Here is a 72,089-nt window from a genome sequence, read left to right on the forward strand (position 1 = left end):
ACACCTTTTTCCTTCTGAAATACATCCTCTCCAAATCATCTCCCACTCATCAAAACCCAATTAGGTGACTCCCTGCAGTCCCCAACACAGTCCCCTATATTTCCTCTATCATATCATACCAACACTGATTCTGCATCTTCTTCAGGGTAGTATCCCCAGTTGGTCAATACCGTACCCGGACCTCAACAAATATTTATGAATGAATGAATGACTGCAGAAGTCCTAACATGGAAACGATCTGTTGATTCATAGCAATGGTCCAAATAGCAGTTTTCTGATTCAAAGTGCATCACTGATCGTTTTACTTGCGTGTGTTTCATAACTAGAGATCCTGATCAAGATAACCTAAGTTCATTAATAAATTTCCAAAATTTTATTAGGAGGCTCAGAATAACCAAAAGTGGATTGCTTGTATACAATTTACTCTATGATGAATGGAGTTGCACTATTCCGTATTTTTATAAAGATCTGTTCAATAAGAGCAATTTCTCCTTACTGCAGTATGTTCTTAATGAGTCCAATTCTGGTCATGCATTGAACTGCGCCAACTGAATAACCTTAAAACATTGCTTAGTGAACTGAATGTGTCCCAGATGTTTTAGAACCTTTACCTGCAAATACAGCACAGAAGTATGGTCATGCTTTTCAAAGACTAGTTGTTCTTAAATTTAAAAGAAATCATTCAGTAGTGTTTAATAAAATAAACAAAAACTCCCCCAAATAACCCATCAAAACACAGTACTGAAATCATCCAATTTCTGTTGGAAAACAAGGTAAACATGGCATAATTGCATTCCTGTTCATGGACACATTCAGAAACATATTCTTCATAAAAGAGGCTTGTATCTTAGATGTCTGTTCAAACCAACAGTTAAAAACAAGTTTTAATTTTATTCTTTGGCTACACCTAATAAATGAGTCAATGATATCAATTCACAATAAATTTATTTTACATAGAAGAAAAAGCTTGCCATTAATGAAAAATTCAGTAGAAAACAGTTCTGCTTTAAGTTGGGGCTCAAAAGTAGAAGCTGCTTATTAGTGAAACCTCAGTAGAAAGAGACCTTTGTAAGAAAACATTCTTGGCATGAAAGCTCTAACATAAATTCTGTAATGAAATAGTTACCATGCAAGTTTATTGGCAGAAAGCCGGTTTCCGACGGCTGGTACTCTCTTTTCAGTCTCTTAAGACATTAACATGGAAGATACTAAACCTGTTTTATTTAGAGTTAATTGTATATAAATAGGGTGTCACGATGGATAACCTTTCCACAGTCCACCTACTTAATTGAGCAGCTCTAAGTAGGTAATTGGCACCCTGCCCTTCTGATTTCCCCTTTCCCCCATCAGCCAGTCTGAATCCATCCCAGCGACACTGAACACAGTGATCACCTACAAAATAAAAATATTTCCAGTTACAATGTTAAAAATAAACACATAGAAAACTCATCAGATTTGTATTTAATTCAAATATTCACTATGGAAGGAGTTTCAACATTTTGTCAATTTTGCTAAAAGTTAAAGAATTATTTTGGAGGCAGTTTTAGAAATTTTCCAGTTATTTATCAGTTAAAAGCTTAAAATATTTGTGTTGTTCTCTTTTATTAAAGAATAGTAGTTAAAATCCCATAAAATGTTATCATAAACATCTGAAGTCTATGAAATCATTCCTGATAAACTACTTCCAATAAGTAACAAGAAATTTGCATTCTGTTATAATACTAGAGGGTATGTCAATCTACAACCCAATTTTCTTCTTATACCCACATTACTCACCTCATCTGCCAGAAGCGATAATTCACTGCTGTTTGCAGCATCATAATCATACAGCACCCTGGCCTTCCTGCTGCCACTGCCCTCCTTAAGGTCAATAAGGTTGGAAGGAGAGGTCATTACTAGGCCACTTGTTGAAGTCAAGGCAGAAGACCCAATCACATTTGATGAAGCAGCTGGTACAGGTGCCACCGAAGTCTGATTGTTGTTACAATGGTAATTGGATGGAAAACTGTTGAAAAGGAAATGGCTAATTACTTATTTCCAAGTGACCAAAGCTGCTGAATACCACCACTTGATGGCAGTATTTACTTTCTACCAACCTCCACTGTGGATGAAGACTTTTGGATGTTAATATTTCAATGACAAAGTGTGCTGTCCAGATTACCCTTCTTGTAGTAATTCGAGACTCCTCTAAGCCTCACACACATGAACTGTCAACAAGTCCTGCTGGCTCTACTTATGTTAAAATACACAGCCAGGGTTTGACCACTTCCACCAGTGACCACAATCACACTGACTTGAGCCACAATCACCTCCCAAGCGACTAAATCATTCCATAGATTCCAAACAGGTCTGCCAGCTTCTACCCTGCCCTCTAACATCTATCCTCAACATGGCAGCAAGAATGAGCCCGTAAGAGGCTAAAATCAAATCATATCACTCCTGAGCAAGAAACTCTCCAAAGGATCCTCATCTCTGAGTAAAGGCAAAGTCCAAACAGTGGATTCCAAAGCCCTATGTGTTTCAGCTCCGTATCCCCGATTCATTTCTAGCTGAGCCCTCCTTGCTGTTGCTGGGACACACCAGCTACATTCCTGCTTCAGAGTTTGTGTACTCACTGTACCCCTCCTGGAGCATCCTCTCTCAGATGTCTGTACACTTTGTTTTCTTACAGCTTCTTCGCGTCTTGTCTGACTACTGCAAACCCCTACCCCTAACCAAGGCACTCCTCTGCTGTATTTTTCTCTACAGCATTTATCACTTCCTAATATTACCATATAGTTCACATATACACTGATTTTCTACTCCCCTCTACCCACAAATAAAACGTAGGTTCCATGAAGGCAGGGATTTGGTCTGTTTGGTTTACATTATACCCTTTATGCTCAGAACAATGCATTTTTAAAGACTAAAAGCAAACGTTTCTCTGATGAATAAAAGAGTTCTAATGATAAAAAGAATTAAATGCTAATTCAGGTTTCACTCTGAAGAACACATTTCCCAGCATCCCTTCCTGAGTGAACTCAGTCCCCAGCAGTGATTAAATATACACATTTCTAAAGAATAAAAAGAAGAGCCTTCTCTCCCCATAAGAGGGGTTTTTAAAGTCTCTAACCGAATTTATTAGTATCTTTAGCCTTTGTTTAGCCAGTAAGGTCTACCTATGTCAATTTGGGGGAATTAATGGTAAAAACCAACACCAACCAACTACCCAAAAAACCTGAAAGGCCATTTTAACTTTCTAGGAACTTTTACTGAAACATTTAAAAAAACTACAGACTTCCTGGCATAACTTGATATGTTAAAAACTCCTAATTATTTAAAAATAATATACGTTTACTATTCTTTTGACTCGTGTTTGTTTTCTCCTCTGTAGAATGTGGATAATAACAAGACCTACCTCCCTGGTGTGAGGATTATGACATTATTACATATGAGGTATCTAAGAAAAGCTCTTAGTAAGTGACTGCTGTTACTCACTTACTACTAACCCTAAGAGAGTCACTGGCATGATAACCTGGTTCTACTCTTCAGAAATAAGTGTGTATCTGGATGATTTTCAAGTTCTGCATTTGAATGTTTTTATATACTATCTTAAAAAGCATAACCTGCAACAAATTAAAGACCTAAAATTTCTCCCACCCTCTCTCATTGGTCATTACCAGGAATATAATTCTCCAAGGGCAGAAAGACAAGCCAGACATTATTTCCTAGAATAGCACTAATTTCACTTTGTCATTCACGTTTGAGCTTATCGTAAAGTGCACCAATAGCTAGATTTTGTTTGAATGCCTGAGTTCCTAGCATTTGTGTGGCTTTAAGCCCAGAAAGCGAGTGTGAATGGAAACAGCCACACCTCTGCCACACTCCCAGGCTATTAGAACAAAGTGAAAGGAAGTACTACGGTGTCTTGGGCTTAAAATAATTGTAATGATGTGGGGAAGAAAGTGGTATCTACTTTCAGATATTAATACCACTAATAAAACTTCAAACACAATAGAAGTGTAAATCCGTCTTTAAATCCTATTAGAATAACCACTGGTATTAGGCTGCAACTCATATTTAAGATCTAAAATGGATTTTGTAAATGTGCCTGATTTTGTTCTAAGTCTAGTTTTGAAAGACTGATACGCAGAAAGGAACACCAAAATTATAAGGGCATTTTTTGCCTAATTCCTTGAAATATCTTCTCTTGATATTCCTCCTTCAGATGTTACACATAATTCCCCTGCATTCATAGTTGCTCACTATATAAATCTTAAACTCATCACATTACCAGTTTAAAGGGCATTCATAACATGGCCCTGCTTCACTCTTTCAGCCTCATCCCATTCTTAACTTGAATATTATGTTTCAACTAGAATAAACTGCTGTTTGTTTCCTGAACTTGCCACACACTTTCCTCTGTCCCTTTTATACATGCAGTTTTGAGTATGCAGAAGCTTATTCTTGTATTATTAATTATTGTGTTATTTTTCCATATGAACAACTGTAAACCTACTTTTGCCCCACTTTGTATTCTTCCTCTGCCTGGAATATATGAGGGGGGACCCAAATAACCCTGGAATTATCTTCTGGAGGGCTGGTCCCTTGAGGTACAGGCTTCCCCTGCTAGGTGAGTGTTGTAGGAACCCACTTGTTGTGTCACCTGGTGTTGCTCTGAGAGGCTGTTTGAAAAGTCACTGTGTTTGCACATCTCATGCTGGTTGATGCACAAGTGCACCGGCTCACACCTTGCTGAGTATTCAGCAGCTTTTGACCAAAAATGGTGTGACATCCATATCCCACTCCCCATATTCACCTGATCTCACCCCAAGTGACTTTTTTTTGTTTCCCTAGATGAAAGAAGTCCTCAAAAAGAAATGTTTTGCTGGTGTGGAACAGGTGAAATGAAAAACTGCAGAAGCACTAAAAGGCAACAAAATTGATGAGTTCAAAAACTGTTCGGAGCTGTGGAAAAAATTGTCTTCCTGGGTGTATTGCATCAAATGGACAGTCCAGTGAAGGTGACTGAAGTTTACACATGTAAGGGTAAATATACAATTTTAATAAATAAATTCCAGGGTTTTAGGGTTCCCTCCTTGTACACCCCTGTCCCTCTGTTCATCTAGCTTATTCCTACTAAAATAATTTCTTCGGGAAACCTCGCTAGAACCACCTGCGTCGGTTGGCTGTCCCTCACAGGAACCTGCACTTTCACCTTCCCGCTCGTTCCACGGTCTGCCCACCTCCGTCCTGCGTCGTGAGAGCAGAGACATACTTGTCTTACATATCACTGCATTTCCGGTGTCAGCTTATAATGTAAGGAACAGCATGAGGGCAACAGGCAACTTTAACATTTCTTTTTGCCAAGTTTTGCTGATCTAAAATAGTTTAATGATATTTGAACTTTAAATACTCAGTACATATTTGGCAGGTATTTAATAAATATTTGAATGAATGAATGAGCTGTATGCTTTACACTCTATCATCTTGTGTTAATGTATATTATGACGCTCAAAGTAGTAACACCAATGGACTTGGAGGTCTTACATTATATTCTAAAACCCCCTTTTAAAAAACAGTGAACAAGTGAGGAGTAAGAACAAATTTATCTCTAGGGGCAGCTCTGTGTCAATTTACTTTATCTTCCTCAACCACATGCAAAGATATTCAAGAGAAAAGTGAACTTCAAACACTTTTAAAGCTTTCTTTCTGTAACACTAAAAAGGTATTCACTTAAATTATCTTTTCATACCTGTTAACATTCTTCTATGCCAGAAGAGCTCAAAATGTTTTTGTAACCTCAGAAGTCTGATACTTCCTTTCTTTTTAAAAATCTGATTTTAAGCAAGCTAATAAAACCTTTAATTTTTCTAATCTTCATTTCTATTATTAGTTTATATGCAAAAATCTGAATTTCTTTTATCAGAATTTCATGCGTGAAAGGAAATTACCACCTTCCCAGTTGTTTCTGGAGGTCCAGCATGTATTGGTAACACTGTGCATAGTAAGTCATCTGGGCTTCTACAAAGTCATTCAGACAGCGGAGGTGATGGGCCTGTGGAAGGAAGATTTTTCACTTTTCAGCTTTATAATCTATTTAAAGTGGTAAATCATAAGGGGAAACAGAATGCAACACTGCAATCAAGGAGAATCACTACTATTTAGCAATTCACTACTACACTTATTAAGATCAACCTTGGTCAACAGTGCAATAACAAACTGTTTAGAAAACAAAAACCAACAATTGATTGATTATATAAGGTGAGAGAACTAGGTGATGAGGTATAAGCAAAAATTAAAAATATTTCTTCATATATCATAAAAAGTGTCACAGTTTAAATTTCTCCGATAAATGACTAAAAAGGAAATTCAGGTTTTCTTCCCCCAAATGCCTTAGGACTATCAAAGTCTTTTGTTCCAAATGAACTTCCAATAAATGAACACTCACGTGCGTACTGCTGATTCCCTCGAGCAGAAGCCTGGTAATCTCTGCCTGACGATCAAATTCACTTTGAGTGATTCTTAATTCCTGTTCAGACTTAAATTGGAACATCGTTTTAGAACCCCAATTAGAGGATTTAGCCCATTTTACATATATTTGTGAAGACTGTCAAAAAACCCCCCAAACAAATACCCCAAATGATCCTCTGGTAATTCCCTGGCTGTGCTTTGTATCTAAACTGGCCCTTGGTTTCCAGACCTAAGTTTTTCTCTATTACTCAACCCAGAGAGAACTGATTCCTTACCAGCACTTGACTCAAGAGACTATTAATGTCAAAGCTTAAAGCTATATGCATAAAAGCCTAGAAAAACCACTGTGGGACATTCAATGTATTTCCAAAAGTTCTCAATTATTACTATAGTTACTTTAATTTGAAGTTAATGATAGCCTTTAATCTCAAAGAACTACTTCAGGCTGAAATTACAGGACTTTAACTTTTTTGTGTTTAGTTACCAAACACACATGTTTCGAAATACAGTTTTTAGGTTCCTTCAAAGCATTCTCTTTTCTACATAAATGTCTTTTTAGTTTTTTGCCAGACTGTGCATGAAATATGTTTTAAGCAGAAATATTATCCGTAAGATACCCTAAGCACCAAATTTTAGGTGACCTTTAATCAGCGGTCACCTGATTAAAGTGCTGAGGTAAATTGGCTTTCTAGGGAAAAAAGGCACTAACGTGCTGGCTTTCATGGTAAAATACTCCTACCTAGGTAAAGTCCCTAAACTCGGAGCTGGAAAGAGGTGTGTGTATAATAGTACACCACTACCAGCTCCACCCACTAATAAAGGTTTAGTGCTGGGACAAAACAGTTCACTAAAAAATCAACATGATGTGAAGACAGTAAATACTTGCAAAAACCATCTTCTCAGACCTGTACCAAGAGTTGGTTGGTAATAAGTAAGGAGGTCACTCAAAATAGTTAGCTCTCTCCTCTTGGGAATCATCATTGCTAATGTCATTAGAATGCTATTTTCTACCTCTCCAGAAAAAATAGTGTGCCACTCCCAACCAAATAATTACAATATTTAGGTATAAAAACAAGGACTGAACTTTTTCTTTCAAACCCCATCTCCCTTTCCTTCACCCTTGGTGACAATAATTAACTTAGTGAACCAGTCAACAGAAAACAGTAGCAAATTAGATAATCTGTTGCTACAATTACTCATTTCATTGGCCACAGACCTGTCAGAGGAGACTAAGAACTGACTACTACATTGGATTTATAAACTTAAATTACTCAATAAGTGTTCAACTTAAATTTACTAGACTGAAACCAGAATGAATACATGATGCTTTGATAACTCGGCCAAAGTAAGCTTCATCTGGAAGCTAGTCAGAAGTGGAAAAAAGTTCCAGAAGAATAAAAAAAAAACCAATGTTTTTCCTAAGAAAATGTTAAGGAAAACCAACCACTTGGTGTTACATTTGTAGTATTTACTGTTTTACTTGCTTGAGTGCAAAAAAAGTTTTAACAGAAGTAACCAAAACAAACCCACCCACAGGAAGTAAATGAGGCGAATTCTATGTAGATCTTTGATTGTGCAAGTACAACTTGATTTTAATAGCCTTTAATAGTAAGGGCAGACAAGCTTACTAAATCGCAGTATTTCTGTGCAAGGTATAAGCAAGGATACTGGGTAGCAGATTACAAGTGACCCAGAAGCTTGAATCTGAGGTGGAAATAATGTTTTAAATCCAAAATACTAAACTGAAAATGAACATAAAAAGACTAGAGATCAGTCTTTCATGTTTGAGCAAAATTTCATTATTTGTGAAGAAAGGCACTATGTTATAAAACCTAAGAAGTCATTCTTCAGTAGCATCTAGACTTTATATTGGGAAAAGGTAAATGACAGCAAGGCAAAGAATCCCATTTCTTTTTTAAACAAGTTTCAGTGTATGATTCAGGTAGCTGTGAACAGATGAAAGTTCCAAATCATTTCTACTTGGACACATAATTCGCCATAAATAATTTAATCTGAGAGGCCGAGGTTAACTGAAATTAGGTTTGGTGTAATCAATTTACCTAGGAAGAAAATGATCCACATGAGACAGGTAAAATGGGTTAAAAGAAAGACAATAAATTTAAAGGGTTTTTATTTGGCTCTCCAGAAGATCTCATTCCCTATCTTAAATTCTACAATTTAGATGTAGCGTTCCAGGGAAAAGACCTAATGCTTCGAATTACTGCTTCAGGGCTCACTGATCTAGAGAATATGATACCACAACTCGGATTAAAAAAGCAAGAAGAGTTCTTTTAAAAGGCAAATTGGAAAAAGGGCAAGAATTTGTTGGTCTGCGATATCAGCTAGAAATTTAGGTCATACACTTGCAGTGACAAACTTGGTCAGTGTTACTTACTTTTTTCTATGGGCTTACATCTTGAAATATTCCAGAAATATAAATTTCAAAAATTAAACAATTAAAAATTATAAGAAAAGTGAGATTTATAGGAGAAAACTGCCCAAATTAATTTTGACATATTTTTCAGTTCCTCTCACACTTACATATGTAACTAATATAAGTATTTGTTTTGTGAATTTCTTCCCATTACATCAAATATTTCCCAAACTTGTGGAGAATGCAGAATCAGATAAGAATTTTTTTGGTATACCTGCATGCTAACCAAAGTGGAAGAGACCCTGGTTTTCTTGTTAACCTGCTTTCTTATCTATGTTACTACTCTGCCATCTTTTCATGCTAGATGTTCAGGAAGAAATCAGAGGCCAGGGTGAAACTACAACTAAATTGATGAATGGATTCTATGAAGGGGGATGAGAGTGTAAGCTAAGAATTTCACATTGGATTTCCAAGTCATAGAATCAACAGTTTCATAACCTATGCACAGAAAAGACTGTATAGTCAGTGATCCTACAAAGTGAAGAAAATAGAAAATTAAAGTGTATAAAACTATTAAAAGTAAGGAACCACAATTACCACCTACTCTCTATCCCCAGTATCTCTTAATTTGAGGCCAGATTTTGGTAGGCCTGAGCATAAAAAGAAATGAAAAATGCTTCAGAAGACTTCCAATGGCATTTGAAAAAAATGCGCACTAAAGTCATAATTTATTTATTAAATTCTTGCTTAGTTACTTGATTTCCCAGCCTGAAAAGATTAGAAATGGTAACACAGGCTAGCAGTAGTCATATGCACAGCTTCTGAAAGTGATCTTTTGAGAGCAGTGTACTTCCAGTCAAGATGGCAACAGAGGTAAACACAGCTTGCCTCCTTACATAAGCACATCAAAATTACAACTAAAATATAGAACCACCATCACTCAGAACCATCAGAAATTGAGTTAATGAAAGTCTGAGAAGTACAGAATTAAAGAAACCACATTCAACCTGACAGGTAAGAGGATTGAAGATGTGGTACAGGCCGGTCCCACATCCGTCTGTGGTGGATAAATACTTGGGAGGAATATCTTGGGAGCGAGGAATCCCAGCCCCATACCAGGCCCCCTGGCCCAGGATTTCGGTGCCAGAAAGGGAGGCTCCCATAACTTCTGGCTTCAAAAACCAGTGGAGATTGAGTTGGTGGAAGAAACTTCTAGAGTCCCAAGCAGTTCCCTTTAAAGAACCCACACATGGACTCACTCAGACTTGCTCCCCTAGAGCTCCAGCCCTGGGGTAGCAGCTTGAAAGGCACCAGTGGCATAGAGGGAGAAACCGAAATATCTGGCATCAAGGTGTGAGCCAGGGGGACAGCTTTCTCCCAGATAGAAAGGTGGGCAGAGGCCATTGTCCCATTCGTGAGCCCTATCCTCTGAGAGCTACAGAGTGAGAAGGAAGGTGCCATCCATCAACATGGCTAACACTGTTTGCCCAACCCTGGTGATCCCCTGAAACTCTGTCCCATCCAACTCATGGGCCCACCCAAACTGTTAACTGTGACTTTTCCATATGAATCGCTGCTCTTTGTTCATGCTTCACAACTTTCTAAACCTATCAAACAAGCAACAGACAACCTTAGTGAGCCCTCAGCCCCTGTACCTCTTGCTAAGTGGGTCCAGGCTTGGCACTAGCAGCTACTCTAGATTCACAGCTTGGCTTTGCCTAGGAATCTCCAAGCCCAGTACAAATAGCAGCCATCTCAGATTGCTTTATAGCTCAGGCAAGGTGGCCCTGGGCAAAACACAGGTAAGAGACTGACCTTGGCCTGCACCAGCTGGGAAATCCCAGAGCCTGCACATGCACTGGAGTACCTAGTAGCTACAGACCACATTGGAGCACCACCCTGCCCTTGCACAGCTGATCTTTCATGGAGTACAAGGTTGGTGGTCAGCAGTCACAGCCATCTTGCAGCTGACTGGCCTGAGTAAATTCCTCCCACTGACCTGCCAATAGCCATCAAGGCTCAACTATAAGAGCAAGATGTACTCAGCCCATACAAAGGGCACACCTCGAGTACCCAGCTTGGGTGACAGGGGAAGCCATGCCACTGGACCCTGTAGGACACCTACTACATTAGGCCACACTACCAAGATATGGAGTAAAAGCAGCTCTACCTAACACATAGAAACAAACACAGGGAGGCTGCCAAATTGAGGAAACAAAGAAACATGGCCCAAATGAAAGAACAGGTCAAAACTTCAGAGAAAGAGCTAAACAAAGTAGAGATAAGCAATCTATCAGATGCAGATTTCAAAACACTGGTTATAAGGATGCTCAAGGAACTTAGTGAGGACCTCAACAATGTAAAAAAGATCCAGTCAGAAATGAAGGGTACACTAATTGAAATAAAGAACAATTTACATGGAAACAACAGTAGAGTGGATGGAGCTGAGAACCAAATCAACTATTTGAAACAGGGAAGCAAAAAACACCAATCAGAACAGCAAGAAGAAAAAAGAATCCAAAAAAATGAAGATTGTGTAAGTAGCCTCTGGGACAACTTCAAGCATTTGAACATTTACATCATAGGGGTATCAGAAGGAGAAGAAAAGAGCAAGACATTGGAACTCTATTTGAAAAAACAATGAAAGAAAACTCCCCCAATTTGATGAAGAAAATAGACATGCAAGTCTAGGAAGCACAAGCAGTTAGTTACCTACAAGGGAGTTCCCATAAGACTGTCAGCTGGTTTCTCAAAAGAAACTTTGCCGGCTACAAGGTATTGGCAAGAAATATTCAAAGTCATGAAAAGCAGGGATTTACAGACAAGACTGCTCTTACCCAGCAAAGCTATCATTTAGAATCAAAGGGCAGATAAAGAGCTTCCTAGACAAGAAAAAATTAACAAGAATTCATCATCACCAAACCATTACTATATGACATGTTAAAAGGACTTACTCAAGAAAAAGAACAAAACTATAAACGATAAAATGGCAATCTGTCAACAGTTGAATTGAAAAAACAAACTAGGCAAATGAGGAACAGAGACAGAATCATGGATATGGAGAGCATTTTGATGGTGGCAAGATGGCAGCGGGGAGGTGAGGGGATTAAGAAGTACAAATAGGTAGTTACAGAACAGCCTTGGAGATATTCAGTACAGTATAGGAAACAGAGTAGCCAAAGAACTTGTATGTATGACTCATGGACATGAGCAATGGTGTGGAGATTGCCTGAGGGAATAGGGTGTGCTGTGTGGAGGAGGGCAAAGGAGAAAAAAATCAAGACTTCTTTATTAGCATAATCCATAAAGTATAATTAAAGAAAAAAATTAAAGTGACAATATGACACTGAGGGAGAAGATAACATACTTCAAAACCAAACAACAGATCCAATTTTTACACATTATGGATATTCACAATGAAGACCCTAACTTTAAGTAAAATTAAATATATGTTATGCTGTATTTAATAAAACAGTAAAGTACTTTTTTTTACAAATGTTTTCAACTAAAATGTCAGAAAAATTAGCTTCAGTGCTAGGAGAACAAGCTTTAGCTACCCAGATAACTCATTTCTGTGACATATCACATTCAATTGTCTGAAGACAGACAACAAGGTGTTAACTATAGTATACATAATTGCCATACAAATAAACCAAGTATTTAAACTGTCTTCTGGCAAGGCACTGTGAAGCTTAGCACTTAACGTAACAGGCACCAGTACTATGTGCAAACAGCGTCTCTGCAGCACTGCGCTATTGCTCTGCGGACCTGAGAGCTCCAGAATCATTGCCAGATTTTGTAAGATACAGTAACAAAGATTGTGACCCCATGGTCACCGACCAATATTTTCTAAATAAATGACAATTAAGTTTTTGTTTCATAATTCTGTAGTTTAATAATTTACTTACTTTTGTCACTTCCTCTGCCCAAATCTAGCCAGCATTAAAAATTAGAGAGAAATACACAGCATGAAAGAAAGTTGGAATTTAACATTTTCTACAACTTAGAATGGAGAAATGTTAATTTTCTAATTCAAATGGTATACTCCTTTCCCAGAATATTAGCAGATTAAATACAGTAATAACTAAATTAGAACTTACTGTATTGTGAAAGTTATGCCTTCATACAATAAATATGAATTTTGAATCTTGTACTAATTCCTTAAGTTGCTAAGAATACCAGTTTTCTAAAATGGGGAATACTTAACCCCTATTAGTGTAGTTTTCCTGTTTATAAAATGAGAAGTTTAAACCATATGATTTGTAACTCCTCATTTAGGCTTAACATTTTAGAACTTTAGGAAATTAAAATAAAGCAAGGCTAAATGGACACTGAACACTGACACAGCCACTGGGGCAGGGGATGGGGGCAATAAAGTAGAGATACAGTAAATTTAAAATTATCAGACTATAAATTGATGATATCAGTAATAAAACAGATGCCCAATAAATGAAACAGTCTTGCTAATTGTTTGGGATATTTTCACAAAAGAAAACCTATGATTTATATAATAAATTACCAATGACTGGAAGAAATAGTCCTACACTTTCAATTTAACCCACAGATAGGACGACGGAGATAAATGAATGCGTTCTCTTGCTATCTAAGGAAAGTCCTCATTTAGCCAGGGCTTCATAGATTCTCCCCCGCAAGCCCCACCACTTTTAGTTCAATGCTAATATTAAGCTTAAAAGTAGTCAGTTATTGGCCCATTTTTTATTAACTACACTGAAGTTTCCAAGACACTTCTATGGATGTACTGTATGTAGGAGTATAATACCAAATACTCATAAATCTTTATTGGCTAACCAACATTTATAAGATTTGGGCAATGTTCAATTTTCCATATTTCTATTTTGTTAAAAAAATTAAAAGTTTGTAATACTCTAAAATTTCCTCAAATCAAGCCTAATATATACACTGGATACTCTCACTCTCAGTTCTTGCCCAAGGTTATCACTATTCTGCAACTTCCTTAAAGGAACTGGCACTCTATGGGGAACGGGGATGGCCGCTACAGAAATACCTAACCTACTGGGGTTTGTCTTGGCCTGGAATTGAGAAAGAAATTAATTCTATGTTGACTTTGGGGGAAAGTTAAAGGAACATCAAAGACGACGAAAAACAAAATAAATCTGTGTATCTTATGCCTTTCTCAAAGTGAGGCATAATTTTGCTAATTTTCTTTGCCAAAGTGAACATACAACATGCTGAATTAACATCTTTTATTGTGTATAAAAGGTATGATAAATTTATGTGAAAACTCAGATTCTAAAATCTGAGTTTGTCATAGCTGAATCTGTCAGTTATGCAAATTTCAGAAAACACATGCTTTCTTTTCTTTTAGTTCCAATATAATTCAGCTGGTATATCCTATATGTTTTATTAAACTAATGAATGCATGGCTGTTAATATTTTAGACCTTTACATGCAAATAGCAAGAGAAGGCACTTTATTTAAGACATAGAAAACACAGTAGGCCAACAAACCTTTAGCCATTTTACATGCAGGAAGTTGAGCATGTAAGAGAAATTTACCATAATGTTATCTCCTTCAAGGCGAGCTGAGTTTAGTTGCTTAAATACATAGGTAAGAGACAAAGAACACATTATACCAATGAACACAGTGAAACAAGTTATTTCTGCACAATCAAGAACACACAAACAGGTATTAAAACAGCTGATAAAATTATTTTCTACTTAAAAAAGACCATATTATTCTATGGAATTTCATATAGTGGGACCTATTCGATGTCACCAAAAGATTCAAATTGCAAAGATCAAAAACATGGTTTGCTAGCTTGATTTTCAATTAGAATCATTTAGGGATAATGAATTACTTTAAAAACTGCTACCACTATCTATAATTTTTATTAAATTTTCACCTATGACAGCCCTTATGCCTATCCAGTTTTCCTATTCAAAGATCATTTCTATTATATGAATGGATGATGCCTTCGACTATGCTCTTTTAATCAGCCTCAGCCAGATCTTGGCATGCCCTGAAGAAATACAAAAGGCATGTCAACCATCTCATATTTTTAGTAAACTTCAAATTATAATATGTGTACCTTAAGATTAAGGTTATATGATGGTACTGTAAATTCATTCATTTTACAGATTAAAGATTTAGAGTGCTATGAAAATGCTTAAGTGAGCAGAGGGACATATTAGCTGTATTATGTTACCTGAAGACATATTTTCCATCATAATTTGCATACACAAAGTAACAGAGGTCTAAACCTCTAAAATGTTAAGTTTTGAAATCAGATTTTTCTCTACTGTTAACAAAACTCTAAAATAATTTTTTAAAAGATTTTAGTTATTTATTTTTAGAGAGGTGAAGGGAGGGAGAAAGAGAGGGAAAGAAAATTCAATGTGTGGTCGCCTCTCATGTGCTCCCAACTGGGGACCTTGCCCGCAACTCAGGCATGTGCCCTGACTGAGAACTGAACCAGCAACTATTTGGTTCACGGGCTAGCACTCAATCCACTGAGCCACACCAGCCAGGGCTAAAATAATTTTTAGAAAAGACAAAGATTAGATTAATAAATGTCAGTGCCTCAAAATTTAAATATAGAAGTTATATGTGTCTTTGTTTCTCTGACATAAGTTTTATACTATTTTCAAAACTTTTGTTCATTGAGAAACATTCAAATAGGTTTTCGGTTTCTTCTCAATTGGTATATTTCAGAAATGCTTTTGACACTGTTTTACCGTTTTTCATTAGTTGTTAGTAAGCATTAGTTACTAATGGTAATAAAACATGTTAGTAAAGCAGCAACGTTGGATACAGGCATAATATTTTAGTTATGGCTAAATTATCAAAAAGTTCAATCTATAATAAGATTGTGGATGAATGGCGGCAGAGATTCTGCATTATTTATTTATGAACACTCCTCAACAAAGCACCCTATACAAAATTAACATTCAATAAATGTAAGATTTGTAAAAAGGTCACAAAAAACTAGTAAATGATATTTTTAAAAAAGTACTGAGCCCTGGGTGGTGTAGCTCAGTGGATTGAGCACAGGCCTGTGAACCAAAGGGTCGCTGGTTCGTGTCCCAGTCAGGGCACACGTCTGGGTTGCAGGCCAGGTCCCCAGTAGTGGGTGTGTGAGAGGTAACCACACATTGATGTTTCTATCCATCTTTCCCTCCCTTCCACTCTGTCTAAAAATAAATGAAATATTAAAAAAAAAAAGTACTGATAAGCACACATCCCAAACCTTAATTGTAAAGGAATAAGTAGTCACAAAATAACCCATGGAAATCTATAAATAAGTGAAATCAAAGAAAGTCTGAGGTTAGAGTAACTGCTTCAGCTGCCAACTAGAAACCAGGAAATGTGTCAAAGAAGAAAAAAAAAAAAACCCCAATTCCCAAACTTCTAGCAGTTTCTATTTTTCTGTACTCTCTTAAAACAAACAAACAAACAAATAAAAAGAGGAATACAGAAAAACACCCCACAAAATAAAGACATGCCTCAAGTCTTTATGCAGTAATGAACTAAAAGGAGTTTTCCTTTTCAAAGTATTTCAGACTTGCTACTATAAAGTCTGTAGAAAATAAGTTGGTTATCTAGGGGGAAAGAACAGAACTAAAATCAGGAAGTGTACATTTTTGTCTAGACTAATATTTTAAATAGTTGGTTACAGTTAAATTTTGTTTTATGCAATACATTCTAGAAAAGCTGTGTATAAATGCAATGGTTGAATAAAATCATCTATATAATCTTTCAGCTTTATTTTAAATGTAAATTCTCACAGAAAAAACTTTGTCCCCAATAATACACAGGACAGAAAAACTGACAAGATCTTCTTTGGATATATGAAAAGGTAACATCTCTCAAATTTGTCTACTATTATTTTTAGTTCTTATATATTTTACTAGCAGTGGTAAAACAACTTAGAATAATCAAAGGACCTTACATACTGTTGAAGCTATGAGCTTCCTGGCACATTTCCAGGTAAAAAAGTAAACAATCGTTACTCTACAACAGCACTTGTTAGAGGAAGTTTTGTACTGATACTTGACAGCAGTACTCTTACTCTACGCTCACCACTGGGGACATGTAGGCATTCTGAATAAAGAGATTCTGTTCTAGTTCAAACATTTATTTCCAAATAACCCTCATTTTTCCTGATTAGAAAATGTGTATCTTAAAAACCAATTTATATTTTACTATATAAATTTATTATTAGCAATTAGAAACAAATATCCTGAGTCTCTTGCTTTTAAACACAGTGTTCATTTTTAAAGTTCTGATTCTACAAAAAGCCTGTTTGAGGAAGTTAAGACTGTTCTTGATGATGCTGTCAGGATAATTATGAGAAGAAAGACAGTGCATTTGAAATTTATGTCCTGTCAAAGATACTTCTCCTGCAATGACTAATACAGGATCTCCAAAAGGGGGACCACATATAAGGAAAAATTTTGCTCATATATAAGGTATTGACTGGGGTAATCTCATAAGACATCACTGTCCAAAACCAAGTTATCATTTTAAATTTTATTCAAAACCAAGTCTCAACCTTTCCTTTCCCAAAACAAGAGAGCCATGACAGACTTACCAGCATTGTGCTAACATGCTCCTTAAGGCAATGAATGATTCTTAGCGGTGGAGCTGGTAATGAGTTCATAACAGAGGGCAGTGGGGTATCAGGCTCTTAACATATCCCTTAGCTCAAATTAAGAATGAACTCACTAGATAATAAATTCATACTTGTTTATATTGCACTATCTTAAAAGTGTTCCAATTTATATCTGATTAATCTCTTCAAACTTTGGAATAAAGATTTAAATAGTGTAAGTGTTAGATTAAAGAGGCTTATAAATAAAACCTTGAAGAAAGTTATATATGTATATATATAATCACTGAATTACTATATTTAATATATACTCATTTAATTTTATGAGGTTATTTTTATGAAAAATATACCAGAACTTATTTACCCAAATAAGTTTCCTCTTCTCCAAAATAGCCACTTGTAAGTTTGTGATGCCACTGTCTGAATGTTGTTTGAACTATTCTTGGTGTGAACTCCTTTAGATCGGGTTTGAGTCACGTGTGGAAAGGAAGTCACATAAATATACTTTTTAAGCCACACACTAGTCTTCTCAAACTTGATTCATCCTCATCTTAATTACTATTTGTTTCTCTATTTTAAACATACTAAATCTATCTCCAAAAAAACTATTTGCCATCAGTGGTGACTCAGGATATTTAAATAACATGACACATCTTGAGGAGCTCATACTTTTTGTTTTTTCAGCAACAGGTGTATCACTGAAATAAGAATATTGCCTTTTGATGACTACTTTGCACTAATTTGGATGTACTGAGTTCAGGTAGGTCTGTTTAAAAATACAAAAACAACACTCTAAAGTCATATTCTAGTCTTAATGACATATTGTAGCTTGCGTAGTATGTAAGATATTCTCCAAGTTTGAAAGTTATTAACCTAAATTTTTTATTTGTAATTAAAAAACACTACTTACTGAAGCTCTAGTTTCTGCAGCTTTTGCCTTTTTTAGTCTGGTTTTTGCAGCATCCAAATCCAGTCTTTTATTTTGTAATAGTTTCCTTTCTTTCTATACGTTTAGGAAAGAAAAAGAACCATCATTCAAACATAATGAAACATCATTATGTTTCATTAAAGATATGAATCATCTGATAAATTAAGATCTATAATTACAAAACTGGCCTAAATTGACCATTTTGAATATATTTTCTTACTGTTTTCAATTTTAAACTGATAGAGACATATAGATATCTGGAAAAGGTGGCAGGTGATGATAGAAACAAAGGGATATTAAGTTTAATATTTTGGAATTTTGCTCTACAGGGAACATTTAGCAATATCTTACTGGTTATCACACTGGCAGAGGGATATTATTAGCATCCACTGGGTAGAAGCCAGGGATGCTGCTGAACATCCCACAGTGCAGTACAGTTACCACAACAAAGAATTATTTGGCCCCAAATATCAGTAGTGCACAGGCTGAAAAACTTTTCAAACTGCTACAGTTTATCTAGAAAGTGCCTATGATGAAAGAAGTATGGGCCTAGGGTAAAGATGCTTGATACCCTATATGATCATATGTGCTTATATGATCACAAAAGCAACTCTGTTACTCATAAATGCAATTTTAAATGTATAGATAAATAATGAATAAATATTTGTATGGTGTCTTAGAATTCCTCATGGGAATGTCAAGCATCTATAAAATAGATAAGATCATAAGAATGCACTGTTTGTTTGTTTTATTAATTCTTAGATTTCACATATCAAATGTCATCCCACTGACAATCTAATATCTTTTAAATAATATTTCAATCTGGTGACTTTTCCTTTGTCTCAGGCCAAATACTTTTACCTAAAGACAAATTCATTGCAAACATACTTCTATAATACTTTGTAATAAGAAATCTGCAAAGTTTGACCTAGTATTTAAAATAGTAAAGTGTTTTACTATTTTGTCTCTAGTACCTAGAGACAAATTCATTGCAAACATGTTTCTATAATATTTTGTAATAAGAAATCTGCAAAGTTTGACCTAGTATTTAAAATAGTATTTAAAATAGTAAAGTATTTAAAATAGTAAAGTATTTAAAATCTGCAAAGTTTGACCTAGTATTTAAAATAGTCTTGCAATAGTGCTCGCTTCAGCAGCACATATATTAAAATAGTCTTGCAATAATCTCAAAAACAACAACAAAAAACCCCCCAAACAAGCCCCACCTAAATCTCCATTCTCCATCACTTAAAAAACAAATTAAACTGAAAAGTAATAGACAGAAAGTCTATTAGCCAGAAATATAGCTTCTAATAATTAGGTTCCTGGCTCCCAGTTTAAATGAATAGTTACATGGTTATACTACAATGATATTTTGTGCCATACTTTTATAATCATTCCAGAAACCACACTCTGTAGATTTTCGTGCTGGCAATAAACAAGAATGGATGTAAGGATATTTCAGTAACACTAGAGGGACACAAAAAAGGAGTCCATATCATCAACAGTCCTTTATTCTTTTAGTTTTGTGTTCTGTTTAATATATAACTAACTAGCTTATTTAAATTTTCTAATCTGTGTCATCTACACAGTCATGAAGATGGCAAATTATTCACTAAAAACTATAAGTATATATCTAAATCTTTTACTAAAAATGGAAACACTCTTCAACTCACAGCGATTGTTTTGTAATCTCCTTCTATAAAGTTTCTTAGAGGAGTGAGAAAATTTAAAGCTGATGTTTGAATCAGCTCTCTGTCTGCTGTTCCAATTCGTTTTTGTGTTTCTCCACATTTAATAAGAGCATTACCTACAAAGGAAAAAAAAGGTTTTTTTTTTACCATTGTCTGGTGATGTCAGAAAACAGAATCATGTTAAGATAAATCAGCAATTTGATCTGCTTTATAGTTGTCACATGTTTTCTTAAGTAAAAGTCTAATACAATTAACTGTACTTACGGCAGTTTTATTTTAAAAGTGAATTTAAGATTACAAATATTGACGTAAAAATGACAAATCTACACTCCTTATCATAGTTAACTGTACTAATTCTACTAGTGGGACAAAAGAGGATGGATATACTAAAAAGTATGTACAGTCACAGCTCAGATAGTATAGATATGTTTGTGGAAGTATAATGCTTAAGATTTTTATAAGTAGATTAAGTGAAAATTTGACTTGTTTCAACATTTATGCACTAATCTCAAATATCTATAAATAACAGTATATGTTTGTATTTTAGATTAAAGAAAAATCATGTTTTGAAAGAAGAGTACTGTGACAAACAGAGTGACAGAAAAGGAAAACACAAAACCAAGACCCTACTCCCCGTTCTCTCTCTAATACACTTCAGTTTTATGGACCTTGATTCCTTCATGTTGGGATGAGATCAGATCTGACTGGTAAGAAAGGTAATAATATTAAAGAGAGAATAATATAAAGTAGTAGTTAAGAGCTCAATTTCTGGATTCAGATCTGTATTTGAATTACTAGTTATAAGATCATGGATGGATTATGTAACCTAAGACTCAGTTTCCTTATTGTTAAAATGCAGATAACAGAATTTACCTTGTAAATAGAGTATAAAGTGAGGATTTACTGGAATAACACTTATATTGTATAGTGCTTAGCTCAATGTCTAGAATACTCAACTGTTGGCTAATTATCAATTAATAATACAGATTCACAAAGCCCAATTCCAATAATCAGGATACATTCAATAGTATTAGAAATGCACGCAGAGTAAGTGAATTGAAAAAGAAAAAAAATAGAAGGCTTTCAAATGATCATGCTCCACTAAGCCTTCAACTTGGTGGAGGAAAAGGGCTGGGTTCCCTTCTCACACCGTTATGACTCCAGCATCTAACTGTGGCACAAGTAGGCAATAAACATTTCTTCAATGTATAAAGTTTTTCTAAATTTCATAGCTAAAATTTAGAAACAAAACTACAGAAATTATAATTATTTTTCAACTTCTGAAAAAATTATATTTTGAAGAACACAATGTAAAAATTTTAAAGTTGTACATCTAGATTAAAGTCAAAAGATTAAGTAGCATTCAATTCACAGTACTGAGGTTATTTCTATTTGACAAAAGGAAACTACTAGAGTTTAAGTTCATTTAGTTGTAGAATGTATGAGTTATTTCATAAATCAGGACTTTATGTAGAAAATCATTTCATTTACTTAACATTTCATATTCATTTAAGGACCAAGTTCTTGCAGAAGTCTTAATAAAGAGAATTATTAGACATGAATAATAGGGAAAAAGCTATAGAAATCTAAAATAGTCTTACATTGAGAAAATTCGATTTGAAGGATAATGGTGTAAAACTTTGAGCTTAGCTATACATTAAAAAAGTCAGTGTGACAACTAACAAAGCTGAAGAAACTGTAAAACATAATTATAAAAAATAAACTATATGAAGAAATAAAAATGAAATGTAGTACAAACATCCAGAGATAACCACTGTTAGCATTTTTGTATTAATGCCAATGTTGTGTAAGACAGTTTAGTGAGTTACGCCGGTGGAACACTCACGGTCCCCTGAAGCTCTGGGTCAGGGATGCCTCGTACTCTGCTTGGGGTCCCAACTTAGCCTTACCAAGATGCTGGTCCTGGATCAGGGGTATTCTGAACCTCAAACTAATAGAACTACTGATCCATTCAAACTCTTACAATGTGTCAGGTACTTTTCTATAGAAATAAATAAGCCCTCAAGAAAACTTAAAAAAAAAAAAGAGGAGACACGTAAACAAAAATTGCAATATGCGTAAGTACCACAACAGAGGTGTTGCAAGATTCTGTGGGAGTGCAACTAAGGATTCATTTAACTTTTTAGGCCTAGAAAGACCATATGAAATCTCAGAATAATATATCCTTAAATGCAGTGTCCAACACAAATAATGCCCTTTTTATTATAAAATCTTTTATTACAAAATCATAAGCATGCAATTCTTTAACATAACAATATCACACTCATACCATATGACATTTTAGGTGAAATGTTCAAATTAAAACTATAAATTGTTACACCCATATTATTACCCTACCGACCACACTCAAGCAGGCATTACTTCTGCTGGGCCCTGTATATTACATATTAAATTGTACATACTTACTTGTAACTCATAATTCTCACTTCCTCCAAAACTGTGACATAAAAAATTTGAAGTTAAAAGTGATTCCACTAATATTAGGTAAATGTTAATGATGTCTCTAAATAGTCAAAATCTAAAAGTAAAGATATTTGTTAATAGACTTTTTGCCTCTTGCTTACCATAAGCTGTTCCCGGGCCAAACTCAGTCCCTGCATCAATCATATATTGTCCCAAAAGTTCTGGGTTGTTTACACGACTTGGAGCTTTTCTATCCAGTTTCTCATAAACAAATTCTTCTATCCTGGCATCTATGAGAAAGGTTTAAAATCACCAATAATTTCAAAAAGTCAAAACTATTTAATAGAATGCTTTGTTCCACTGCTACCCATTTATTACCCTGTAAAATTAACATGAAATTAGCACACTTTCAAGTACTTACCTTGATATATAATTTTTAATTTATATGGTACAATGTTATAGTGCTCTAAGAAACTTACTATTTTAGAAATATAGCCCTGGCTGGTGTGGCTTGGTGGATTGAATGCTGCCCTATGAACCCAGAGGTCACTGGTTTGATTCCTGGTCAGGGCACATGCCTGGGTTGCAGGCCAGGGCCTCAGGTTGGGGGCGGGGGTGTGAGAGGCAACTGATCTATGTATCTCTTACACATGGATGTTTCTCTCCCTCTCTTTCTCCCTTCCTTTCCTTCTCTCTAAAATAAATAAGTAAAATCTTTAAAAAATTTTAAAAAGTGAAATATAAAAATATTTTAGAACAAAAATATTTTAAAATAAAACTATTATATGAGTAATTTATGGAATTTTTCATTCCAAAAAAGGGTTAGCATTCACTTAATATCTAGTGAAGGTGCCTTTGCCCCATTCATATATCTAATACTTAATTATGAAGATATGTTTATAATTTCAAAAGCAGGGATTTCCAACTATGAAAATATGGATATAAGATACCTCGAAGAACCAAGTCACATATTTCTGACACCTTTTTTGGGTTTTCGCCTTTTCAAAGCTCTCTCTCCCTCCTGCAGTCTAAATATAGGCATGTGGGTTTAAGAATAAAGTAATCCAGGCTTGGAATAATCTACAGAGATCAGCAATATGATGTCTTGGCTTAATTTTATTTCATTATATGAAAAGTACATAGATATATAAATACCTCTGAGCATGTATTCACTCAAAATATTTCCCCAATAAAAATAAGATTAAAATATAAGACAAAGGTTAAAGCAATTATTGAACATTAGTATAAATGGAAAGGAAAAATATGAATAAACATGCTAGTGTAACATTAAAAAAATTCACATTTATATTGCTGCCTAGCAATGAGGTATTTCAGAGACAAGTGAGAAAAAGTCCATATTTCCAGAAACAATGATTAAATATAAATATATGAGGTCTGTCCAGAAAAAGTTCAGCCATTACTAACAAAACAAGAATGGTTTGTGCTACATCAATGTAACGTGGCAGCCAAAGAGAGTGGACTGAAATGCACATGCATGAATGACGACTTCAATGTACTAGTCAGTGGGACCATAGATGCCATTCAGTGAGCATGTGTACTGTGTGGCCGTTGCGTTCAAAATGACTAAGCAGGTGGAGCAATGAACCTCCATCAAATTTTGCATTAAGCTTCAACATTCCTCTGCAGAAACTGCTCATATGATTCACAAGGCCACAGCTATGGGCACTTGGTGATTGGCAGCTTCATCATGGCAATATGTCTGCACATGATAAGACATGACAATATCATGTCTTGTGCAGTTTTTTTGCGAAACATCGTATCACCCAGATGACTCAGCCCCTCTACAGCCCAGATTTGGTGCCCTGTGACTTCTGGCTTTTCTCAAAGCTAAAACCACCTTTGAAAAGGAAGAGATTTCAGACTGTAGATGAGATTCAGGAAATATGATAGGGCAGCTGATGCAACTGGGAGAACTGTGTGAGGTCCCAAGGTACCTACTTAGAGGGGGACTGAAGTGTCATTGTCCTATGTGCATTTCTTGTATCTTGTGCCTTCTTCAATAAATCTCTCTATTTTTCATATTACATGGCTAGATACCTTCTGGACAGACCTCATAAATTAAAATTATTATCCAAAAAGAAGTATGTTCCTTTTAAGCATCTTATATAACTCCTCCATACATATAAGTTTTACACAGTGCACTGAAATTTCAAAGATAAGCTGAAGCAATAGAGAAGCGCTTCAGGAGTTGGCAAAAGTTTTAATTACAAAAACATATAGGCTGTTGAAACAATACTTGCTTTTGTGGTATACAATGGTGCAGCATCAAGAGTTCTTAAGCAGGAATTTTTAAAAACCATTAACTTAGTTAAAACCAAAGTCAGTTCAAAACTAATCATTTAAAAGGTACTGCCTAAATTTCATAATTTTATTTTCTGATTGAGAGTAATGCTTAGCTTTGCTGCTTTCTATCTATTTGGTCAAAAGTATAAATTTCATGTTGATTTCATTCAGTCAGACATTTGGTATATTTTAAATACATGTTTCATTTCAGTAAGTCTTAAGAATATGTAGGCAATTCTGCTCTAATTCAATATATATTTCTGAAAAACCCTACATTTTGAAAAATCATATACTAAAAGTGACAGGGCTTACAGGAAAAGAGTTGGGTTTGAAAACACAAAATCTAAGTAACTTTATAACCAGAGTACAAACAACGAACAGAATTCCATTACTGCTTCCAACTTAAAACACTAAATATAAAATGGCATTTATAAGCCATTGTAACTTCTTTATACTGACATCATTCCCTTTTACCAGTTGTGTATGAATTTACTTGCCAATCTGGAAAAGATATTTTAGAACAGACTACATATGTGAGGAACTCTGGATAGAGCAAAGAATAAGAGGAAAACTATTATTATTTTTTTAGATGCTATGGTATATGATTTAAGTAGCCTTAAATGAGGAACAAATACCACATGGTATCCAAAGACTAGGCCTCACTCAAAGTGTAAAAGGTTTAGTTTAAGAAGTCACTGCAATTTAAATAAAACGGCACAGAATTAATTACAGTTTGTGTAGTGCTTGAGTTTTATGTAATAGAACAAAACTATAATTTTAAGTTAGTATCTAAAAGTAAGTTTATGGCACTTACACCAAGGGCACAATAACACTGAGGAAAAGTGGAAGGAAAGCACGCATTGTTTACTTTGTCCTTCAGTTGTGGTATGTGAAGCCCACAGTGAAAACACTGGGTGTAGAGTCACCTGGTTCTAGTTCAAGTTCCTCTTTAATCAGCTAAACTACATTGGACAAAATGCTAACTTGTGAGTTTCAATTAATAAGCAATTGTTGTGCACCTTATTTGCAATGTTATTTAGTTGGGTGTTCTGGAAAACCTTAGAGTTGTCAGAAAATCAATTGGAAAAATTACGTAAAAACATAAAACTGAGCCCTGGTGTGGCTCAGTGGGTTGAGTGCTGGCCTGCAAACCAAAGGGTTGCTGGTTTGATTCCCAGTCAGGGCACATGCCTGGGTTTAGGCCAGGTTCCCAGTAGAGGTCTCGCTAGAGGCAACCACACAGTGATGTTTCTCTCCCTCTTTCTCTCTCCTTTTCCCCTCTCTCTAAAAATAAATAGAATCTTAAAAAAACATAACTGGTAACTATTTAACTTTCTATAATCTTCCCATTAATTATTTAGGGATAATTCTCCCTTAGATGAAAAAGATTAATTTATTTTCATAGCCTTTTATAAGTCTTAAAATTCAAAGTCACTGCCTAAAATTGAGTTTGCAGAAGATTCTATAAAGTCCTGAAAAATGGTATTTGTCAATTTACTTGCGGATACACAAAGGGTTTATCACCCTCTTCTTCACCAAGGCATACAAAAAATAACCATAAACCTCAAAGCCACAAACCAAAAAAGTCTGTTTTCTAACAGCAATGAAAACTTTTTTTCAACATAAAAAAACCTAACAGTATCTCTTAATAGGATTAGTCAATAAGGTAGAAAAAAGATAAAATGTTTCTTACTTGGATTTGGCTGCAATAACACTTCAGTTTGTTTCAGTATTTTTTCTGTCCATATTTTGGTACATTCAGCTTTGCTAAGGAGGTTCTCTAAGTGAGCATCCAATTCTGTCTTCTCTGCCTGGCCAAGCTTTTCTTCTGTGAACTGTTATTGATTATTAAAAAAAATATTAACCTCAAAGACATTTTAGAAACATGTATCAATAATTAAAAAGAAACTCAAATCCAAATAATCCCAACCATATAAACAACTGTTTGTAAACCACTGCATATGAATGCTACTTTTTTTGCCCCCCACAGTAATTTTACCCTTTTCTCTATCTCTACCTTTTGTAGCACTTATTATGATCCTATCTTATAGGGAACACATATCCTTAGTTCTGTGAAAATATATGGTATGAATTCTATTGAAAATCTAGCACACTGTCGGGTACATAAAGTATACAAATATTTCTGACTTATAAAGTTAGGATAGCAGAGTGGTAAGGAGTCAGAGCTTTGAGTCAGTTAGATATGAATTCATCTCCTGGGTGCAGTGCTGTGACCTGAGCAAGCTTTTGAATATTTTTTCCTTAGGTATCCTCTATCATTAAAGAGGGACAATATATGTAATACCTCATAGTGCTTTGAGAATGAATTAAAAGTATGTATGTAAATCACTTTGTTCAACACCTGGTAATTATGATGTTGAATTTAAAAAGGGCTATTTATGTTTAATGTGGCTTTGTATTACTGACACTTTAATCACACCTGGTCAGATAGGCTTTTTATGGGATGTTCTGGGAAACTATCATTTAAGTTGTTTCTCAGGATATAGTCCAGCAATTGATTTACAGACTTTTAGAATATATCCTTACCATACTATAGAGACAACTTTTGAAGATCATAAAATGTAGTTAAAAGTACTCAATGTATATTATCTTGTGCTACTTTTTGAGGAAAGGCAGCAGTGCCCACAACGTAACAAAAGAAGTAAAAAGATTTCCATGTAGATTTTTACAGAGACTTCTGGATACTTTTAATACTAGAAGTGATGGCTCAGCCTGCTTATTACGTGTAATTTTTTTTCCTAGAATATGTGGATTTCCCCCTACATAATATAGGTGGACTATGACTAGCACTAATTCTATGCTCATTAATCATGACTCACTTCTGACTAACAAAACATAGCATCCACCTTGTTTTTCGTCCCCTTCTCATTTCTTAAGGTATCTTCTGCTCCTCCACTTTTCTGAGTTTTATGTTACTCCCAGCATCCTTGTTTTTGGTCTAAGACTTTCAACTGATTATCACAGCACTTTTAGCTGAAAGGTCCCCTGGAATGCTACTTTTAAATTTCTGCTTACAACCCCTACCAAAGGTCTTGTTCAGGGGCTAGAAATAACAGCTTTACTAGTTCTTGTAGTCTTAGGTCTTTTTGAAGCTGATCTGTAGCCAAGCCCTGATCCAATGGGTGGGACTGAGAAAAGCAGTTCCAAAGTTATTTGCTAAGCCCATAAATTTGCAGTGTACTGTAACTGAGGATAGGAGAGGAACTGGGAGAAAGATCAAACCCCAATCCCAAGGACATGTGGATAAACTATTCGATCTCATTCTTAAAAAAAATAACTCTAACCTTCTCTATAGATCCCTGAGATTCTAAGCAATACATTGCTTACAGGGGTATAAATTATAATTTTCCATGTTCAAAGTCTACCTTCAATGGTTAAATAGATTATCTCCCTGAAAAAGCAATCAATAGGCAGAAAAAAAAGGCAATACACACAGGATGTTGTCTATAAAGGATGATCTTACCAGTACAGCAAAATTCTTCACTTAGTACCTTAATGAGCAAGTGTATGTATTTGTTCACTGTGTACATTTCTTTAACAAATAATATATTCATTAAGCACCCACATATGTACTAGGACCTATTCTAAGCACATAGGTTTTCAGCAGCCCAGAAAAAACAGACAAGGCTTCTGCTCTTAGGAAGCTTACATTTTAATGGGGAAGACAGAAAACAAACAGGTAAATAAATACTTTGATAATAAGGATACAAAGGTAAAAAGAAGGTAGAAAGAGGAGCAACATAGGTGTTTCTTGAGTGAGTTACTGAATTATTAACTGCTTGAATTCATGAATTCAAGTGTAGTTCAGGAAGGAAGAATTCATTCTGCAGAGAAAGGGACGAGTAAGCAAATCAGAAGGCCTCAAAGGCAGAGGGATATGCAAACTGGGCCTGGAAGAGGGTGCCACAGTTGGAGCATTACCAGATGTAAGTGGTAAGAAAAACAGCCTCTCTGAGTAGGTGACAACTAACCTGAGATGGAATGATAAGATATGAGCTCTGGACGGATCCGAGGGAAGAGTACTCTCTGGTGATTTGTCTTCCAGTTGCATTTCTAGAGCATCACTAGCACCACCATTATACACACAAAATATTTTCTTGGTAGAAGTTCTTCATTTATATTACATAACCAAGAACAGACTAATACAACAATCAGCAGATTCATAATTAAAAAATCATCCCTGGCTGGTGTAGCTCAGTGGATTGAGCACAGGCTTGTGAACCACACGATCGCAGTTGGATTCCCAGTCAGGGCACATGCCTGGGCTGCAGGCCAATTCCCAGCAGGGGACTCACGAGAAGGAACCATACATTAATATTTCTCTCGTTCTCTCCTTCTCTCCCCCTCTAAAGATAAATAAATTAAAAATCTAAAAAAAAATCAGTATTTATGAGGTCGGTCTTTGTGCAAGGCACTCTGCTAATCTTCTGCTAAGAGCTAGAAGATATGGTCTCTGTTATAGAAGAGCTAAATGGAAAAGACTATCCAAACAGTATAAAACTGCAGACTCATTTTTTCAGTTCATAAAATCATGTTAAAACTTTAATAGATGTTTCTAGAAACACACTGCAATTAAACAAGTGGGCTAGAAATTACTAAAAAATGTTTATTAATAATGATGTAGGAAATAGTCATTAAGTGTATCTGATATAGGCTAGGTTTCAGAGCAAGTTTCTAAGCTTCTTCCCAATAATATTCCAGAGAACCAACAATTAGAAAATTGATTATGTGGAAAGCAAAACATTTTTAAAAATTTAACCTCACCTGAGGACATTTTTTTCCTTGCCTTTTTACAAAGAGACAAAAGGGGAGAGAGAGAGAGAGAGAGAGACTGATCTGCAGAGAAATACTGACTAGTTGTCTTCTTGTATGCTCCCTGACCAGGGCCCAGGGATGGAACCTGCTACCTGGGTATGTCCCTGACGGGGAACTGAACCCTCAACCTCTCAGTCTAGGGGATGACACTTCAACCAACTGGGCCATATTGGCTAGGGCTGGAAAGCCCTTTGTTTTATTGAAACAAAACCTTTCAATCTCCAGGTAAAAGATCTGTTTGCTTAATTATTTAATATTTCTTTGTGATTGTCATGACACTACCTTACAGGTTTGTCTCATTAAATACACATTTTTTTTTAGTGTGAAAGTGTAATAGCGCAAAAATGAGTATTTGCAACCAGTCATTTGAGCAAGAAACAAAGAAAATATGTGAACTGATTTACAAAGTAAGATTTTATAAACACAGTGAGTAGGGTTTTTACTATTTTAATTCACAAGGGAGAAAAACAAAAACAATGTAAGAAATGCTTAAGTGACGAGTGAAACAGAACTTGATTACAAAAACTGTCTGCAAAATAGCAGTTCTGTAGAGAAGTCCACATGAGCAGTGTATTTAACTCCCAGTAATAAATTCTATCTGATGCTATTTTGCATTTTTTAACAAACTACATGTTTCATATTTCAGTACATTATATATGGTCATTTTATCCTCTAATTTGTTTTAAAGTTCTTTTTCTCAGTAAGATCATTTACAAGGCCTTTTTTATACATCTGTATTCTTACCAGTGTCAGAGCTTATTATGTTATTAGAATATGCCATATACTAAGCTGTACATTTTATATCAAACACTCAAAAAATAACTATTTAGGTAAGAATCATAATTTCAGTGATAAAGAAGCTGAGGATCAAAACTGTTTAACATTTTGCCCAAGCCGTCAGTGCTGAGATTTGATCTCACATCTGTTTGAATCACAGTCTTATATGATACTAACTGTATAGTAAATACTTGCTGTCAAAAAATTATTAATTTCTATCACCATTATCCAAACATATTGTTTCCTTGCCCCTGTGTAGGAAGCAGTTTACTTCTGCTTCCTACATGATTATCAATAATCATCAAATTATGGGTAACTTTAATCCTATGTAGGATAAACAAGGAACAAAGGGTGGAGGGAGACATGAGCCCATTGTTAATATTATATATTTAAAATGAAATTATAAATTTTTATTACTTAAATGTGTTTTACAAAAGGCTTACTAATTCCCATGATTTTATCATTGTGGGACTTAAGAATTTTTCCCATTGTTAATCAGAAGTTAGGACATATTAAGGTAACAAAATAGTACAATATTTAATAGATACATCTTTCTCTAAAACATTTCTCAGAATTCATCTACTGTATAAAATGGTGAGCTATATCGAATATATTAAAAAGGTTTAAATTATTCACATAATATTTATGGAGAATATAGTATATATGTTCTTCTACTGTACATGAGAGGTATAATCAACATATGACATGGTTCTAAAGACAAACGTAAAATTACATTAATGGCACCCTTTTTGGAGGACAACAAAATCTATGTCTTCCTTAAAAAAAAACCCTATTTTCCTTTTTGGATAAAATCCAAACATTTTGAATTTTAACCTTAAAAATTTTAGTTTCCAACATCTTTTAGTCCAAAATCATAACTGACTTTGTAGTCTTTTGATGATAGTAGTTGTTAATTAGAAACTACAGTTGATTTTAAGCATGCATTTTAATGAATGTATACTGTACCATTTAGTTAGAAACTTTTTTGTAATATTTCATTAATACAATAAAATGACATGAGAACAGAAAGTTTAATCCTTTAGCTATACATAATGAGTAAATGTATGGACTCCAAATGTGGCATTTATTATTTATCAGAACTTGAAAGACATGATGAAGTTATTTGCAGTTTAAATTCTATAAAGAAAATGGAATTTCAGAAGGGCTCGAGAGAAAGTATTTGGGCAAGTTGAAATTCCATCCAAATAGCACCTGATAGGAGCTAGTTAAGGGCAGCATGATATTCATCTTTACATCTACAGCTCAGATGTACAATTAATACTTGCTAAATTAAGTGGGAGATCAAAGCTTTGACTAAATTTTATAGACTCCCCCCACCTCAGAAAATAGCTGGCAGTCATTAAGTTCATAGTATAACTTCAGTAGTCAGTCCAAGGGAAACGTGAGAAAATAAAATCAAACCTCCTCTCTAAGTAATTTAGTTTGAGAGGTTTTTTTGAAAGTATACACTCTTATTTTAAAGATGGTGAGCAAGTTTTGCTTCAATATCAATTCTGAAGCATTAAAATGTGCCCACTTGAAATACTAAACCAAGAAAGAGAAGAGTAATTCACAAAATGGGTATTTACTATAAAGAGTAAAGTACTTAATTATGACAAATTGGGACTAAATTATTAAGTCTTTGAGGGCAGCAACTAGGTCTCATTTATCTTTGAATGTGTCAGTGCCAAGCACCTGAGGATGTACTCAATAAATACAAGTTGAATTAAACAGCTGAATATTTTACACTGGCATTAATCAACTTCAAGGTTAGCAGATATAACTTATGGTTACTACCTGGCGAAAATGATATAAAAATTAAAAAGAACCACATTGGATGTTTTAAGAAGGGAATAAGAAAGAAGCATAGTTGATTCTTTAAACATACAATCTCATCAAAGATGTGAAAGCCATAGAGTGACAGAATTTCAGATCTCCAAGGAACCTCACGTAACAGTTCATTAGGAGAAAAATGCCACATATGGAACTGATAAATGACCCAGGATTTCATACCAAGTGCATGTGGTCTGAGGTGAACTTGAAGTTGTATTTTAAGAGCAAGAAAGACAACACAGAAAGGCAGTAGAGGGCATTCAAGATGAGATTACCTTATGAACAAAAGACTCGAGTTAGAAAAGTACAAGATATTTTTGTTAATTAAGTAATAGCCGGATAGGATTATATATGAGTGAGAGAAAAACAAGGCTAGAAGGAAGTATTTAATGCTCAACTAAGAACTGAAAAGACAGATTCCATGAACTAATAAGTGGCTTTTAAGACACTAATAAAGTAATCTAACTGATCAAAGATAAATGATCTGATGCTCTTGTATTCATTCTACTGTTTTGAGAAAGTTAAGAACAAAACCACCCAAATGTACTGTTAAGGAATGAATATGCCTATTCATTTATACATTTTACCATAACATACTTTTTTAAAGTACCAAGCCACATAAATTTTACAGGGATTTGAATAGACTGATGAAACCCATTTACATGCTTTAATAGTTCGATTTTACTTTTTAAAAAACACATTCAAGTTTTAAAGTAAAATAAATTTCAAAAAGTATGGCAGCTGGTCAACCAGAAATAGCTGATTCCTTAAGGTATAAATGTGAATGCGGAATTCCATTCCTACTGTTCCTATTACTTGTAATGGGTAACTGGCATAGACACCTTTTACTCTATTCTTAGCATGAAACTTGGCACTTTAGCGCCATACTGATGTCAACTCAATTTAGAGCAGGAATTCAGTTACTGACTAAATACTGAAAAGAAAAAGCAGTGTTTTGTTGAAAATTACTACACAGTATTACAAATTTCACATGTTACAAATTTGGGACCATCTTTTTTTCTTATATATTTTATTTTTTAAAAAGTACTGTAGAAAATGTCAAACATACACAAAAGCATAATAGTATACTGAAACCTCATGAACCCATAACCCAGCTTCAAACTACCAACATTCTGTCAACACTGTTTTAACTACCTCCCTTTTTTCTTCTGAAGTATTTTAAGGCAATTTTCAGACATGATATAGTTTACACATATATACTTCAGAAGGCATCTCTAACAGATACAAACTTAAACACACATTAAATTAGCCTGCTCCTCCTGAAATAAATGGCTCAAGTCAAAACACTGGAGTCATCCTTGACTAGTTTTTCTCTCATAGCTCAAAGCCAACCTAACAAGCAATACTGGATCCATTCTGCACTTTGCCTGCTATTGCTCTCATTAAGTCATATCACCTTGACCTTTTGCCTGTCCTATGTCCACAGCTCCTTAACTGGTCTCCCTAGTACCTTATGCAACTTGCAACCTCAGTTTTTGCACTTGCTCCCTACGACTAAAATGCTTTTCCTTAAAAAAAAAAAAAAAGTACAAACCCCGCCCCTGGAAACTGTCACTTCCTTGAGCCCCTTTGAATTCGATCCTATTAGAAAGGCTTGCTCCGCCCATCACTCCTATACAACATGTCAACAACCACTGCTTTTGCCATTAACCTACCCATGTTGGCCCTTTTCTCCATCACTGATGTATTTACTAGTCTGTCCTCTTCTACTAGACTGTGAGCTCCAGGAGATGTTTTCTGGATTTTATTCATTGCTGTATCACCAGTGTTCAAAATAAGTAACAGGCAGTCATGGAGTAGACATTTTTAAGTATTTAAGACAGAAAATTGTTTGATAGCTAACAGATCAGAATTTTAAAACTCATAAAGAATTTGAAATACTCAGGATTAAAATTCATTTGGAAAATAGCACATCTTTTGAAAGTTTTGACAAAATTTTTAAATTCAGTCTATTGACAATTTAAATCAAATTCTAGTATGTGTCCTATTTAAACAGTGTGGATTATGTACCTAAAAATATATCTAACTATATTTAAATGACTGGCATTATGTAGTGTCAAGACTGCATTTAGCATCTAGAATCACAGGGAATCAGCACTGAAACCATAACCAAAGTCTCTGTCTCTTTTCAGTCAACATTAAGTCTCACAAATCAAAATTCATTTCACATTCTCACTTACTCATTCTTCTTGCACCTTGTCTTTGAATTATTAGAAGTCGGCTAATTTAAATTTAAAATAATTTTAACTATAAGGTTCAATGACTTTATAATATACCTTATATTTCAGTGGAGGAGGGGGAGAAGAGGGTTAAGGCAGCTTATTATTCATCATGTAGATTTTGGAACTTGGAAATAAAGACCTAGAAGGAATTTCCCATCTCTTACGCATTACTTATGGGTTACTGAAATGCTCAGGTTGTATTAGATGTTCTTTAAGCCCCTCTCTAGACTGTAATTACTATTCTTTTATTCTATATATCCTAAACCTGCAATGCTTATCCAAGAAGAGAGAAGCAGCTTGTAATAAGTAGCAGGTCAGACAGCACTTGCTGTTTACTAGCTATGCAAGTTAAGCAAGTTACTCACCTCTCTGAAGCTGCTTCCTCATATATAAAGGAGGTTAATAACATCTATCTGGCAACATTACAGAAAGGACTAGGGACAATCTGTCAAATTTCTAGCAAAATGTTTTGACACAGTTTTTCACAATATAGCTAGCTATTACCTTGCTCTAGTGACAGTACTCTTTTGCCAAGAATACTGTAATGTAAGACAGACTATGCCAATAAAATTGGAGTAAAGCAGTAAAGCAATACAACTGCTTTACATTTCAGTATCAATTTCATATGCATATTAGAAAAAGTTTTGTTTTCTCTTTGCAAAAGAATCATGTTGTTGTTACTGTGCCTATGTCATTAACTTAAACACCAGATTGTTTATAACCCATGTTGTGGTGAAATTTACATCTGTTCATAGATTTAACCGAGTTGGCAATATTGTGGGTGATGACTGTAGAAAACCGTCCAAGTCCCTAGTTCTGACACTTCCTTGATTGCGGAGTACCACAAGATAGTTAACTTTTTTTCCCTTACAAGTGTATCTGAAACATCCCACTGTGACTATAGGCACTACACGAATCTCTCCCTTCTCTCTCCTTGCCCTACAGCCGGTACTTCCCATTTTGAGAATGTGTGGGAACCCCCGACCTCCAGGTTGCCAGTGGCCTTAGCAAACTCTGAATGCCAACTGGCGATCTCCATTTCTCCTGCGGACGGCCAAGCCCAAGGACCGTCCTTTCCGGGAGAGAGAGAGGCTGGAAGGCACTGTGCAAGCAGCTCTTTGGGTTGAGGGGCAGGAAAAGAAAACTTCCTTCGAAGACTCGGTGGGGAGGGTGAGAGGAAAGGGTGGGGGTGGTGCCAGAATAGAGTGTCGCTCAGTTACCCGGCGGGACTCTCAAGGCCTCCGCCCGCCCCCGGAGGGAGGTCACCCGAGCACCCGCGTCGTGGGGTCAGAAAGGCGGGCGGTGCTGTGTGCTTCGGCTCCAAGCCGAAATCAAGGTGTCCTCCAGGGTCGGGAGGGAGCTCCGAGCCCGTCCCCTCCCCGCCACACTTCCTGGGTGACAGTGGTTGGGTAGAAGGAGTACAGAAAACGGCCGCCGGGCCCAGGGGCCCCAGGCCGCGCCCATCACCCGGGCCTTCAGCCCCAGCAGGCCTTCCCTGCCGTCGGCGAGGCCGGGAGTGGAGGGCGCTGCCACCTCGGGCCGCGCGCTCCTGCATTCCCTCCTTGGGCACCGTCACCCCGTCCTCCACCGCAGTACCTGCACGGCACGACTGAGGAAAGTGCCCGCGTCGGCCGCCAACTTCTTCACGTTGAAGTCCATAATGTTCATCCTGGGCGGCAGCCGGGCGGAGCTGCCGGCTGACCTAGCGGGGAGGCGGAGGCGCCAGGGCCGGGCTGAAGCGCCGGGCGGGACTGGCGGGGGCAGACGTGGTAGGTGGAGGGAGGCGGCGCCAGCCCCGCTGCCGCAGCTGTTGTTTCCGTCAAAGGGGAAAGAGAGGGTGGGGCGAAGGAAGAGAACCAGCGCCTCTCGGCGGGCCACGCGACCGATCGGCCACCGTCGAAACGCAGGCCTATCCCGGCCGCAGTGCGACCGCTAACGTTGGCGTTGGCCGCCGAGGGCGAGCAGGAAACAAGGATTAGCGTTCCGGCCTTCTAGCTCAGGGTCCTGCACTGACGGAGCGAGCGCCGTCGCGGGGCGGAGCCTATAAGGAGGTTATCGTGGGAACAGCGACCCCTTCAGGATCGCCGGGGCACAGCCGCGGGGCGCGCTGGGTCCTTGGTCCACTCCGCCCGAGGGAAGTTCGCGTTTGCTGCGAGGGTTGCGCCGCGACCCTGCGCATTTGTACTTAAGTCCCTGAGAATTAAGAGCAAAGATAACTCAAACCCACCTTTTTGTTTGGATTTAAAAAATACAGACATTGGAGAACAGAATTGCAATATTTGTGAAATTATAATGAATAGCTCCATGTCATCTAGTAGAAACCACGCCCTGATCTCTGACGCCTGGATAGTACTCGACGGCGAACTTTGTTGAGCAGGATTTAAAGTCCCTACCGAGCCGGTTTTCATTTATTTAGCATTACTGAGTATCTACTGTGTACCAGAACTGAATCAGGTGCTGGGGGTATCATGCTGAAAAACGCTGTCCTTGCCTTCAAGAAGCTCTTGATTCTTTACTTGACAACCTTAAGAGACTTCATCTGAAATGGAAGCTTTGTAACTATTATCGGCCGCAAGGACTTTGTGACTCCTTTAAGATAGCATGCACACTCTGGATTACAGGATACCCCAGGTGCCCATTGTGTGCAAAGTATGATGCCCAGGACACAAAGTGCTGTAGTGGAGGACGAACACACACGCAGTAAAATGGTGAGTGAGAGAGAATACCCCTTAAAGATTCAGCACGGTGAATTTTAATAAGTGAGGTTATGATGTGAAATGTTTTTTTAAAAAAACGTAATTCCGAGTAACTTCTTAAGAAGTCTTAGTAATTACAGCTTGTGTTTGAACTAAATTAAAATAAGTGCAAGTGAGGAGAGAGTCGTACTTCAAGAAAACACTTTTTGTTTGTTTACTTTTTGTGTGTGGGGGCTGTGCCCTTTTGTTTTATTAGGGCTGGAAAAGTGCGGGCCCCACAGGCAAAGAAATGAGCTCACATTCACGCTTCCGTGTTTTACTGAAACAGCAGTAACAGAAGCAGTGACTGTTGTTAAAGGCTAAAAGATTAGGTCCAAAATGCGTTGTATGGAACAGCAGATAACATAAAGATTTGTTTGTGCTCGTTTATTCTTTGTCGCAGTGACAGAAACAACCACTTCTAAGACAACTCGAATAGAATAATCTCCTAGACCAAAATACACATGTGTTTTTCATCTCATCCTCTTTTTTCAGAAATATGTAAAAAGAAATATGTACCTAAGAATGTTTTTCATTCATTGTCCATACTTAGATTTTTAAGCAATTTACTGGCTTCTCAGATGACTATCTTTACAATAAGTATGTTTGCCATAGTCTGATCATTTCTGGAAAAGGATCACAGCACCACATCCACTATTAGAGGAAAAACCCTCTGGCTCCTCTTCCTCAAAGGTGCAGATCTACCTGACTTAGAAAAAAATCTTATCCTATTGAGCCCTATACAGTGATAATACTGTTTCTCTTGCTTCACTGACAAATTCATAGGATTAGTGTACTGATTTTCTTTTCTTTTTATATTTATTTTTTAATCATTGTTCAAGTACAGTTGTTTCCATTTTCCCCCCACTAATGCCCCGCCCCCATCCCCATTTCTCACTCTTGATCCTAACACCCTTTGGCTTTGTCCATGTGTCCTTTATACATGTTCCTCGATGGCCCTTCCCCTCCCCCCACCCCTCCCAGTTATCCTCCTCTTCCTTCCCCTCTAGTTACTGTCAGGTTGTTCTTTATTTCATTGTCTCTATATTTTGCTTGCTTATTTGTTTTGTTGATTACATTCCACTTATAGGTGAGACCCTATGGTATTTGGCTTTCACCAACTGGCTTATTTCACTTAGCATAATGCTCTCCAGATCCATCCATGCTGTTGTGAAAGGGTAGGAGTTCTTTCTTTCTGCTGCATAATATTCCATTATGTAAATGTACCATAGTTTTTTGATCCACTCATTTACTGATGGGCACTTAGGTTGCTTCCAACACTTGGCTTTGTAAATTGTACTGCTAGGAACATTGGGGTGCATAGGTTCTTTTGAGTTGGTTCTTCAGGATTCTTAGGGTATAGTCCCAGCAGTGGAATTGGTGGATCAAAAGGCAGTTCCATTTTCAGGTTTCTGAGGAAATCCCATACTGTTTTCCACAGTGGCTACACCAGTCTGGTTTCCCACTAACAGTGTACTAGGGTTCTCTTTTCTCCACAACCTCCCCAGTACTTCTTGTTTGTTGATTTGTTTATGATATGATTTTATATTCTTATTATCCATTTCCTGCCTAATTTCATGCAGTTGATTTCTACTTCTGTAATTATACCTGAACAGTAGTTTTGAGGTTGTTAATTCTCTTCTTAATAAACCAAATGAACTTTTCTCAGACTTCTGCATTGAATCTATTCAACCCGTTCCCATCAGCACACCCCTGGTTTTCCTGCTACCCCTTGGGCTTTCGCATCCCACGCTTCTGTCACTTCTGATGGCTTTACAGTAGTGATTTCACAAAGCTCAGTGTTTAGCACTGTTTTTTTGGTTCTATTCTCTTTGATTAGTTTCTTACTTGTGGCTTCATCTATACCACTTCTTTCTTTCTCTCATTTATTTAGTAAATATTTTTTGAACATCTATTCTGTGCCACATGGCATTGTTCTTGTGGCTAGGAATATTGCAGGCAAAAAGACAGTTCTTGCTGTCATCAGAAATTATAACTAACATGGTAAGACAGAAATAAGTACTTACAAGTGTGATAAAATGCCAAGGAGGAATCCAGTGTATTTTTAAATGTTCACTTCCAGTCTATACCTAGTAACTTAAATTCTAATTTGTAGGCTTGATCTTTCTGTAAGGGTTCCAAGTCAGCTTTTAATGTTTTCTTTTTCTCTCCCCTATACTACCTTCTTATTACAATAGTGCAAGGTGTTAGGAAAGCAATCTTTTTAAGCTCACACAAAGTGCTGAGTATCTAAAATTCTCTTAAAAGTTTGTAGCTTAAAAAAAAAGAAACAAACTTTTATTAAAATGGCATTTTAGGTAGCATGATATGTATTTTAATTTTTTTGGTAGTGGCCGATAAGGAGTTCATTACCTCATATTTAGACCAACGACATCTAAAGTGAGGGTGTTATGTACTTTATGGGTTATGCAAGATGATACACTGACATTCAGAAAAAAATGTTAGAAGTTTGGTTTGTAATTATTTTTTATCTACTAAATATAATTTTTTTTTTCATCAGTCAAAACAACATATGGGTTTGTAACAGGGTGAGACAGGCCAAATTGCTGGGGACCATAGGGGAGACCTCAATCCAGGAGAGACCTTGATCCACCAGAGCTAATACATCCCCTACAGAAGGGCAGGGAGAAACCCTGAGGTGGCAGATTGAAACAGCCACAGGAGGAGGCCACCATAGGCGGTTGTAAACAAACTAGCCATACCAGCAGGCAATGCCTAGCAAGGCAACCAAGCAGCACAGTGCAACCCAGCAGGAGAGGGTCCCAAGGAGGAGGCTGCTGCCCAGGGCAACAGTAAATTGCACGGTTGGCCCTGGCAGATGAACAGCTCATGACTCAGCGGGAGGGAGCTTGTACTGAGGCTGAGTGGGGCTGAAATGGTCAAAAATGCTTGTGTATCGCCATCAAAACACGTGAATCAGCAAGCTGCAGTGGGGTTGGAGGTCCTGCCTCAGGCTAAGTTGTTTGTACACCTGTGTGCCACTGTGAAACTTCTAACCCCTTCTGCAAAATGGTGGTCAGAAGAGGGGAAAAGACAACTGTGACAAACAGTTGGCCAACACTGGCCAACATTGGTTGAAAAGCAGGACACTCTCACAGCACATGGAATTTGGTGGGGGAACTTTAAGACAAAAGGCACACAGAATCCTCCTCTCTTTCTTGCCTTGCACCCTGACTGGGGAGCAGTCTCTGGAGCACTTGTAGGAGCAGGTGCTGGGCCCACTTGGCACTTAGGCCTCACATGGTTGTATGCCAGCTCTCAAAGGCAGAGTCCCATACTGGGAGTCCCATGCAGGCCTCACCAGGCACCAGTCCTAGGGATGCTGTCCAACATACCACACACGTCCTTGACTGCTGCCATTCTCTCACCCTGAGAGCAGTACATGGAGGCTGGGAATAGCATACAGAGACATGAACTGGGAAGGTGCTTCAGCTCCAGGGGCACAGGCAGCCTCCAGCTCTGGGGCTCCAGGGATAGAGCTTCCCCTGCTTGACCACCTGGATTGACTGGGCACACACCCCAGCCACTGAGAGAGAGGAAGAGAGAGAGAGAGAGCTGCATGAGACAATGGTGATGCTGAAATCCATAAATGCACACCAGAGAGAGGGAACTTGAGGATGGAGACCCATTTGTGTAGAAATCTCCGAAGGGACAGATAAGGAACGATGGGGAACTTCTGGGCATGATTTTAGATTTCAGTTTTTCTTGGAACATGGGAATTTCTGTGTTTTGTGAAAGAGGTTGGCTAGCAACAGGAATGCTTCCAGTCCCCTCAGATTTGGTACCCTGTTAATAAAAACCTCCTTCTTCCCCACAAATCTTTGTGTTATGCATGCACATGGCAGTAAGCAGCTGAACCCCTGGCTGCCTGGTTACAGATTTACACTGGTGCCCTCACACTGCATTTATTCGATAGCCATATCAAAGACAGTTAGTGAGGCACCCTAAGGGAAGGGTGGGAATTCCACAACCTGGCAGAGTTGAAAGTACTTTCCCTTATTTGCTTCAGCATATGATCATATAATGCAGTATGGCTGATTAAGTTTGCAGATTATATTATCTATCCATTTTTAAATAAATAAATATTCACAAAAATGGACAAATAGTTTAGAGAGGTTTTTTTTAATTTTTATTTTTAAATATATTTTATTGATTATGCTATTACAGTTGTCCTGATTTTTTCCCTTTGCTGCTTTCCATGAAGCACCCCCATTCCCTCAGGCAATTACCCCCACCATTATTCATGTCCATGTGTCATGTGTATAAGTTCTTTGGCTATTCCATTTTCTATGTTGTACTTTACATCCCCATGGCTATTCTGTAGCTACCTATTTGTACTTCTTAATCCCCTCACCTCTTCACTACCCCCTCTCATTGGGCAACCATCAAAACGCTGTCTATATTCGTAATTCTCTCTGCTCTTTTTGTTTGCTTAGTTTGTTTTTTAGATTAAATTATTGATAGATATGTATTTTTGCCATTTTATTATTCATAGTTTTGATCTTCTTTTTCTTAGCTAAGTCCTTTTATTATATCATATAATAATGGCTTGGTGATGATGAACTCCTTTAGTTTATTTTTGTCTGGGAAGCTTTTTTAGTTTTTTCTCTTTATCTGCCCTTTGATTCTAAATGATAGCTTTGCTGGGAAGAGCAATCTTGGCTATAGGTACCTGCTTTTAATGGCTTTGAGTATTTTTGCCTATCCCCTCTAGCTTGCAAAGTTTCTTTTGAGAGATCAGCTGACAGTTTTATGGGAACGCCCCTGTAGGTAACTAACTGCTTTTCTCTTGCTGCTTTTAAGATTCTCTTCTTATCTTTAACTTTTGGCATTTTGATTATGATATGTCTTGGAGTGGGCCTCTTTGCATCCATCATAATTGGGACTCTCTGTGCTTCTTGGACTTGTGTATCTATTTCCTTCACCAAATTAGAGAAATTTTCTTTTATTATTTTTCCAAATAAGTGTCCAAATTTTTCTTTCTCTTCTTCTTCTGGCACCCTTATGATGTGAATTTGGGCCTCTTAAAGTTGCCCCAGAGCCTACTTATAGTATCCTCATTTTTAAAATTCTTTTTTCTTCTCATTCTGCTTGGTTGTTTTCTGCTTCCCTATGTGCCAAATCATTGATTCAGTTCTCAGCTCCATCCAGCCTACTGTTGTTTCCCTGTAAATTGTTCTTTTTCTTTTAAATAATTTTTTATTGCTGTTCAATTACAGTTGTCCCCATATTATTCTCCTCTGCCCTACCCTTCCCTCACCTCCCACATTCAGTGTCTTGTAAATTGTTCTTTATTTTAGTTAGTATATCTTTTGTTTCTGAATGGACTCTTTTTGTGCTGCCGAGCATCCTTATAACCAGTGTTCCTTGATGTCTTGCAGGCTTTCAAGGCTGTGCAGGTTCACCCGAGATTTGGGCAGACAGAAGAAAATTGGCGGAGCTATGGGAATACCTGACATCCCTTTATTCACGGGTGGGCAATGCATGCGTGCTTCAAGCCATGTGTTACGCTGTGGGAAGTCCCAAATCCTTTATATACTAAATACACACAAAGCCATCAGGGTGCCAAGATACTATATAATAAAGCATGATTCTGCACATGCAGGCCCATTCTTAAGGCTATGGGAATACCACTTATAGGGCCAGTGAGGGAGCCTACCTGACTCAATTTCCCCTACAATCCACCCCTTCAGGGTTCCTCACCATACAGTCTAAGTGAGGACGTCTTCTGCGAGGGTCCCTTGGTGAGGAGGGCAGAGCCCTGCACCCATATACTACAACAGCAGTATAGATTACAGCAACAAGCAACCAAAACACAAGTGCTGCCACCCAAGACAGCAAGGACCCACGGCCATACAGTGGTTAGGGATGCCCACCATTCATGCAGGGGATCACCTGTCAGGCGTTCAATAGCATGGGTCTCAGAAGCAAATGCCCATAGAGCTTGGCTAACATTGTGATGGACTTTAGGAATGTATACAGAGCAGTCAGCCCCTACTAGGGCACACATCCCACCTTGGGATGCCGTTAAGTATATTTAAGGCTACACGATTTTGTGAGGCTACTTTTTCTTAATTGATACACTTCCTCATTTAAGAGACTTGAGGAATCATGTGTTGCATTTAATGCACAAGCAGTGTGCAAAGCCAAAACAGTTATCTCAGTCTCAGTGATTATAGAAGCAGCTTGAAGAGAAAAAATAGCTAATGGGTAATATCACCAAGGAGTGTGCTTTATCGGGTGACATACTTTAAACACTCCCAAATTGGTTGGCTTCATTGCAATGCTTTCTGAACTCAAGCAGGCAAATAGGGCCATCCGCAGGTACATTGGCCAATCCAATTTCTGGGCAGGTACAGCCACCCATGTAAGCCACACACCCAGAGGGCCCCAGTGGGAACTGCAGCCCATGCCTCATTACGTGCTTCCCAGGAATGCTTCAGAGTCTGAGTCTGACACAGGCCTGTTGGAGTCCAGCCCACCTGGGCTTGTCCTTTGAAGTTCTCAATGCAAAAGGACACTGGTCCAGCCAGCTCCATGGCCTCAGCTGTAAGCCACACTGAGCCATCACATATGGAGTAGCTGACTAATGACGTGGGCCCGTCATACCACTGTGTTGCCTCACTGTACATGTCAGTCCAGGTCACATTCCATAAGGGATGTGCACTGTTCCACTGGTACTGTACCAAGTCCAGTTTGAGACAGAAGTTGGAGAAATGCGCCATGGGAGGCCAGCAGATGTGCTCGGGGATTTTGGTGCAGACCCAGCATATTGATTGGTTAGCCACTGAGGCATAGGTATGAACCCAGTCCACTAAGGTGTTATTTCTCACTCAAGGGGTGAAAAGACAGAGCAGTTATTGGCACTAACAATGGCAAACCAGAGTCCTCAGACAATATGCAAGCAAGTTTCTGGTCAGCTGATAAGACAGTGGCTGGCAGAGGGGGCCTACCTGGATACAAATACCATGCCTTTCATGCCTCAACTGGGGGTTCAGCATCTACTTGCAACCACAGTGGAGAACTCATAATGTGACATAAGGATATCACAAAGATGCCGCGAAGAAGTATTTTGTGGTCTGCTGGCCCTGGGTATGTTATCTTTAAGATTGGAGACATGTCCCATTCACCCAGGGCACTATGTGCAAGTTTCTCTCCACCCCTAGTCCCCAAGGGGCAATAAGAGCCACCCAATGCATGTAGGGGCTTTTATTTCTCAAGGCCACATCCAAGTGGCTGTTTACCCTCATTCCAGGCCCTGAGGTATGGGCAAGAGAACATTTCCTTGTTTTCCCATGCATGCTTTCAGCAAAGCATCCTTAGTCTGTATCTGCTGCTGAATTGGAGCAGCAGTCAGGTGGAGCAATGCTTCCACCAGAGCTGGGCCTCCCCATCCGACCCCTCTCATTTAGAGTCTGGAAGACAGTCCACAAGCACTCCGTTCAGCTCCCCACCATAGTGGTGGCAGCTGTGGCTCGCAGGCCCTGCTTTAAGAGACCATTGTACTGTTCAATGATTCTGGTAGCTTGGGGGTGATAGGCCACATGGAACTTGTAGTCAATCTCTAGGTCAATCTGTAGGGCCCACTGCTGCACCAAGGCCCCAGTAAAATGCACCCCCTGATCGCTTTTAATGATCAAGAGTTGCCCACAGGCAGCACATAAAGTCTCCAGTGCAGTGACTATTGCTTTCTGATCTGGGTGCCATGCAGGGTAAGCAGCTAAAAGTCCAGAAGTCATGTCCACACATGTGATGGTATACTTACACCCCTCTGAACTAGGCAGGGGTCCAATTACATCAACATGACACCAAGTCAGTGGTGCCTGTCCCCACATCACCTTCCCAGTAGTTCCAATAGGCCTCTGGGGATGCTCTTGCCAGCAGAAAAACACAGGTCTCACGAGCTTTCTGTGCCTCTGCTAAGGTGACAGGTAACCCCCAAGTTCTTATAGTAGACCACGTCGTCTTCTGTCCAGCATGAAAGAGGTGATGGTGTAGCCACTGGGTGATTTCTGTTCCCGACAGGCTGGGAGGCACTGTTTCCAGCCTTCACACCTGGGCTAGAGTGTTGCTGCAGTGTATATATCAATGGCTGCCCCATACCATTCTGTGATGAATGCCGCCAACAGCGCCAGTTGTGTTGCAGCCCTTCAAGGCTGGTCAGGTTCACTCGGGATTCAGGCAGATGGAAGAAAACTCGCAGAGCTGTGGGAATGCCTGCCATGCCTTTATTCATGGGTGGGGCGATGCGCATACAACGCAAGCTGCTGTCATGCTGTGGGAAGTCACAACTCCCTTATATGCTAAATACACACAAAGCAGATGGCGTGCCAAGACATTATATAACAAAGCATGATTCTTTGTATGTGGGCCCATTCTCAAGGTTATACAAATACTGTTTATTGGTCTGGTGAGGGAGACTGACTCCATTTCCCCTACACTTGAGCATCCTTATAACCAGCGGTTTGAACTCTGCATCTATTAGATTGCTTATCTCCATTTCATTTAGCTTTTTTCTGGAGTTTTGATTTATTCTTTCATTTGGGCCATGTTTGTCTTCTCGTTTTGGCAGCTTCCCCGTGATTGTTTCTATGTTTTAGGTAGGGCTGCTTTGCCTCCATGTCTTGGTAATGTGGCCTAATGCAGAAGGTGTCCTGTAGGGTCCAGTGGCACAGACTCCCCTATTACCCAGCTGAGTACCTTAGGTACACACTTTGTGTAGGCTGAGTACAGCCTCCTCTTATAGCTGAGCAATGGTTGCTTTTGGAAAATCATTGGGAGGAATTTACCTAGGCCAGTCAGCTGCAATCATTGGCTGTGACCACTGACCACCAAGCTCCATCCTCCATGGAGGATCAGCTGTGCAGGGGTAGCAAGGTGGTGCCCTGACGTAGTCTATAGCTATCCACTGGGTGTGCTGGCCCTGGCTTTTCCAGGATGGTGCAGGCCAAGGTCAGCCCCTACCTCTATGTTGCCAGGGGCACCCTGCCTGAGCTGTAAAGCAATCTGAAATGGTTGCTACTTGTGCTGGGCTTAGAGATTCCCAGGTGAAGCCAAGCTGTGACTCTAATCTGCCACCAGGGCTCAGGGAAGCTAGCTGTTGCTTGTTTGATCAGATTTAGGAGCCAAGATCAGCCATTCTTTATGGAAAAGCAGCTTGGCTTGTCCTGTAAATTGGGTGAGGCAGAACCTTTGTAGATCTCCAAAGCGCGTCATGCGGTGTTAGCCAGGTTGATGGAGTCTCAGATATGGCACCAGCATACTGACTCTGTGGGTGGTGGGTTTAGCAAAGGGACAATGGCCTCTGCTCTCCTTGATTCCTGACACCGTTTGCTCCCTGTATACCACTGGTCCTTTCAAGCTCCTACCCCAGTGCTAGAGCTCCAATGGAGTGAGTCTGAGTAGGTGAGACTGTGTGTGGGTTCTTTAAGAGGAACTGCTTGGGACTCTAGAATTTTCTTCCTCCAACCCAATCCCTTCTGGTTTTTGCAGCCAGAAGTTGTGGGGATTTATCTTCTTGGCACCAAAACCCTGGGCTGGGGAGCTTGGTGTGGGGCTTGGATTCCATGCTCCTGAGATATCTCTCCTGGATTTTTATCCACCACACTTGGGTGTGGGACTAGCCCATTTTGCATCTGTGCCCTTTTTACCAGTCTGGATGTGGTTTCTTTAATTCCTTAGTTATCAGACATCCATTCAACTCAATTTCTGATGATTCTGAGTGATGGTTGTTCTATATTTTAGTCGTAATTTTGATGTGGTTGTGCGAAGAAGTGAGCCATGTCTGCCTATGCCGACATCTTGACAGAAAATCAGCTTAGGGAGTTTTCACCAAATAAACCATCATTAAAGGCAATACTACAAGTATAAGAAGACAAGAAATGCCAGAGCTGATACTTCTAATTGTCAGATTTATCAGGAAGACTGTTGGAATATGGATTTAAAGATAATTAAAACTTGGTTTCAGATTTAAAGGAACTTAGACTGTAATATGGGAAGCAGTTTGTAAAGTAAAACTCAACATGAGAACTGTAACTGTAAAAGCTGGATGAGAGTAAGAATGTAGAGGAGTAGGGTATTAACTATCAGGGTAGAGGAGGTGATAGTTAAGACTTTTTGAGCTGGCTTCTGATTGAATCCATCTGTCAAACTGAAGTTCGAGGGTGGGAGGACATTATCAGAGGGTAGAAAGACCACTCTTGGGTCAGGGTGGTGGACTGGAGAGGGTCAAAGAAAACTGACATGAGTCTGCTGCCATAAACCACTCTGTACTTTGCTATCTTAAAATTGGAATTCTCATTTTGACCAAAATTCCCTCTCATTGGAGCTCTCTTTCCTCTTTACACATTTTGTTTGTTTTCATCATCGTTAAGGCCTGTAATCCCATGCCTCATTTTAACTCTCCCCCTTTAAAAAATTCTCAAATCAGCACTCCCAACTGCCTCCATCCTTCTGAGTCATCAATCTACATTTCCAAATGAATATTTTCTATTTCTGCTCTCGAACTCCCACCGTCGTCAGGGAATATCGCGCAACCTTGTAGATGGGAGCTACTAATGCACGATTGCCTGCTCACACTGAACCTCTACAACCCCCTAGAAATGCTTTTACTTCTTCTAATCAACACCTTTCACACTCTTTGCAGGCCTTCTGCAAAACTTTGTCACTTTCCTTAACATGCCTGCATTATTCTTAGCCATTCGTACTTTGTAGAGGAATGATAAATCACCAAGCTATGAGGCAGGAGCTCCTTCAACCATACACCCTTATTTCCACCTCTTGTCTTTCTCAACACTGTTCTCCACCCTATTGCCAAATCTTTCAAAGAAAGAGGTATCCCAGGTGTTCTCTTCTGAATCAAGATACTGCTCTTTTAATTTTGGCTGCACATATTCAGCACCTGGAGAGTTTAGGCAACCACTGATGCTTAGACTCCACCCTCAGAGTGTGGGCTGAACATTAGAAGTTCCCTCAGGTGATGCTAAATGTGTGGCCAAGGTTGAGAATGAACCCATCATCCTCTGAGAATTTGCTCCACCAATCTCTAATCTTTGCTTACAGGTAGATTTCATTTCTCTGCTGGATTACCAGTAGTCCCTCAAGGGCAGTGGTCATTTATTTTTCATTTTTATAAATGTAATGGTCTACATTCCTAGCAACTTTAGAGGATTCCAAAATATATTTTGAAATGAATAAGATACATCTTCCAAATCAAGATGTATACTGTTCTTTGTAACCCTTCCTCCCCAACCTAAGTTTCCAGTTTCAGATTCCATATTAGTAGTGCGGAGCCTACTGTGGCTTGTTTTATTGAAAGTTGCTTTTCTCTTTTAGTTTCCTATACTGGTAAATTGAATTATATATACCAAGCCACCTAAGCTATAAATCTGAGTTCTCTTTGATGATTTCCTCTTATTTCCCAAGTCCTGGGAGTTTTTTTCTCTAAACTCTTTCTTATCTTCTTTTTTTTTCTTTTAAACTGAGGTGTAATTGACATATGCCATTATATTTGTTTCAAGTGTACAACATAATGAGTTGCTATTTGTATATGTTGTCAAATTAACACCATAATAGTAAGCCTTGTTAATGTCTGTCACCTTACATAGTTACAAAAATTATTTTTCTTGTGATGAGAACTTTTAAGATTTACTCTCTTAGAAACTTTCAAATACACAATATGATGTTATTTATTGTGGTCACAATGCTATATATTATATTCTCTGACTTATTTAAAATAAATGGACATTTGTATTTGTGACCCCCTTCACCCACTTCTTTTATCCTACATCCCATTTGCACCTCTGGCAACCAGTCAGTTCTCTGTGTCTAGGTGGTTTGCTTCTTTGTTTTGTTTTTAGATTATACATATAAATGCCATCATACAGTGTTTGTCTTTCTCTGATGACTTATTTCACTTAGGATAATGCTTATAAGGTCCATGTTGGCTATCTATCTGTTCTGGGGGAAAATGTGTATTAAGATTTCTGCTTGTGTTTAGAAGTTGGATTTTTTATTTTTGCTGTTGAGTTGTATGAGTTATGTATACAAGGGGGACCCAAAAAAGAAAACCAAAATTATCTTCTGGAGAGCAGGCCCCTTGTAGTACAGGCCTCCCCTTTTAAGTAAGTGTTCTAGGAACCCATCTACATCAGTGTACTAGCTGCTGTTGTGAGAAGTTGAGTTTGGGTTCAATATTTTTTTTTTTGAAGACTCAATGCATTTGCCCATTCCATGATGGGTGATTTACAAGTGCACCTACTTATACTGCAGTGAGTGATCAGCAGTTTTTGACAAAAAATGGCAGGTCCTCTTACCTTCCCTATTTGCCCAGTCTCATCCCAAGTGACCTTTTTTTGTTTCCCTGGATGAAAAAATTCCTCAGAGGAAAATGTTTTGCTGAGGTGACAGAGGTGAAACAAAAAATGGCAGAAGCACTAGAAGACATCAAAACTGACAAGTTAAAAAACTGTTTTGAGCAGTGGAAAAAACGTCTCAATAGGTGTATTGCATCACTGGAGAGTACTTTGAAGGTGATTGAAGTTTAAACATATAAGTATAAATACACATTTTTTATAACTTTCAGTTTTGGGGATCCCTCCTTGTATATATTTATCTTTTATCGGAATTATGACTTGCAAATACGTTCTCACATTTAGTAGGTTAACTTTTCATTTTGTTGATGGTTGACTTGTGGTGCAGAAACTTTTTAGTTTAATATAGTTCCACTGGTTTATTTCTGCTTTTGTTGTTTTTATTTTTGGTATCAGATTTTAAAAAATCATCGCCAAGGTTTATGTAAAGCATTTGCCACCAATGTGGTAAAACTTCATAGAGTTTTATGGTTTGAGGTCTTTCATTTGAGTCCTTAATTCATTTTGAGTTAGTGTTGTTTATGTATAAAATAGTGGTCTAGATTCATTCATTAGCATGTGACTGTCCAATGATCCCAACACCATTTATTGGAGAAACTGTCCTTTCTCCATTGTATATTCTTGGCTTCTTTGTCGTAAGTCAATTGACCATCTATCCATGGATTTTTTTCTGGACTCTGAATTCTGTTCCATTGAGTTTTGTATCTGTTTTTATTCCTAACCATACTACATTAATATAGCTTTTAAATATAGTTTAAAATCAGAGTATGTGATGCCTCTGGGTTTGTTCTTCCTTTTTTAGATTGTTTTGGTTATTTGGGATCTTGTGGGGCTTCATACAAATTTTAAAGTTGTTTGTTCTATTTCTATGAAAAAGGCCATTGGAATTTTAATAGGGATTACATTGCATCTGTGTATTGCTTTAGATAGTATGGACATTTTAACAATACTAATTCTTTTAATCCATGAGCGTGGAATGTCTTTGTATTTATTTGTATCTAGTTTAGTTTCTTTCATTCGTGTTTTATAGTTTTCATTATACGATATTTCTTCTCCTTGGTTAAACTTATTCCTAGGTATTTTATTCATTTTGGTGTAATTTTAAATGGGATTGGTTTCTTAATTCCTCTTTCAAATAGTTTGTTATCAGAGTATAGACATGCAGTAGATTTCTTATATTAATTTCGTATCCTGAAACTTTACTTAATTTTGAAATTAGTTCTAACATTCTTTTTGGTGGTGTCTTTAAAGTAGTTTATATATATTATATTATCTGAAAAGTGGCAGTTTTATTTTTTCCTTTCCAATTTGGACTTTTAAAATGTATTTTTCTTGCTTAATTTATGTGGGTAGGACTTTCAATATCATATTAAATATAAGTGACAAGAGTGAACATTCTTGCCTTGTTCTTGATCTTAGAGGAAAATCTTACAGATTTTCACCATTGAGTATGATGTCCTTTCCGGGATTGTTGTATATGGCTTTTATTATGTTGAGGTTCATTTCCCTGATGCCCACTCTGTGAGAGTTATTATCATAAATAGGTGTTGAGTTTTGTCAGATGCTTTTCCTGCATATATTGAGTGGATCATATGATTTTTATATTTTGTTTTATTAATACAATATATCCTGTTGATTGATCTGTAGATGTAGAAACATTCTTTCATCTCTGCAATAAATCTCACTTGCTCATGGTCTATTATCCTTTTAATGTGTTGTTGAATTGAGTTTGCTAATATTCTGTTGGGGATCTTTGTATCTATGTTCATTAGGGATATAGGTCTGTCATTTTCTTTTCTTATTACGTCTTTCCCTGATTTTGGTATTAGGGTAATGCTGGCCATATAAAATAAGTTTGAAAGTATTTCCTCTTCTTTTTTTTTTGTGGAGGAGTTTTAGAAGGATTGGTAGTAATTCTTTTTCAAATGTTCAGTAGAATTCAATATAGAAATGCAATAGAAATTTGCAATATAGAAATGCAATTCAGTGAATTCAGTAGAATTCACCAATGAAGCCATCTGGTCCTGAACTTTGTTTGTTGGAAAAAAATTTTTAAATTTAATTTACTGGGTTGACATTGGTTCATAAAACCATACAGGTTTCAAGTGTACAAGTCAACAAAACACCATTTTCACACTGTGTCTGTCGCCCAAGTCAAAGTCTCTATCCATCCTAATTTACTCCCTCTTTGCCCACCTCCACCTACCCGCCCCCATTTACCTCTGGCTATCACCACACTGTTGTCTGTGTCTAAATGTTTATATGCATATGCATTACATGTTTATACATATGTGTGTGCTTCGGTGCTTAATCCCTTCATTTTATTTCATCCATCCTTCCAACCCCACCCCTGTAACCACTCTCATCTGTTCCATGTGCCATGTCTCTGTTTCTAGTTTGCTTGTCAGTTTATTTTGTTCACTAGATTTCACATATGAGATCATGTGGTATTTATCTTTCTCTGCATGTCTTATTTCACTTAGCATAATAGTCTCCAGGTCCATCCATGCTATCAGAAAAGGTAAAATTTCCTTCTTTTTTATGGCTGAGTAGCATTCCGTTGTGTAAATGTGCTACAGCTTGTCATCCACTCATCGGCTGATGGGCACTTGGGCTGTTTCTACATTTTGGCTATTGTGAATAATGTTGCAACAAACACAGGGGTGCATGTATTATTTTGAATTAATATTTTGCATTTCTTCAGATATATCCCCAGACGTGGGACTGCTGGGTAAAAAGGCAGGTCCATTTTTAATTTTTGGAAGAAACTGCTTTCCACAGTGGCTGCACTGATCTGCATTCCCACCGACAGCACGTGAGGGTTCTCTTCTCTCACGTCCTCACCAGCACTTGTTTTTGATTTATTGATGATAGATGTTGATTTATTTCTGACAAGCATGAGATGATAATATCTCATTGTGGTTTTAATTTGCATCTCTCTGATCATTAGTGATGTCGAGCATTTTTTCGTATGTCTATTGTCTACCAGTGTGTCATCTATGGAGAAGTGTCAATTCAAGTCCTTTGCCCATTAAAAAAATCTTTTTAAATTAAAAAAAAAGATTTTATTTATTTACTTTTATAGGGAGGGGAAGGGAGGGAGAAAGAGAGGGAGAAAAACATCAATGTATGGTTGTCTCTCATGGGCCCCCTACTGGTGACCTGGCCTGCAACCCAGGCATGTGCCCTGACTAGGAATCGAACTGGTAACCCTTTGGTTCACAGGCTGGCACTCAATCCACTGAGCCACACCAGCCAGCCTTTATCCATTTTCTAATGAGTCGTTTGTCTTCTTGGTGTTGAATTGTATACATTCTTTATATATTTTGGAAATTAACCCCTTATCAGATGTATCATTGGCAAATATGTTCGCCCTTTCAGTGGGTTCCCTTTCCATTTGGTTGGTGGTTTCTTTTGCTGTGCAAAAGCTTTTTATTTGATATAGTCCCATTTGTTTATTTTTTTCCTTTGCTTGCCTTGTTGGGAAATTTTTGATTACTGATTCAGTCTCCTCACTAGTAACCTATGTGTTCAGATTTTCTACTTCTTTATGATTCAGCTTTGGTAGTTGATACGATTCTAGAAATTTACCCATTTCTTCCAGGTTGTCCAGTTTGTTGTGTAATTATTCATAGTAGTCTGTTTCGATCCTTTGTATCTCTGTGGTATCAGGTTTAATATTCTTTTTACATTTCTGATTTTATTTTTTGAGTCCTTTCTTTTTTCTTGGTGAGTATAACTACTGGTTTGCCATTTTTGTTTATCTTTTCACAGACCCAGAACTTAGTTTTATTACTCTTTTTTTGGTCTGTTTTTACTTATTTTTACTTTGGTCTCTGTTATTTCTTTTCTTCTACTAAGTTGGGCTTTGTTTGTGTGTTTTTTTCCTAGTTCATAGAGGAGTAAACTTAAATGTTTATCTCAAATATTTTTTGTTTCTTGAGGTAGGCATTTATTGCTATGAACTTTCTTTTTTTTTTTTTAAGATTTTATTTATTTATTTTTAGAGGGGAAAGGAAGGAGAGAGAGAGAAATATCAATGTATGGCTGCCTCTGGTGTGTCCCCTGCCAGGAACTGGCCTGCAACCCAGGCATGTGCCCTGACTGGGAATCGAACCGCGATCATGTGGTTCGCAGGCCCGCGCTCAATCCACTGAGCTACACCAGCCAGGGCTGAACTTTCTTCTTATAACAACTTTTGCTGCATCCTATAAATTTGGTGTGTTGTAGTTCCATTTTATTTGTTCCCAAGGTGTTTAACAAAATTTCTCCTTTGATTTCTTCTTTGATCCATTGGTTGTTCAGTAGCATGTTTAATCTCCAAATATTTGTGAATTTTCCAGTTTTCTTCTTGTACCTGATATCTAGTATTATACCACTGTGGTTGGAAAAATGCTTCACATGATTTCAGCCCTATTAAATTTATAAAGACTTATTTTGCAGCCTAATATACTATCTGTACTTGAGGATATTCCAGTTACATTTGAGAAGTATATTCTGTTCCTTTTAGATACAATGCTCTGTACGTATCACCCTGGCTGAGTGCCTTCGTTGGTTGCAGCATTGTCCTGTACCCCAACAGGTGGCAGGTTTAATTCCTGGTCAGGGCACACACCTAGACTGTGGGTTTGATCTCTGGGCAGGCTGTGTATGGGAGGCAACCAATCTATGTTTCACTCTCACATTGATGTTTCTATCTCTCTCTCTCTTAAATGGATAAATACATCATTGGGTAAGAATTTAAAAAATAATAAGAAGAAAGAATGTTCTGTATGTGTATATTAAGTTCATCTTGTTTAATGTATCATTTGGAGTTGATGCTTTCTTACTGATTGTCCACCTGGATGATCCATCCATTTATTTAAGTAGGGTATTAAAGTCCCCTATTATTACTTTATTGCTGTCTATTTATCCATTCACATATATTAATATTTGCTTTATATATTTAGGTACCACTATATTGGTGCATAAATATTTACAAATATCATATCTTGTTGGAATGATCCCTTTATCCTTATGTAATGCACTTTGTCTCTCATTATAGTGTTTGTTTTAAAGTTTATTTAGTCTAATATAAGTATAGCTATTCCAACATTTTTTTGTTTCCATTTGTATGCTTGGAATATCACTTTCCATCCCTTTATTTTCAGTCTTTGTGTGTCTCTACATCTGACACACAGAGTCTCTTGCAGGCAGCAAATAGAAGGGTCTTGTTTTTTAAAATCCATTCAGCCACTCTGTCTGTTTATTAGAGAATTTAGTGCATTTATGTTTAAAGTAATTATTAATAGATATGTGCTTATTGACATTTTAGTAATTGTTGTCTGGGTGTTTTGTAGTTTCCCTGTGTTTCTTCTCTTGCTCTTTTTGTGATTTGATGATTTCTTTTAGTTGCGTGGTTAGATTCCTTTCACTTTATCTTTTGTGTATCTGCTAGAGGATTTTGCTTTATGGTTACTATGAGGTTTATATCCAATAATGAATGTTTATAACAGTCTATTTAAAGTTTATAACAACTTAGTTTGATTGCATTCTAAAGCTTTACATCAACCCTTGCCCCATTTTTTGTATTTGATGTCATATTTTACAGCTATTTATCTTGTGTATCTTTTAACTGTTAATTGTTGTAGTTACAGTTACTTTTACTACCTTTGTTTTTTTAACCTTTATATTAGCTATATAAGAGATTAGTTCACTACCTTTATTATACATTTGCTTTTACAATCAGATTTTTTTCTTTCATATGTTCTCGTTACTGATTAGTACCCTTTCTTTCTACCTTAAAGAAGTCTTTTTAACATTTCATGTAAGGCTGGTTTAGTGTTGATGAACTCCTTTCATTCTTTGTGTGGAAAGCAATTTATCTCTTTTTCAATCCTGAATGGCAGTTTTGACAGGTGGAAGTTGAGTTGGAAATTTATATTTCCCAGCAGTTTGAATATATCATGCCAATCCCTCTGGCCTACAAAGTTTCTGCTTAAGAATTTGTTGATAAGCTCATTGGGGTTTTCTTATAACAAGTTCTATTTCTCTTACTGTTGTTTGGATTCTCTCCTTGTCTTTGCTTTTAGATATTTTGATTGTAGTGTGTCTTGGTGTGGGACTCTCTGGGGTCTTCATTTTGGAACACTTTGGGCTTCCTGGCCTGGATGTGTGTTTCCTTCTCCAAGTGAGGGAAGTTTTAGGCATTATTTTTCAAATAATTATTCTGAGGTTTTATCTTGTTTTTTTTTTTTTAACATATCCCTTTGTTTCTTCATGTTCTATGACTCTGTGTCAGTTTGTATGCTTTTGATGAACCAATCACCTCTCCCACTCTTGAAGAGTTGTCCTGGTATAGCAGAAGCATCTTGCTGTTCAGCCCTCCCTAACTCTTTATTGTCTCTCAAACTTTTGTGATTGTCCCAGCAATGTATTTTACTTTTAATAGCTCCTAGTAGTTGAGGTTATGCCAAGACCTGTTAGGGTCCCAAAGGGAATGATCTCAATAAGCATCTAGATTGAAGCTGATTGGAAGCCAGACACTCAAGTAGCATTAAAAAAAATCACACACACACACACACACACACACACACAGAGTCCTGTGTGACTGCAAACATAAGTCCCGCTGGCCACCAGAGCCAGGTAATCTGGAGGTGTCCCCTTGGTGGTAGTCACAGAAATAGGGTCTCCAGACAAGTATATAAGCTCTTTTCTCAGAGTTACTGGTGAGCTGTAGTGAGGCAGAGGGAAAATGCAAAGATAGTGTCCATTGGCCTGTTCTCTGAGAATAGCTCCTATGACTCCTGTGTGTGCCAATCCTGAAGCCTTCCCCTCAGACCAAAGCTTCAGGACAAGCAAAAAGTCCTTTCTCATAAAAATATTGGGGATGTATTTCAGTCTGTTGTTTTTTCAGTGCCCTGCGGGTAGAAGCCTGCCAAGAACCTTCTCCGGATTGTTATAGTCCCATGGGACTCATGATAAAAGACCCCTTGGCCACCAGAACCAGGTGGTCAAAGGGTGTCCTCTGGGTGGCGGTGCAAAAATTAGGGCACCAGACACAAAAATCAGAGCACCAGACATGCATAAGCATTCCCCTCCAGGAAATACAGGTGCTCTAGGGTACAGCAGAGGGAGAGCACAAAGATAATGTTTGCTCTCTGAGGTCTATGGAGAGGGTTACAGTCGGCCCTCAGATCTGTGTTTCGTTATAAGCCTGCCTCTGAGGCTGCACAGATTGAGCTTCTGAGCGGATTTTTTCTTGTTATGCTCTGTGGGTGATAGCTGTTTAAGAACTCTTTTTCCATTGGTTATATAGTCCTGTGGAACCCGTGAGCATAAGCCCCACTGGCCACCAGAGCCAGGCCATGTAGAGGTGTCTTCTGGCACTAATAGCAAAAATTGGAGCACCAGATAAGGGTATGAGCTGTTTACTCTGAGAAGCTGGAGTGAGATAGAGGAGAGCACAGAGACAGCATCCATTGGCCTCTGTTCCCTGAGAGCACTTCCTTGGGCTGTACATATATGTCAAACCAGAAGCCAGGTGACCCTCTGGTCAAAGCTCCTGGACCAGCAAATAAGTCTATTCACAGAAAGAATAGGAGTGTGTTTTAGTCTGTTGTCTGTGTAATGTGCAGGGGTGGTGACTTGCCAGGAACTGTCTCTATGATTGTTATGGTCCTATGGGACCCAGGAATGGGAGCCCCCTGTGGTTATCAGAGCTAGGCAATCAAGGCAGCATTTCCTGGGTGATAGCTATAGAAATCAAGGTATGAGAGATGTTTAAAAACTCCCTTCTGGAAAATACTGTGCTCTGCAGTTCAGCAGAGGATCAGCACAAAGATGGTGCTTACTGGCTGCAGCAAGGCAAAAGGGGAGTGTAAAGATGGCACTAGCTGGAAAAAGAAGAAAAAATGTGCATATTGGCTAGAGTGAGTCCGAGGGAGAGCCCAAAGATGGCATCCACTGGCTAGAACAAGGCAGAGGGGGAGCATTAGATGGGGTCCACAGGAAAAAAAAAAAGATGGTACCTTCAGGCTAAAGCCAGGCAGAAAGAGAACATGAAGATGGTGCCTACCAGTCTCTGTCCCTGGAGAGTGTTCCGCAGTCTCTTAGATGTGTGTGCTAAATTGGATGCCTACCCTTCAGCCCAGTGCTTTAATATAAGCAGGTGAGCTTCTTTCACTTAAAGTCAGAGCACTATTTGCTGCCTCTGACCTGGGCCCTGGGGTGGGTGAGCACAAGCCAGTGAGCACTTTAAGAGCCATTTCTCAGATCACTATAGTCTTGTGGGTATTGCGGATGTGAGCTCTGTCGGTTTCCAAAGCTAGATATTTTGAGGGCTCACCTCTCAAGTATAGTTCTTAAAAGCTGAGGTGCCATGTGGAGTTCAACTCTTTGCTTCTCAGTGTTTGCTTTCCCCCTGGATTGTGGGTTGTTGCACTAGAGGTGGGGTTTATGGTAAGATAGTGGCCCAGTTTCTCCTGCCCTATTCAATGTGGTTTTCTTCTTATATGATGGGTAGATGTTGCTCAGCCAGCGATGTTTTTTTCAAGAGGACATTGCTCCATGGGTAGCTATAGACTTGCTCTGTCCCTAGGAGGAGGTGAGTTACGAATTTTCCTAAGTTGCCATCTTGAGCTGGAACCCATCCTTTTCCTTTTGAAAAGTTTTCTTATGTTGATACAATTTCAAACTAACAAAAATTCTGCAAGGATAGTATAAAATTTCTGTATAATTTTAGTTTCTATTATGTTTTTGTACTTTTACTGATTATATGTATCTATAAATGATACTATTTTATATTTTTAATTTACATAAATGTTATCACATAGATGTATCCTTTTGCAATTAGGACTGATGTCTAATTCCTTTGTTGTGTCTGTTGACTCCCATTTTGGGGAGAATTGTTTCCTTTTTTTGTCTTATAGGTTTTGAAAAAGTAACTCATTTTTAGTGATTTTTTAAAAAATGTTTCTATCTGGAAACAAAGTTGCTACTAGATCAGTGACCGATTTCTGGGCTTGAAAGTTCCAAAGTCATTCAGATATTGTAGAGTTGAAACCACAACCAGCAGAAGCAGAAATCATGATTACATATTCTCCTGGAGTCCATTTCTTTTCTCTTTTGAAGCTCATGCCAGGACAGAAGAGCCTCCTGCTCACTCAGCCTCCTATGCCAGGGGATGGGTTTCATCTCCTTCACCCTTTCACTGAGGCTGCAGAACTTCTCAGTCTTCTTCACAGACTGCTGGTGTTACATTATATGTTATGTTATGTTATGTTATGTTATGTTACATTATGTTTTTATGTGAGGCGAGGGCATGAGGAGGGACTCATCATTTTAATCTCTGCTTGTACTGAGGGCCCAAAGTCTTTTTTCTGGGGTTACCATATGGCCTTAAAAATTCAGGCACCTTTCTCATGCCAACCCCTCCTCACTGAAGACAGGGTCATCTTATTTTCTTTCAGCTCTGAGGTGCAGTTCCTTCTTTATTTCTGCCACTGAAGTATTCCCTTATATCTTTTGTAAGCTCAAAATGCATTAAAATACATATTTTGCAGCCAGCATAACTAGGTGTTTGCAGTGGAAGAGTTTTCATGATATCTAGTCTGATTGTAATAGTTAGGGTTCGACTGTGTTCACCTCAAGTAACAGAAACCCGAGTACGATGACCTGTCCAAGTTGGAACTTGTTTTCTCACTAGTAAGTTCAGAGGTAAGCAGATTTATGTGTCTCTACTTTTTTATTCTTAGCATGTAGCTTTCATTTTCATATCCTAAGCTGTTTCCTGTACTTCTAGGCATCACATATATTTCTATAGCAGAAAAAGCTGAAAGGTAAAGGCAAAAGACTATTTGCCACCTGAGTCTCCTTCCTTCCTTCTTTCCTTCCTTCCTTCCTTCCTTCCTTCCTTCCTTCCTTCCTTCCTTCCTTCTTTTTCATAAGCCACACTGAGCAACTTTTATTTATATCTCATTGGCCAAATCTGGGCCATGTGGTTCCTCATAGATGCAACAGAGTTTGTTAAATGCACTTTGCCCTGTTAAGAAACACTCATACTTTTCAATGAGGCACTTTGTCATTCTGAACAAAACAAGTGTACTGTTAACAAGAAAGAAGGGGAGAATAGTTAGAAAACAAGTAATTATCAATATTTGCCATACAGGAACTGAAAGTCTTTTGTGTTCTTTCTACTATGCTGCAACTTCCTTTCAGTTTTTAGGCTGATAAATGGGGCTGAAAACATAACTTGTGGGGCTCAGTGCAAAATGAGTGTATGGAGCCCCTTATTAAAGAAGCAGGAGAAAAGTGCCATGAAAAGGTACTGAAATAAAAAAACCTTTTTTCTTACTTCTGTGTTCTTTCAACTTCTCTAGTATTTTTTATTTGCTACTTAATGTCATTTTAACCAAAAAAAATTAAAAATTTAACTTATCGGCCTGAATTTTACCATATATATTCATATTTTTGCAATGCTGGTTTTAAAATGCAAATATAAGGGCGCTGAACATGTATGCATAATCATTGAAATTACACAATTTACACTTCATAGAGTGCACATGTATTTTGTTCTTACTAAAATAGTGAAAATATCGCACAAGTCTAAATCATTTTAACATTTCACTTTTTGATATATGTACATTCTACCAATTTTTTTCTACCTTTGGCTTACTGGTGAGTAATGAAGACTGAAAGGAAGAGGAACTATGGTTTGTCCTTTCCTTCTGTCATCATTTTCAGTACAGTGTTTGGCAGCTTCCATACCACTTACCTCGTGATCTTATTGGTACTCTGGAATTCCTATGCGTGGGGTATTGCAAACACTGTGTGAGTGGGTCACTGAGGCCTAGCAGTGAGCACACATATCTGACGGTGCCGATATGGAAAGATCTCCAAGATATATTAATAAAAAATATATCTTGCACTATAACGTGTGAGTCCTATTGTATAAATAGAAAAGGAATGTGTTTGCTACGTATATATAAGGACATTGAACATACATAACTTTTTACAGAAAAATAATTTTTAGAAACTATAGCATTCTTTGAGGAAAAAGTTCAGTGGAGTGAGACAAGGGAAGGTTTGGGGGTTTTCATTTTTCATCTTTTTTACTGCTTGGATTTTCAGTCTGTAATCAAACATGATAGACATGAAGAAAGCTGAAAGCAACCAGCAACCCACATTCCACCACTGAGAAACAGCCGGTGTCAGCATCTGGTGGGGATCTCTCTTCGGTGTGCACGCAGATGAGGAGTGAGTAAGAAAGAGATACAGACATAAAGAGAACAATCAGAGAAAGAGAAAGTTATAAAATGTACTAAATTAAATGTACTTGAATTTAACAAAAACAAAAAACTGGAGTGAAAGATGAATGGCTAAACCTTACATTATTTCTTCTCCACAAGAGGTATTGAGCCTAAAAGATCCCTCTTGGAGTTATTAGATGAGGTTCCCCCCTTCCTTTTTCAAACTGCCTGTTTCAATTGTAGGCATTGTCTATTAACTTCTTGTATTAAAGATGAGATAATGACACGTTTCCCCTTTCTTTTTCTTCCTATGAACTTATATTGCTTTTATTATTTTTACTGTTTAAAATGAAAATATTTTCAGTAAGGCGTTAGACAGAGAGTCAGAATTAATGCCCAGTGTTAATGGATATTGTAGGAAAACAAACACTCTCATAGACTTTTGGGGGAAATATACAGTAATAAACACATCTGGAGCAGGAATTTGCATATTTATAAACATTCTAAATATATGTTTTTCAGCCCAGCAGTCCTGCTGGTGCAAGATAATTATACAAAGATATTTTGCAACATTAATTTTAATACTAAAAAGCTGGAAATCAGTTAATCAGTAAGAAAGTGGTTTTATGACATTTAGTACATTTATAATATGGAATACTATATAATTGTTAAAAGAATTATGGAGATGAATATGAGCTAAAGTGGAAAAAATCTCTAAATTATATTAAGAGAAATAAAACAAGTCATATAACATATGTACGGTATGATTCCACTTACAATTCCTACGCCCACAATGGCACAGAATATACACACAGAGGAGACACAGAGAGGAAGGGACTAGGGCGATTAAAAGGAACTTACACAGTACACTTAAAAACTGCTTTTGTGTTTTACAAAAGGAATGTATACATTGTACAGTATAAGACAGAAAGGGAGGGGGAAAAGAAAAAACATAACTTCGCTGTCTTCTCAAATATTTAGTATGCTAGAGTGAGGAATTTAATTAATTTTGTCCAGTATTTCATGTTTAAGGATTAATATAATGATTAAATCTGCATCGCATTTCAAGTAAAAAAGCCAGACAAATCAGCTTTTGACACAATCTATATTGCTGGCTGTAGATATCAACCAATAAGCTGAAAATTTCCCTCACTTCAACATGACATAATTTCTTTCTTATTATGCTTAGAATTTTGGAATAATTTAGTTCACCATACCCTTTGATCCTGAGTAAAAGTGCAAGGTTCCTGGCAATATTATTCTCTTTCAAAGTGTTTCTAAAAAGATCCTGCCCTAGGCCCTGGCTGGTATAGCTCAGTGGATTGAGTGCGGGCCTGCAAACCACACGATCGTGGTTTGATTCCCAGTCAGAGCACATGCCTGGGTTGCAGGCCAGTTCCCAGTAGGGGACCCATGAGAGGCAACCACACATTGATATTTCTCTCCTTCTCTCCTTCCCTTTCCCTCTAAAGATAAATGAATTAAATCTTTTTTTAAAAAAGACCTTGCCCTTTATACCCACATTTTCACTGGGAGTACTGAATCCACTATAAAATAAAGCTCAGTTATAATTTTATTTTATATTTTAGTCATATAGGTTAGCCTACATTGTTGTAATTTAGGTTTTATAGTGGACAATATATAGTGGACAATATTTATAGTGGACAACAATTTATACTAGCAATAAACTTTCTATAAGGAAAGGTACATATCCACTATTCACTGGTGCTTTGAGGTATGGGGGTAAGGAAACAAATCACCAAATGAAAGTAGCATAAGTTTAAACCCTTAAGGATCCACTTATGTGTTACCTACCAATTAGATCAACAATCAAATACCTATTATGAATAAGCCCTATAATAAAATTGATGGGGACATCAAACTTTATAAGACTATTGGAGACTTCTGGTCAAGATGGTGGTGCAGGCAGACATGGCCCACCTCCTCACACAACCATATCAAAATTACAATTAAAATATAGAACAATCACCAGTCAGAATGATGAGAAATTGAGATGAATGGAAGTCTGACAACTATGGAATTAAAGAAACCACATCCATCCAGACTGGTAGGGGGGGCGCAGATGTGGAATAGGCTGGTCCCTCATCCACGTGTGGTGGATAAAAATTCAAGAGGGATACCTCAGGAGCAAGGAGTCTCAACCCCACACCAGTCTCCCCAGCCCAGGGTGCCAGTGCCAGGAAGATAAGTCTCTACAACTTCTGGCTGCAAACACCATCAGTGATTGAGTTGATGGAAAAAACTTCTGGAGCCCCAAGCAGTTCCTCTTAAAGGACCCACACTCGGACTCACCTACTTAGTCAGACTCTCTCTGATCTCTAGCACTGGGATAGCAACTTGAAAGGCAGTAATGGTATACAGGGAGTAACTGAAGTATCTGGCATCAAGGTGAGTAGAGGCCATTGTCCTTTTCTAAACCTTCTCCTGATAGAGCCACCTGGCAAGCTGGTGCCATATCTGAGATTCCATCAACCTGGCTAACATTGTTTGACCTGCCCTGAATATCCCTAGAGACTCTGCCCCACCCAACTTACAGCCCCACCCAAGCTATTTTTCCATATGAATGGCTGGTCGTGGCTCATGCTGCATAACTTTCTGAATCCTATCAAACAAACAGCAGCTGGTCTCAGTGAGCCTCAGGCCCAGCACTAGCTGCTGATAGCCTAGATTCATAACTTAGCTTTTGTTGGAAATCTCCAAGCCCAGCACAATCTGAGATGGCCAGCTAGTAGCCATCTCAGATTGTGTTATAGCTCAGGCAGGGTGGCCCTGAACAAACACAGATGAGGGCTGACCTTGGCCTGCACTACCCAGGAAACCCCAGGGCCTGTGTACCCAGTGGATAGCTACAGACCACATTAGAGTACCATCACCCTGCACCTGCATAGCTGATTCTCCATGGAGGGTGAGGTTGGTTGTCATAGCCAATGCTTGCAGATGACTGGCTTGGGTATATCCCTCCCACTGATTTGCCAACAGCAACCAATGCTCAACTACAGAAGGATGGTATACTCAGCCCAAATGAAGGGTGTACCTTAAGAGCCCAACTTGGGTGATAGGGGAGGCTGTGCCATCAGACCTAGAGGACACTTACTTCACCTAGACCACACTACCAAGACATACAGTCAAAGCAGCTCTACCTAATACACAAAAGCAAACACAGGGAGGCTGCCAAAATGAGGAGACAAGAAACATGGCCCAAATGAAAGAATAGATCAAAACTCTAGAAAAAGAGCTAAATGAAGTGGAGATAAGCAATATACCAGAGATAGAGTTAAAAACACTGGTTATAAAGATGCTCAAGTAATTTAGTGAGGACCTCAACAGCATAGAAAAGTTTGTCATAAATGAAGGGTACACTAACTGAAATAAAAAACAATCTACAGGAAAACAATAGTAGATGAAGCTGAGAACCAAATCAATGATTTGGAACACAAGGAAGCAAAAACAACCAATTGGAATAACAAGAGAAAAAAAAAGAATCCCAAAAAATGAAGATAGTGTAAGCAGCTTCTGGGACAAATCAAGTGTTCCAATGTTCACATCATAGGAGTGCCAGAAGGAGAAAAGAAAAAGCAAGAAATTAGAAATTTATTTGAAAAAATCATTTGGTAAAGGAAATAGATATGCAAGTTTGGGGAGCACAGAGAGGCCCAATTATGATGGATGCCGAGGGACCCAATCCAAGACACATCATAATTAAAATGTCAAAGGTTAAAGATAAAGAGAGAATCTTAAGCCTGGCTAGTGTGGCTTAGTGGATTGAATCCTGGCCAAAGGGTTGCCAGTTCAATTTCCAGTCAGGGCACAACCATGGGTTGTGGGCCAGATCCTCAATAGGGTGTATGCAAGAGGCAACCACACATTGAGTTTCTTTCCCTCTCTTTCTCCTCCCCTTCCCCTCTCTCTAAAAATAAATAAGTAAAACCTTTAAAAATGAAGATAGAGAGATAAAGCTCAATATATTATCCAATAAGATTTCCAGAAAGCAAGATAAGAAAGAAGAAGAGGGAAAAGGTAATGGTTGATAATTTCCCAGAATTGATGCAACAATGCCTCAAAGTCAATAATTAGGAGTCTCAGACAGGATAAATAAAAAGAAACACATACCAGGCACATTGCAGTGAAATTGTAGTACTACAAAGACACAGACAGAAAGGAATAAAATATAAAACACAGATTACCTACAAATAAATTACTATTAAATAGAACAGTATCAGAGTTCTGAGAATAGTAGAATCTAGAAGTTAAACAGTATCTTCAAAGGGCTGAGGAAAAACTCCAATAAATTTAGAATTTAATATGCAACTAAACTATTCATTAAAAGTTCCCAAAATGGTACTTTTTGGATAGACTGAAAAAATTTACTTCTCATAGACTGTCATTGAAAGACTAAAACATTCACATCATAGTATATGTTGTTTAAAGATGTATTCATACATATTGTATGTGTATTCCTGTGATACCTATACAATACACATAATTGGCAACATGATGAAAACAAGAATGAAAAAGAGAGACAGCATTCAAAACAGTGAATGTCTTTGGGAGAAGGGATGAAAATGGATTTGGAGCTTCATTTGTATTACTTAAGCCAGTGTACATGGGCATTCATAATATTTTAGACTCTTTTGTCGATTTTTAAAAAGGACAAAAGAGGTTTAAGAAAAGAATGGCCTACAGTATTAAATACTGCACCAGAAAATGAGAATAGGAAATTCCACATATTTGGGTATCGAAAGGCTACTGAGTATGCTCCAGAGTATCGTTTCCCTGGAGAAGGGATAATGGGAACATTCTTTCCAGCCAGCCGGCCTACATCTGCTTCTATCATATTTCCTCTCCTGTCAAAACAAAGAGATGTATGTCCTTCTGCCCATTGAAGGTGAGTCCGTTTCCTGTGTGTTCTGGATTCTACCTCTCTTCCCATTTTAGAACCTACCTAGTTATCCCTTTTCCTCCCTGTGGACTTTTCTCCCTTTCCACAAGTTCCTTATCTGCATGTAACATGCTGAAGTCTATTTTCAACTCCTCTCCTCCCACATTACTGCATGACCAAATACTCCTCTACTAACTCTTACGGCCCTTTTCCAACCACTGCCTTATTTACTTCCTTCCCATGTCAGTTAAATATTTTAATGAAAATATCTCCAATTACTGTTTCAATATCTGTTCCTCCCATTTATCTTTGAAATGACTCTAATGTGGCTTATCCCCCCACTCCACAAAAATTACTGTCCTTAAGGTCACCAATGATTTCTATTTCTTGATCTGTTACTATTAATTGATACTCTGCATCATTTCCTCTTCATCCATAATATTAATAAATGCAGTATTTTCCATTTTCCATATGCTAAGCACTGTATTAAGCATTTTATATGTGCTGTTTCCTTCTTGAAACATCTCTTCCTTTGGCTTCTATGACATAACACTCCTCTGAGTTTCTTTTTACTTCTGAAGTAGATACTCTCAAATCTTTGTTCATCTTTATTTCTTGGGCCCTTATGATAAAGTTCCTCAAGGCATCATCCTTATTTCTCTACCCTTCTCACTTCACAGATAATTGCATCCATTCATATGCATCTATCTATATACAGATGACTCCCTGTATTTTATTTTCATTTCATTTATTTTATTTTTATCCATTAGCATTTATCCATCAGCATATAAATCTTTTAAAGATAACTTTTTTGATTAAACATAACCACAATATAATTATCATACCTAAAACAAAGTGGACAATAATTTCTCAATATTAGCAAATACCCAATCAGTGAGAAACTTTCTGGTTGTCTTATATACCAGGTCTGTCTGGGAAAAGTCCAGCCATTGTTAATATAATAAAAACAGTTTGCATGACATTGATGTAACCTGGCAGCCAAGGAGAGTGGACTGGAATGTGCATGTGTGAACAATAATGACTTCACTGTACTAGTCAGTGGGGGCAGTAGATGCTATTGGGTGAGCATGTGTACTGTGTGGCTGTTGCATTCAAAATGACTGAGCAGGTGGAGCAATGAACCTCCATCAAATTTTGCATTAAGCTTGAACATTCCTCCATGGAAACTATTCATCTGACTCATAAGGCCACAGCTATGGGAAAGTGGTGATTGGCAGCTTCATTACGACAATGTGCCTGCACATGTATCACGTCTTGTGCAGAATTTTTGGTGAAATGTCAAATCACCCAGGGGACTCAACCCCACTACAGCCTAGATTTGGTGCCTGTGACTTCTGGCTCTTCCCTAAACTAAAATCACCTTTGAAAGTGAAGAGATTTCAGACTGTCAGTGTGATTCAGGAAAACATGCTGGAGCATCTGATGGTGATTGGGAGAACTGTGTGAGGTCCCAAGGTGCCAATTTTGAAGGGGACTGAGGTGTTATTATCCTGTGTACAACATATCTTGTGTCTTGTACATTTTTCAATAAATGTTTCTATTTTTCATGTTACATGAATGTATACTTTCTATGCAGGCCTCACATATCATGAAATTGTCTAAATTTTAAAAATTAAGGTTCTAATTAAGTTACTCTTTTCATTGCAAGTCTTTAGTGGTTCTCAGCATTCTTAGAATAAAGATCAAAATCTGTAACCTGACTTACAGACCTTGCATGATTTCTCTAGTTTATTTAGTCTGTGCAGTCAATAGAATCAAATCTAGAGATATAAATTGTTTCACATTCATTATCTTGAGTTGACATTCAACTGATATAATATTAAGTCAAACAGGGAACTGAGTCATTGTGGTAAAATTTGCATCTTCCTGGGTTTGTTTTAACCAAAAGGAGGGAGTTGAGATAGTACTAATGAGAGAAATGATGCAGGCCTGGCTCAGTTAAGGCGTAGACACTAATGGAAGAGCCTTCATCGGCACTGTTACCGTTGGCCAGCCTGCCACCCATGCTCCATGGCAAACTCTCAGGGTTCAGGAAAAATTCAATGCAGTGAACATGTTTTTCTTTGTTGCCCTGGACAACCTTCAAGAGGACAGACTGTCTAAACCGACATCTGTGCTGTCAGCTGATCAGTTCACCTCTGCAGATGCACAAAGGAAGACAGGGTCTCCCCAGACTGTCCTCATAAGCACAGTTTTTGCCCTTGTCCCTTAAGAGTAGTCTAATGACTATCTCTCTATCTATGAAAAAGCTCATTTGCAGATAAATAACTAAACTCTTCTTAGTTATTCTTTGATAAAAAGGCTGGGTGTTACTCTCACATCAGTTCTCTTTCTACTCTTTCTCACACTAATACTCCTGTCTGCTCAGTTGTTCAAGATAGAAATCTGGGAATATTTTCAATGCTTATTTGTCTCTCATCCCTAGATTCTTTCCAAGTCCAATTCATCACTAGTTTCTGAATCTACTTTCAGCATCTTGACAACCCTGCAGAGGTGCCTTCAATGCAACAGACTTAATGGATTTTATAATAACTTCACTTTTTAGAAAATTAAACTATCTTAAACAATTTTTCTTAAGTCACATGTAATTAGTGCTTTCTCTTTAATTAAGAAAAAGCCTGCCCCTAACTGCTACAAACTATAAACATACTGATTATAAACAAAAACGATTTCCTCTGCATATTGATATTCTATTTTGCAACAAGAAAAAAATTGCGTTGTAGCAAAACAGACTGGATCACTAATCATTACAACTGTTTTGAGGAAATCGGTTCCCCTAAAACCAGTGAGAGACCCAGCTTTGTCACTTGCTAGTTGTGTGGCCATAGACTTATCACTTTATTTTTCTGAGCTTCATTTTTTAATCTGTAAAACCAAGATACTTGAAGTGGTTGTTGTGAAAATGAAATGAGATAATAAATGTAAATGCCTAGCACACACTCAAAAATGATGATTATTAGCATCCAAAAATACAGGCTGGAGTGGGGAGGACTAGGGGGCTGGGCTGGGATGGGAGTAAAAGACAGAAAAGTGTACTTGAACAACAATTAAAAAAATACAGGCTGGGGCAAAAGTTCATTTACAATTGTTCATATGGAAAATAATATAATAATATAATAATAAATAATAAAAGAATAAACTATGTGTTTCACATACTCACAAATGTAAACCTACTTTGCTCCACCTTGTATATACCTTGACAGCAACCACTACAGTCTGAGCCCAAACCATCTATAGTTTTGACTATTGAAATATTTCCCATATGCCCCAATTGTTCTCTCTCCATTCATATTCATCTCCTTTCAGTGAATTTCATCATGGGGGCCAGAGTGTTCTTTTAAAACCATTTATTTCACCATATATCTTTCCACTTTAAATACTTTGAATGGCTTCCATTATACCTATGATAAAGTGATAAATCTGAATTCTTAATATCAACTTACTTCCTAAAGGCCCTACTTATATCTCCCTAAGCTACTGTCTGCCTTACAACTATTGCCTCATTGTCCTTTCAATTATTTGGGCAACGAGCCTATTTCCATCTCAGACCTTCCAGACATGCTATTCCCTCTGCCTTAAATTCCTGTTCGTACTTATTTTTTAGATATTGGCTTATGCATCACTTCCTCAGAGAGGCCCCTCCTAAACTCCCTACAAATTTTAAGATTCTCTTGTAAAATTCATCATAACTCTAAACAATTTATAATTTTATTGATTTGTATAATGATTAGTTTAATAACTTATTCCTTACTAGTCCATAAACTCCAAAAGAACAGGGATCATATCTGCTTTAAAAAAATTCTGTGTAAGGACTTCCAGCCAAAATGGAGGTGTAGATAGATAACTTTGTCTCCTTGTATAACACAAAGAAGGACAACAACAAATTTAAAAACAAAAAATAATCAGAACTGACAGAAAATCAAGCTGTATGGAAGTCCAACAACCAAGGAGTTAAAGAAGAAACATTCGTTCAGACTAGTAGGAGGAGCAGAGACAGGCAGCTGGGCTAGGTGGTTTCACATTTGCATATGGATAAACCAGAAGAAACAACTGGGGAGTGTGACAGACCACGCAACCCAGGATTCCAGTGTGGGGAACTAGAGACTCGAAACCTCTTGCTGTTAAAACCTGTGGATGTTCCGGTAGCAGCAGTAACTCCCAGCTTCACAGGAGAGTTTGTTTGAGAGACCCCCAGGGTCCAAGAGCATACACAAACCCATCCACCAAAATCAGCACCAGAAGGGCCCATTGTACTTGTGGAAAGTGACTGAAAGCTGGATGAGAGCCAAGCAAGTGGCGTTGTTCTCTCTTGGACCCCTTCTTTACATAGAGAGCCACAATGCAGTGACATGGGCTGCTGGGCCCTGGTGAATACCTAAGGCCCCTCCTCTAACTTCGTAACAGGTGTGCCCAGACAAAAAAATATGGCCAAAATGAAAGAACAAAGCAAAACTCCAAAAATAGAATTAAGTGATGAAGAGATAGCCAACGTATCAGAAGCAGATTTCAAAACACTGGTAATCAGGATGCTCACAGAAATGGTTGAGTATGGTCATACAATAGAAGAAAAGTGAAGGCTATGCAAAGTGAAATAAAGAAAAATATAGAAACAGTAGTTAAGGGAAGGAAACTGGGACTCAAAACAATGATTTGGCCCTGGCTGGTGTAGCTCAGTGGATTGAGCTCGGGCCTGGGAACCACACGATGGCGGTTCGATTCCCAGTCAGGGCACATGCCTGGGTTGCAGGCCAGTTGCCAGCCGGGGACTCACAAATGGCAACCATACATTGATATTTCTCTCCTTCTCTCCTTCCCTTCCCCTCTAAAGATAAATAAATAAAATCTTTTTAAAAACCCCCCAAAAACAATGATTTGGAGCAGAAGGAAGAAATAAACATTCAGCTGGAACAGGATAAAGAACAAGAATTCAAACAAATGAGGAGAGGCTTAGGAATCTTTGGGACAACTTTAAATATTCCAATATCTGAATCATAAGGGTGCTAGAAGAAGAAGAGGAAGAGGAAGAGATGGAAAACTTATTTGAAAAAATAATGGAGAACTTTCCCAATCTGGCAAAGGAAATAGACTTTCAGGAAGTACAGAAAGCTCAGAGAGTCCCAAAGAAGTTGGACCCAAGGAAGCACACACCAAGACACGTCATAATTAAGTTACCCAAGATTAAAGATACGGGGAGAATCTTAAGAGCAGCAAGAGGAAAGGAGAGTTACCTATAAAGGAGTGCCCATAAGACTGACAGCTGATTTCTCAAAAGAAGCATTGTAGACAAGAAGGGGCTGGAAAGAAGTATTTAAATTAATGAAATGCAAAGACCTATATCCAAGATTATCCATCAAAACTATCATTTAAATGGAAGGGCAGATCAAGTGCTTCCCAGATAAGGTCAAGTTAAAGGAGTTCATCATTACCAAGCCTTTATTATATGAAATATTAAAGGGACTCAGCTAAGAAAAAGAAGATCATCAAAAATATGAACAGTAAAATGACAACAAACCCAAAACTATCAACAACTGAACCTAAAAGCAACCTAAGAAAACAGGTAGAACAGGAATAGAATCACAGAAATGTAAATCACGTGAAAGGTTATCAGTGGGGAAGGGGAGGGGAGAATGGGGAAAAAGGTGTAGGGAATAAACAGCATAAACAGTAGGTACAAAATAGACAGGGGAGAGTCAAGAATAGTATAGGAAATGTAGAAGCCAAAGAACTTATATGTATGACTCACGGACATGAACTAAGCAGGGGTGGGGGCGGGGATAGAATGGTGGTGGGAGGGATGTATAGGGTGAAGGCGAATAAAAAGGAGAAAAAAATGGGACAACTGTAATAGCATAATCAATAACATATATTTAAAAAATAAAAAATTTGTGTAAGTGCCTAGCTTGCTATGAGCTAAACACTTATTTTAAACAAATGAATGCGTGAGATAAAGTATATGGAAGCATTTAGTACTGTGCCTGGCATAGACAATCCTCAAGTCGAGTTTCTATTTTAATTTTAAACATTTACATGAGACACTGCTCTTTCACTTAACAGAATGTTAATTAGGTTTTAGGAAAAGTATGTATTTTAAAGCTTTGGGTTGGCTACAGTCATTCCACTAGATGTCAGGCTAACCTAAAAAATTAATCGCTATAAAATTAAAGTACTTTGTGATTCCAGTGTTCAGTTGAGCTGTTAGATGATTTCCATATTTCTAATTTAACAGAAATAATTTTTTAGATACTTTGAGATTAAGATTGTGGGTGCTTCATGATTGCATATTGAATACTGAGGATATAATTCTCTTGTGCTGTAAAAATAATAGAGCTTTTGGTTTCTTTACAAAGAATGAAACTC

General features: G+C 37.7%; 1 protein-coding gene across 3 annotated transcripts; it reads right to left on the reverse strand.

The window, feature by feature from the left end:
• Window positions 1-926: 926 nt before the first annotated feature.
• Window positions 927-36,458, reverse strand: SH3GLB1 (SH3 domain containing GRB2 like, endophilin B1). Of its 3 annotated transcripts, none has more exons than XM_037060924.1 (11): window positions 36,053-36,458; window positions 26,461-26,602; window positions 22,625-22,753; window positions 20,022-20,155; window positions 18,328-18,420; window positions 14,317-14,403; window positions 12,736-12,759; window positions 6,431-6,520; window positions 5,937-6,037; window positions 1,777-2,005; window positions 927-1,392 (listed from the first exon to the last, which is right to left on the reverse strand). In XM_037060924.1, exons 1-11 carry the CDS (start codon window positions 36,122-36,124, stop codon window positions 1,285-1,287), a joined length of 1,209 nt encoding a protein of 402 aa, XP_036916819.1. In that variant the 5' UTR covers window positions 36,125-36,458; the 3' UTR covers window positions 927-1,284. The 3 variants fall into 3 exon arrangements, with proteins under 3 accessions (XP_036916819.1, XP_036916820.1, XP_036916821.1); XM_037060925.1 differs by having other exon boundaries at window positions 14,365-14,403; window positions 36,053-36,457; XM_037060926.1 differs by lacking the exons at window positions 12,736-12,759; window positions 14,317-14,403 and having other exon boundaries at window positions 36,053-36,455.
• Between the last annotated feature and the right edge of the window lie 35,631 nt (window positions 36,459-72,089).

Source organism: Sturnira hondurensis, unplaced genomic scaffold (genome assembly GCF_014824575.4).
Source record: "Sturnira hondurensis isolate 20B ecotype Veracruz unplaced genomic scaffold, ASM1482457v3 Scaffold0013063, whole genome shotgun sequence".
Classification (NCBI taxonomy): Eukaryota; Metazoa; Chordata; class Mammalia; order Chiroptera; family Phyllostomidae; genus Sturnira; species Sturnira hondurensis.

Coding starts and splice junctions, on each gene's coding strand:
- SH3GLB1 (XM_037060924.1), bottom strand. CDS start 36,124: ATGAACATTATGGACTTCAACGTGAAGAAGTTGGCGGCCGACGCGGGC. Junction 26,603..36,052: donor TCCTCAGTCGTGCCGTGCAG/GTACTGCGGTGG, acceptor AATCAATAACAG/TTCACAGAAGAAAAGCTTGG. Junction 20,156..22,624: donor TGGCCCGGGAACAGCTTATG/GTAAGCAAGAGG, acceptor TTTCCTTTGTAG/GTAATGCTCTTATTAAATGT.